The 72,089-nt window shown below is 38.3% G+C and overlaps 2 protein-coding genes and 2 pseudogenes across 2 annotated transcripts; 2 read left to right on the top strand and 2 right to left on the bottom strand.

Moving 5' to 3' along the window:
- The first annotated feature begins 13,682 nt into the window (after positions 1–13,682).
- On the top strand, positions 13,683–13,967 carry LOC132010162 (tumor necrosis factor receptor superfamily member 12A-like; annotated as a pseudogene).
- A 7,500-nt stretch (positions 13,968–21,467) lies between these two features.
- On the bottom strand, positions 21,468–66,848 carry PLSCR4 (phospholipid scramblase 4). The gene is given in 13 exon segments (XM_059391782.1): positions 21,468–23,770; positions 23,772–23,798; positions 24,658–24,816; positions 26,119–26,280; positions 28,726–28,952; positions 29,953–29,995; positions 33,302–33,537; positions 42,566–42,676; positions 43,768–43,795; positions 44,373–44,612; positions 57,767–57,926; positions 66,094–66,142; positions 66,603–66,848. Coding segments are annotated over 9 exon segments (1,026 nt in total). The 5' UTR covers positions 43,775–43,795; positions 44,373–44,612; positions 57,767–57,926; positions 66,094–66,142; positions 66,603–66,848; the 3' UTR covers positions 21,468–23,716.
- LOC132012158 (heat shock cognate 71 kDa protein-like) lies at positions 31,779–32,358 on the top strand. Its single transcript, XM_059391783.1, has one exon. The coding sequence runs from the start codon at positions 31,794–31,796 to the stop codon at positions 32,118–32,120; it is 327 nt and encodes a 108-aa protein (XP_059247766.1). The 5' UTR covers positions 31,779–31,793; the 3' UTR covers positions 32,121–32,358.
- On the bottom strand, positions 36,336–36,986 carry LOC132010161 (large ribosomal subunit protein uL23-like; annotated as a pseudogene).
- Positions 66,849–72,089: the final 5,241 nt, after the last annotated feature.

The following is a 72,089-nucleotide window of genomic DNA, read 5'->3' as shown; positions in this document are numbered from 1 at the left end:
GTTCAATTGAGCCATAATGGTTTTTCCTGTCAAACTGTAAAGTTTCATCGTAAATGAAACATCGTGTTAGTTTTCTGTCTCATATTGTGACCTACTGTGAATATCATCAGAATTTATCTGAAAACTGACCTTTAAAAAATATTTAAAAACTAGTGTGATGTATTATCAGATTTGAAATAAAAATAATAATGTGATAAGAACAAAATGTTTTCTATAGGAGTACCTCTTCCATCAGAAGTCAAAAGGAAAACAAGAGGCAACTTACAGACAAGAAAGCTAGAAAACTGTAACTAGTCAATAAAACCTTTTCTGATTTTTTTTAATGTACATTATTTTTTGAAAGAGAGAGAGAGAGTGCACGAGAGGGCAGGTGTCAGGGGTGAACAGAGGAACAGGGAGAGAGAGAATCTTAAGCAGTCTCCATACCCAGCATGGAGCCCAAAACCAGCTTTGTCTTGGGGACCCTAAGGTCACGGACTTGAGAAGAAATTGAGTCAGGCACTTAACCAACTGAGCCATCAAGGTGCCCCCAAACCATTTTTGATTAAAAAAAAAAAAAAAGTATTTACTAGTATTTTGCAAAGTCAGTCAATCTAGACTGGAAATCACTAACAACATGGTGTCACATTGGTTTCTTCAGAAAATATTCATTTTTATAACAACTGTTCACTATCATATATTTGTCATTTCTCCAAAGTGTTTAATTATGGAATTTTTTATTTTTTATTTATTTATTTTTAAAGATTTTACTTATTTATTTGACAGAGAGAGAGATCACAAGTAGGCAGAGAGTCAGGCAGAGAGAGAGAGAAGCAGGCTCACTGCTGAGCAAAGAGCCTGACACGGGGCTCGATCCCAGGACACTGAGATCATTACCTGAGCTGAAGGCAGCGGCTTAATCCACTGAGCCACCCAGGTGCCCCTGGAATTTTTTAAAGACAACAAATGTTTTGAGGACTAAACAAAGTTTTATTTGAGGTCATGTAAATTTGTTTAAACATATGCTTGCTTTCCTGTTGTGTAGACAACTAGGTCTTGGTATAACTCTACCAATCTCACATATATGATCATCTAATTGATTGCTTCATAGAGCTAGAAATTCCAAAAATTCAGTACAGAATTGTCTGTTGGATGAAATCTGAAAGAATAAACATATTTGAAGACATGTTTTTTTAAATTAACACTATTTCTTATATTTTTAAAATAATATTTTCCCAGGTACATGTCTCCAAGGCCTGAGGGCTAACATTTGCTGAATTTCATGATGGGGGTGCGACTCTAAAGGCTGAGGTGAAAATTTGGCTTTTTGTCTTTGATCATCGTCAAGACGGTCCAAACTAATATTGTCCCCTTCTTGTCAGTTGTTGCTGAGACTTTCATATTTCCCTCTATAAAAGGAATCCATGTGTCTTTTTGCTGCATCATTTGAAGAAAGTTTGGTTTTGGTCATATTGCAGTGTGAAGAGGTTGTCACTGAAATTGAGACATAGATTTAACATTTCCATGAGTCATCTCAAGGCTCTGCTAATACAATTTCACATCATGGATGGTCTCACTAATCTTCTTGTACACTTAAGCAATAAAATATTTTCCATTCAGAAGGATTATTAAAAGGAGGATAAAAAAAAAGGTAGGATAATGCCATAATGATTCTTCACACGAGCTAAGCACAATATGAATGATCAATATTCAATAACAACAAAAACATTTGTTAAGTTCTTCCATGGAAAGTTTCAGGAATATGACAGTTTATCTGTGATCATTCGCCAGCATAAGACTAAATGTTCCTGGGGCGCCTGGGTGGCTCAGTGGGTTAAGCCGCTGCCTTCGGCTCAGGTCATGATCTCAGGGTCCTGGGACCGAGTCCTGCATCGGGCTCTCTGCTCAGCAGGGAGCCTGCTTCCCTCTCTCTCTGCCTGCCTCTCTGCCTACTTGTGATTTCTCTCTGTCAAATAAATAAATAAAATCTTAAAAAAAAAAAAAAGACTAAATGTTCCTGGAAAACTTTCTTCCCTATTCCTGTAATAGTTTGTAAAGTTTTTCACTTCTTTCCTAAGATCTTCCATACAATCTCAATTTTTTAAAAAGATTTTATTTATTTGACAGAGAGAGAGTGAGCACAGGCAGGTAGAGGGGCAGAGGGAAAGGGAGAAGCAGGCTCCCCACTGAGCAGGGAATCTGTATGAAAGTCTCAATCCCAGGACCCTGACCCTGACCCTGACCCATGACCTGAGCTGAAGGTAGATGCTTAGCTGGTTGAGCCACCCAGACACTCCTACAATCTCAGTCTTAAAAAAAAAACATTTGTCTTCTGCTTAATAGAAAAAGTGGAAGCCATCAGTATAAATGGTATGAACTACCTTCCCTCTCTATTCCCATTGCTGACTCTTGATCTTGGACTTCCCAGCCTTCAAAACTGAGAGAAATAAATATTTGCTGGTTAAGTCACCCAGTCTAACATATTTTGTTAAGGCAGCCTCAACTGCCTAGGACAGGTCCCAAAGGTGTTTTGTTTGTGTGGGTTGTATTCACTGATATTTACCATAACCAAAATCAAAACAGACTTTTAATAGTACTTATTTAATTTTATTTAATTGATTCTTATTTAAATAATATTTAATTTTGTATATTTTATTTATTTAATTTGCTTATTCATTATATGTTGTAGTCACTATGTGTTAACATATTTTTATGAAAAATATATTTCCATAGGAAGAATGGTAAATTTTAAAAATATTTTCTTAATAGAAAAAAGCTGGATTCTCTTATCTACTACATTCAACTGGTTGTAATGTTTTGGTTTTTGGTTGAAGTATATGAATAATACCTAGTATCATACAAATATGTAGACAGAAAAAGACAAGATTATTGTAATAGACTTTTTAGATAATTGTGGATATTCTTCTTTGATGCCACATCAAAATTTGCATTTGAAAGATTAGTTGCAAAGTGAATCATGTCAATGAAGTTTTGGCATTCTGTTACATTAAAATTCACTGGTTTATTTTGCACTTTGAATGGATCTTTCGCTTCTGTATGATGTTTTAACACTGTGCATTAAAAATGTGAAATATATTGGTTCATTGAATTATGCAGTTCTTCCAAATACACATAATAGAAGTAAAAAAAGTCAAATAAACTCAATATTACTGTGAAAATAGTTTTGACTATTTCTAGACAGTATGATCTAGTGGTTAAGAGGAACAGGATCTGGTTTTAAACTCCTGACTGACTCCTGGGTATGATTATCATCCGTACTGGGGGAAATCTGTGCATCCATTTATTATAGGACTAATAAAAATACCTTCATCATTAGGACTGCTGTTATACTGAAGTGGCATAACAGGTGTAACTACTGGTGCACAGTCAACAACCAAGAATGACAGTTCTTTTTATATTTCTTTCGGTTCCTAATTTCATCCTGTGCTTCCAGCTAGTATCTGTGTTCTATACTTTGACTTCATTTCCTCTTCTTATCTCTGATATTCAAGGTATATGTGACCCAGGTCAAGGCTGAAAAAATTTTTCAGAGATTAGAATCTTCAGCTAAATCCAAACTGGAAGGCAAGGAGACAGGTGAGGGCATGTTTTCTAAAGAGAGAGAAGATTTCTAGAATTTTAAGAGGTATAGAAAATGAGTCCTTAAATCCCAGGGATCCAAAATTTGCACAGTGAAGGATATAATTTATCAAGGATATTTCCTTATTAAGGAAAGGGTATGATTTTTAAGAGGAGTTGCTATTCCTAGAGCCTCCTATAACAGGAAGTAGAACTTCTCCTTCAGGCTGCTTGAGTCGTTAAAACATTTGGGAAAAGCATTATGTCAGCCTAAAATCCAGGATTTGCATTCAGCTCCTGGACCATGGAAAAATAGCTGACTTCAGCTCTTTGTCAGAAGTCTGACTCAAGTTGGGTTCAAGTTTCCTGCTTTGGTTAACTATCTCTGTGTAACAAATTACCCCAAATGGCATCATAGTTTAAAACAACCATTTTATTAAACTCACAGATTCTACCATCAGTAATTCAGACAAGACATAGTATGAAAGGCATGATTCTGCTTCTCCATGTCTGGGGCCTCAGCTGGGAAGATGCAAAACCCTCCAGAGCTGAGATCATCTGAAGTCTCATTCACTCTCATTGCTGGGCTCAGCAAACCTAAACATGGTCTAGCCATGGGGCTGAGGATAACTTAAAACATGGTAGCTTCAAGATAGTCAGAAGTTACACAGTGGTTTAGGGCTCCAAATGTGAGTATTCCAGAAAACAAATTAGAAACTGCATCGCCTTTCATTACCCAGCTGCATAAGTCACATAGTTTCACATAGTATCATTCAACCAAATTAAATTGGTTGAAACAAGGTCACAAAACATATATAGTAGGATGGAAATGCTTCACATGCATGCTCACACAAACACACAGATGTGCATGTGTGCATATATACACACACATACACTCACTCACTCATTCACTGAAATTGTGAAATTCTCACTCCCATACATGCAGATAACAACACTGAAAGAAACACATCAAAATGTAAACTCTAGTTCCTTCTGGGTGGTGAGTGATTTTATTTTCTTTATTTCTACTTTATTTTCCCATTTTCCTTGCCAAGCTTTCTCTTTCAATCTCTTCATGCCAAGCTCTGCTACCAAAGAAAACATGATCCTTCTCAAGCTCAGACAAGCCAAGCCCCAAATTATCCAAGTCTACTTCTGACTCACTGGACTCTGAAGCCTTTTGTTTTTTCTCCTATTCATTCTTTATCACTGGGTCTACGCTCACAGGGTGAGACAATTCTTTACCTTAAGCTCCAGAGAACAGTTTCATTGTCTGGAACTCTGGTAGTTTAAAATGTGGCCACAACATTCTTTGACATTACCCCTCTCCTCTTGAATATAGGCCCTCAAATCAAGGTTTACTTCTCATTGTCATCTTTCTCTGAAAAGATTTATAGTTCAGCTTTATTCGCTTCTACTGAGTCAGCCAAGTTAACCTTGATCGAGTTCCCTGGTGCCTAGGTTTCTGTGCCCGGTGCCAGTAATCTGCTGCTGAGTTTTTGTTGTTATTGTTGTTTTTCAAGTATTTACCAATTTGAAGAAGACTTCCCAACCTAGAAATGAATAAAGTCACTAACTACTCCTGTCTATAATAAATGTAAAGGTCTAGGCTCAGATACAAGAAATCTTCTGCCCGGGGCGCCTGGGTGGCTCAGTGGGTTAGGCCGCTGCCTTCAGCTCAGGTCATGATCTCAGGGTCCTGGGATCAAGTCCCGCATCGGGCTCTCTGCTCAGCGGGGAGCCTGCTTCCTCCTCTCTCTCTGCCTGCCTTTCTGTCTACTTGTAATCTCTCTCTGTCAAATAAATAAATAAATAATCTTTAAAAAAAAAAAGAAATCTTTTGCCCTATAAACAAGCCCTTGTTATCATTTATTAATGTGCCATTCCTGATACAACAGCAAAGAAGATAAGAAGTTCTACCAACAACCATCACTCCTCCCTTCCAGAAACTATTGACAGAGCCTCAGGTCGACCATTGACCAACTGGGGTGTCCTTGTTTTCTCTTTGTAACAAATGTCCAAAACCATACAGTAAACACCTATCTCCTCGACCAGTAATCATCTACTAGCAATCAGTTGTTCTGAGATGGAAATGAGTCCAACTAACATCTCCCAGGTTCCCAGGCCTACTTCTGAGACATCTGTTGGTTTCCTAACCATAGCCGCCAGATAGGGCTAGCCAGAAAAGCCCTCTCAAAAAAAAAAAAAAAAAAAAAAATTGGTGAAGAGAAAATTATTCTTGGATTTATATCCCAAGAAAATCGCCAGAAATTAAATATTTCTTGCTAAAGGCTTAGAAGACCATAAGAGCAGGGAGTCAAGCTGAATATATATAATTTGATGTATTCTTTTTTAATTTTTAAGATTTTATTTATTTATTTGTCAGAGAGAGAGCACAGCAGGCAGAGTGGCAGGCAGCAGAGAGAGAATCAGGCTCCCTGCTGGACAAGGAGCCTGATGTGGGACTCAATCCCAGGACCCTGGGATCATGACCTGAGCCAAAGGCATGGCTTAACCGACTGAGCCACCCAGGCATCCCAATTTGCTGTATTCTTAAAGAAAAATCTTCTTTTTTTGTCTTATGGTTAATGGATATTTCTGAATAAATAATAAACTTCCTTCAAAGTAGCCATCAGGGCTAGGGACACAATTATTCTAATGATGCTATTCTAATCCATACCTTTTAAAATTCCTCTTTTAAAATTATCTTTATAGAGGCCATGTTATTTTGCCTATATTCAATGCCTCTAGTTAATATTTATTTAGTCCCTGCTCCTTGCTAGGCACCGTTACACACAATGAAGATATAGTGGTAAACATGAAGCACAAAATCCCTGCCTTCTCTGAAACTATTATAAACAAATAAGCAAATAATATTTCTGATGGTGTTAAGTGCTGACAAGAAGGAGAAAGTGAAACTCTCATCAAAGCCATCTATGAAAAACCCACAGCGAATATCATTCTTAATGGAAAAAAACTGAGAGTTTTTTTCCCTAAGGTCAGAAACACGGCAGGGGTGTCCACTATCACCACTGCTATTCAACATAGTACTAGAAGTCCTAGCCTCAGCAATCAGACAACAAAAAGAAATAAAAGGCATCTGAATCAGCAAAGAAGTCAAACTCTCACTCTTGGCAGATGATATGATACTTTATATGGAAAACCCAAAAGACTCCACTCCAAAACTGCTAGAACTCATACAGGAGGAGTTCAGTGAAGTGTCAGGATATAAAATCAATGCACAGAAATCAGGTGCATTTCTATACACTAACAGCAAGACAGAAGAAAGAGAAATTAAGGAGTTGATCCCATTTATAATTGCACCCCAAACCACAAGATACCTTGGAATAAACCTAACCAAATAGGCAAATAATCTGTACTCAGAAAACGCTAAAGTACTCAAGAAAAAAGTTGTGGAAGACAAAAAGAAATGGAAAAACCTTCCATGCTTATGTACTGGAAGAACAAATATTGTGAAAATGTCTATGCTACCTAAAGCAATCTACACATTTAACACAATCCTTATCAAAATACCAACAATTTTTTTTCAAAGAAATGGAACAAATAATCACAAAATTTATATGGAACCAGAAAAGACCCTGAATAGCCAAAGGAATGTTAAAAAAAGAAAGCAAAGTTGGTGGCATCACAATTCCAGACTTCCAGCTCTATTACAAGGCTGTAATCATCAAGACAGTATGGTACTGGCACAAAAACAGACACATACATCAATGGAACAGAATACAAGGCCCAGAAATAGACCCTCACCTCTGTGGTCAACTAATCTTTGACAAAGCAGGAAAGAATGTCCAAGAAAAAAGTCTCTTTAACAAAGGGTGTTGGGAAAATTGGACAGCTGCATGCAGAAGAATGAAACTGGACTACTTCCTTACACCACACACAAAAATAGCCTCACAATGGACGAAAGACCTCAATGTGAGACAGGAACCCATCAAAATCCTTGAGGAGAACACAGGCAGCAATCTCTTCAACTTCAGTGGCAGCGACTTCTTCCTAGAAACATTGCCAAAGGCAAGGGAAGCAAGGCAAAAACGAACTGTTGCAACTTCACCAAGATCAAAAGCTTTTCCACAGCAAAAAAAAAAAAAAAAAAAAAAAAAAAAAATCAACAAAACCAAAAGACCACTAACGGAATGGGAGAAGATATTTGCAAATGACGTATCAAATAAAGGGCTGGTATCCAAAATCTCTAAAGAACTTATCAAACTCAACACCCAAAGAACAAATAATTCAATCAAGAAATGGGCAGAAGACATGAACAGATATTTCTGCAAAGAAGATACCTAGATGGCCAACAGACACAAGGAAAAGTACTCAACATCGCTTAGCATCAGGGAAATACAAATCAAACCCACCATGAGATACCACCTTACACCAGTCAGAATGGCTAAAATTAACAAGTCAGGAAATACCAGATGTTGATGAGGATGTAGAGAAAGGGGAACCCTCCTCTACTGTTGGTGGGAATGCAAGCTGGTGCAATCACTCTGGAAAACAGCATGGAGGTTCCTCAAAAAAGTTGAAAATAGAGCTACCCTATGACCCAGCAATCGCACTACTGGGTGTTTACCCTATAGATAACAAATGTAGTGATCCAGAGGGGCATGGACATCCGAATGTTTATAGCAGCAATGTCCATAATAGCCAAACTATGAAAAGAACCTAGATGTCCATCAACAGATGAATGGATAAAGAAGATATGGTATATGTATATGTGTGTATAAATATATATGTGTGTATATAAATATATATAAATATATATATATATATATATATATATATATATATATATATATATATGGAATACTATCCAGCCATCAAAAGAAATGAAATCTTGCCATTTGCAACGATGTGGATGGAACTAGAGGGTATTATGCTAAGCGAAATAAGTCAATCAGAGAAAGGCAATTATCATATGATCTCACTGATGTGAGGAATTTGAGAGGCAGAGCAGGTGGTTGTGAGGGGTAGGGAAGGAGAAAAAGAAACAAGATGGGATCGAGAGGGAGACAAAACATAAGAGACTCAATCTCACAAAACAAATTGAGGGTTGCTGGGGGGTGGGGGGTAGGGATAGGGTGGCTGGGTCATGGACATTGAGGAGGGTATGTGCTATGGTGAATGCTGTGAAATGTATAAGCCTGATGATTCACAGACCTGTATCCCTGGGGCAAATAATATATGTTAATAAAATAAATAAAATAAAATAAAATAAAGAAGGAGAGAGTGATTTGGGAGACTGGAAATATTTTAGACAGAGGGGTCAAGGCATGCCTTTCCGAGCAGGTGAAATGTGAAGAAAAGGAATAAGCTTCCTTAGGATCTGGGAAGAATGATCTAGGGCCCTGAGAGAAAACTGATATTGCTTTGTAGCATATGGAAAGCTACTGGAGGATTTTCAGAAGGGTGTAACTTAATTTGGTTAATCTTTGAAAATGGATTTGAGATAAGTGGGTAAGTGTGGTGAGCTGTTCAACTGAGTCATAGAATTTATGGTACAGACTGAATTTTGTAGCTGGGGAGTCATTTTAAAATATGATTTCCAAAACTATTGTTAGCAACAGAGGGCGACCTTAGAAGATTCTCCACACTAACCCCACCCTAAGTCCTTATGAAGAATCAATATCTTGTTAACAATGAATATGTATATAAGGGCAGTTAAGTTTGTAAAGAATGTGTCTAAGAATTGAACATATGAATTATATAAAGATAGATAACAGAGGTACTTAATTTTTTTTTAGGAGGGTTAAATATGCTGTTTGATTTTTTTTTCTTTAAAGATTCATTTATTTCAAGAGAGCACACACACGAGCAGAGGGAGGGGCAGAGGGAGAAAAGCTCAAGCTGACTCCCCGTTGAGCACTGAGGCTACTAGGGGCTTGATCTCACAACTGTGAGATCATGACCTAACCTGAAACCAAGAGTCAGATGCTCAACCAACTGAACCACCAAGGCCCCCTTATGCTGTTTAATTTTTTAAAAAAAATTTCATGAAAACTGTTATAGTAGACTTGAATCTACAACTTATCTAAATAAACACATATTCAAAATTAGAAGAGCCTAACATAATGCAGTCTCTTTGAACCCTAAAAACAGAATTTGGTCTGGTTCATAAGGGGAACTTATATTAAATAGCTAATCTCTCTATACATATGGAAATATGACATCCATACACATATTTTTTCCATTTCACTTACTTTACCACTCAGACTTTGGGAATCTTCCCGTAAGTTGTCTATGACTCATCCTTGTGTCAGATGACTTAATGCTTCCATCTAACCAAGAGACGGGAACATGATTATTTAAGAAATCCACCATTCCCACTCAGGATGCCAGGAGCCTCTATGGGGGCTAATCTTGTGGCTTGGCACTTTTCATCTTTTCTTTTTCCTTAGAAAATCAGTGCTTACAGTTGGCCTGCTAACTGGCATTTCTTTTATCCCTTGAGGGTATTTCTGGGTCAGTATGCTTTGATAGTGTATAAAAGACTATAGAAGAGCCCAGCTAGATTTCTTTGTGCAGAGCAAAACAAACCCTGTTCCTCCTCTTCCTTCTTTTCTTTTCCTAGTAAAACTGCTAATGTTTGGAGTAGTCCATTCCTAGCCACACAATTATCTCATTGGAATTTTCACAAAAACACTTATCAAAAAAGAAAAAAACACTTATCAAAACAAGCCAGGCACTGTGGTTTCAATTTTACAGATGGAAAAGTGGAGACGCACAAGAGCTTCATTTCAAGCCTCAGGTCACTTAATTATCAAGGGCAGCTGCTAAGCTCCAAGCAAAGTCTGGGCCCCAGAATGTCTTGTACACTCTTTCTGAAATACGTCTCTCCAGAAAACATCTAATACTTGCTGGAGACTTGCTTCCCCACCCCCAACTGAATATTGGACACGGATACAGTGTAAGCCTTCATTGTTCCTGTATACTTGTTATCTATAGTGGTGATTTTTGTGGTTAATAACCAATTCTAGGCATTAGAGTTCTCAAGTTGGTACAGAAAATAGTACTTTTTGATCTTTTTCAATAAACCATTTACTGAAGGAGAGTCTGTGGTTTATGTTTGAAACTGGCACTGAAACCAGCAGTTAGAAGATACATTTACCTAAATTTCTAGTTTAACACTGACAGGATATACCCCGAAGGTTACATTTCCACATCTTTTTTCCTTTAAGAAAAAAGAAGGTCTTAAGAGCACACACACACACACACACACACACACACACGGCAATCCAACTCTACATTTCCTTGGTTTAGAATCTTCTCTGTCTGGGTCAGAAAAAAAGATGATCAAAATCTTAAAGTAGGTTGCTTTAGTTGGCTAGAAGGAAAGATTAGGGTGGAATGAGAGAGAGAAGAGCGGGGCCGGGAGTTACTTGCTTATTCATTGAGCTGGGCAGGGGAAATTGGCAAAGGAATTGAGCCAGTTATAAAATCCAGGAATACTGGGGAAGAGAAAGAAGGAATGACAACTTGTAGATTGTTTTACTGGGCATTTGCAAGGGGATCACTCTTCGCATCTTCCTTAAGTATTCAGTCTTCTTCTTCTTCTCCTTTTTTTTTTTTTTTTAAAGAATTTAATTTTTTATTTGAGAGAGAGAGCATGAGCGGGGGAGGGACAGAGGGAGAAGCAGACTCCCTGCTAAGCAAGGAGCCCAGTGAAGACTCTGGATCCCAGGACCCTGGAATCATGACCCAGGCCCAAGGCAGCCACTTAACCGACAGAGCCACCCAGGGACACCAAGTAGTCAATCTTCTTAAAGCTCCTTTACATACAGAGAAGTCTATAGTATCCTTCAGTGATTTTTGGAGTACTGTTTTTACTTTGCTTGTAGGGTTGCCAGATTTCATAAGTAAAAATATAGGTAGCCCAATTAAATGTGATTTTCTTACAAGCAATGAATAATTTTTTATGGGTGCAAGTCAAACATTGTATGGGATGATCTTCTACGAAAAATTAATATTTGCAATTTGAATTTAACCAGGCATCCTGTATTTCACCTAAAAACTCGATTCATTTGGCTAAGCTATAGATAAAACAACAAAGCTTATTTTATCAGCTTGCTTACAAATTGGAAAGAAGTTTCCAAGAGGTTTCTGGGGAGTAACAGCTGTTTCCAAACTTAGCTGCGCCTTGCAACCATCTGAGGAACTCCAGATTCTGGTGATTTTGCTCTGAAATATAATCAGGGCATGAGATTTTTCAAAGCACTCTAGGTGACACTAATGTGCGCCGGTGAGGACTTGGTGACTGATGTCCAATGGTTCTTATCCTGCACTACACCCAACAAAGACCTAAGAAGAGACTTTTGGAAAGTACCCATACCCAGATCTGACCCCAGAGCAAATAAATCAGGGTGGGGGGGTTAAGGGAAGTGGGATGGGTCCCCTACGTTGAGATTTAGGAAAATCTCCCAATGAATGCTGTTCCTTCAAAAGTCAGAAAGTCCTAAATTAGAGACTAAAATATGGCATGCGAGAGAGTGCAACTATAGGAAACAGCTAAAAGTTGATGTTTAATATTTTACATTATAAAATTAATATTTATTATAATAAATTCAAGCAATAAAGAAGTATGTAAAATAAAGATGACTCACCCAATTCCACTTTCCAGAGGTATCCACTGTCAAAGCCTTGATCTGGTTTTCTTGGGCCAAGCATAAAGGGAGGAGGAGAGGACCAATGAGAAACAAACGATAAGTGTCAATTACTTCACTTTTAATGGACTAGAACTTTGTCATGTCACCACTTCAGGGAAATGCTGTGTTTCTTCCAGGCTTCACTGTGAATCTCTGAAATTGGGTGCTATATAGCATAAGGGGAGAAGGGGAAGAGAGATAGGGGAGGACCAGACAACCTCTACCACAATTATATTCCCGTCTGGACATCCCCCATGTAATGGCAGTGGCCTTAGCACTCCTGGCTGTTCCATCCTCTCATGCACTGGCCTCAGAGAGTAGGAATGACTAACCCAGCCACTGAGTTGGAAAAAGGAACTGGGCCAAAGTGTCTCAGACCACTCTTTTTGTGTCTCTTTGGGGAGGCAACTTATCTTGGAGAAGGCACACATTTCTAGCTCCTCTTTGCGGTATGTTTTATAGGGTCAAGCTTCTACCAGGGATCACTCTTTTTCTAGCTCTGCCTGAGACAGAGAGGGTAATTTGATTCTACACCATTCTGTAAAACTTTGCTGCAGAGAACACCACATGTCCTTAAAATAGCCTTATCAGAATAAAAATACTTTGTATTTCCTTTCTGTGTCTGTCTCGCAAGTGGTTTCATTCACAAAGTAATCTCTCAAAACACCAGCAATATATAGTTTCCCTTTGAAAGTTATAGAACTATCAGTAAAGAAAACAGTGTAAGTTCTTCCTGATTTTCATGTCGAGGCAGGTCCCATGACCACATCTCAAACCAGTGGCATGAACATGTCATAAACAGAAAATCACAAAACCAAATAGAATGGAGAGAGATATGCAAACATATGAAATGCAGAGAAAAACAGAAAATTTTTACTAGTAGAGAAAATAATAGCAAAGCAATTGAAGGGAATAGAATAGACACTGAAATCTGCCAGGTATATAGCTGACTGTCAACTTGTATGCCTGATTCCTTAATAAAATATTCCCCATCAAACCATGTCATCTGTATGCCACCTGTCAGGACAACATGAAGCTAAATTAGGTCCCATCTAGGCAAGCATTGTGCTCAATTTCCCATTAGCTGTATTAGGTTTCCTTACTTAGAATAATGGCCTCATTGTCTTTGCTGGACTGACACTCCTTTCGAACTGACAATAACAGTTCTTCAAAGCAGGGAAATCTAGCAAACAAATAATAGCCTTTTACACGTCCACAAATAAATATGCATATACACGTCCATCATTGTATCAATGGATGAATGGATGAATACATAAACTTCTATGTTCCCCATGATGTAAACAATTTAAATATTTCTGTTGCTGTTGTACGACGGTAATTTAGTTTCCTTTCTATAGTTAGACTGTGAAATCACTCTGGTTTATTGAGGTAGACTATAAGTATGTGCTTTAAACCGCGTTGGAACATTAGAACATAGAGGGCAGCGGCCGCCAGATCCGTACCATGGTTCCAAGCCCGAGGCTCGCGCCGCTCCGGCAGCTCCTGGTGCTGGGACTGGAGCGGGCGCTCCTGGGCACCTCCACCCAAGAGCAGGTGCCAGGCACCAGCCCAGCCCTCGGGACAGCTCCTGGAGTGCAGACTTACGCAAGTTCACGGACTGCACGTCATGCCCTCCCGGCGACTTCACAGTGCCTTCTGCCTGGGCTTCGCCGCAGCCCTTCCAGCTTCCTGTGGAGTTATTCTTAAGAAAATACATTGCAAGCCTTAAGGAGTAACTGTGCAAGCAGCTGAAACGTAAGCCGCATTCCTGTTCTCGGGCTATTGAACGCAATGGCCGGGTTGGGGCAGGCTCCCACCGTCTCCATGGCACACGATGCCCAGGGACGGGGCATAAGTTAGGAGCTATGAAAGGATGTGACCCTCAGTCCCTCCTTTCTGCACCTGGAGACTGCTAGCCCAAACATCCTGCTCCTCCCTTATCCCAAGACTAACTCCCTGCGTTCCTACGCGTAGGGGAGAATGCAAACCTGCTTTAAGATATTTGCCGTCCTGTGTACTCCTTTGCCACGCTTTGAGGCATCTGTCCTTGCTTCTTCTCTCTCTCTCTCTCTCTCTCACACACACACACACACACACCCCTATGTGCAGGATTCAGCTGCTGCTGCTCTCGATCGCAGAAGCAGCGTTGCACGGCGGCTCGGATTGGTGTAGGAGAACTTTCAGTGCGCGACTACACTCCCATCTCGCTGCTGTGGCCCATCTTGTGGGGGCAGGGCGTGGGGTGGGGAGGTAAGCCTAGCCCTCCCGCTGGGTGGGACTGCTTTCTGGCTTCTTGGTCAGCAGCTGGTGCTGCAGGAAAGGGAAGTTTACTACTCCCATCCAGGAGGCCGGCGGGAGTGCCTTCCAGAAAGGACAGGGACAGTCCGGCGCGCCGGCCAGCAGGAGGCCCCACCCACTCATCATTCCTTCTTTCATCAGGAGCCAGCCCCTGCCCCTCAGTCCGCCCTCCAGACAGCCAAAGCCAGACTCGACCGAACAGCGGTGTGGAAGGATGGGAACGGGTATGACCTTTGTGAGGCCTGGGTCTCTGCTCAGAGGAGCCTTAGAGGGTCTGCGACTACCCTGTCTCTGGTTCCAGCATAGAAAAGGAGACCTGCACTGGCTCACACCAGACAGTTGGCACTAAGGAAGCTCAGCATTTGCACAAGGCCTCCGCCTCCAACACCACGCCCAAGGCTTGAGCGCCAGGTTGACACAAGGCACAGGCATACCGCCAGGCCCCACCCTCTCAGATGTACTGAAATTCCACCCCAGCCCCTCAGCCTGAGGGATTAGGCACCAGCTCCGAACTGGCCCTAAGACGCCTCCCCTCCCCCTTCAAATGAGGGGATATTTATTTCGGGGAGAAAGTTTGGAGGGGAGCGAGAACATATTAATAAAATCAATTTTAACTTTAAAAAATGATTTAGAACATTAGAACAATTTGAAACAGTTTTTTTTATCGCTAAGATTCCAATGTTATGAAAGATGTTACATCACAATGTTTTTAAATCACTGCTAAATTTTTGGTGCGGTGAAAGGAAACTGGAATATAAGTGGAGATCTGTACTTTTACTTTTGGTTCTAAGTACGAATTCATGGTGTAACTTTGGGCACTATCTGGGCCTCTCTCAGTTTCTTCATTTATACCATAGAATGTAGAGTAGACAGCCCTTAGTGCCCCTTTAACTCCAAAATCCCTTGATTCTATTTATTAAAAGTTCTAGATTAGTACCAATATATTCTTGGCTGAAGAAAAAAACAATGAGCAGAGTTTACTGAAGAGCCCATGAGCTGGTGCTGCCCCCTATAGTAGACTGACAAGGGTTGGGGGGTGAAACCAGAAAAATATTTTGTCATTCAAATTGCTTCTTTCAGTCTCTCTCTATGGGCCTATTCCTTCATAGTCAAGAATTCTAAAAAACAAAACAAAACAAAACAAAAAACAAAACCCAAAACACCAATTTCTGTTTGTTTCTAACAGTTATAATGAAAAGAATTAAAACTCAAATAAATTATGTTGAATAACTATTAGCTAAGACAATTTGAGCAAACATGTTAAAACTACTCAAGGCGAGGATTGTTTCTATAATTTTCCAAAATAAATTTATCTGAGCCTGGATTGCAGGAGAGATCGCACCGTTTTAGGTGAATCTGTTTTTAATCTAACAACAGTATTAGAGACATTAAACATATTTTAAGAGAATCTGGAATTCGATAATATGATAGAAAAAGAATTAATATACATAATTTCAAATTGAAAACATTTAGTTGTAGATTAGATCTACACAAATAGTAATAATATGAAAGTTCAAATTGTTTTAAATTTTGTGTTTAAAGCATTATCCCCTGAGTATTTTATTTTATAATAAAATTATGTGCTGTTAAAAAAATAGATCAGTTCCATTGCTGGCAATATTGCAAGATCATCTTAAAACCTAGCATACCTTCAAAGTCTAGCTAAAGTATAACCAAAAGCTATGTAAATGGGAAGTGAAGCTCCTAAGAGAGTAATAAAATTCAGTAGAGGTCAAAATCAGGCACAATCTGAAATTTCTGACTATTAAACACAGGCTGACACTTGCTTTGGCATCCCAGAGAAGAGTTACCAATCTTCATTGGCCGTGGCTTAGATTTCAGCTGCTAAGATGAGACAGGAGATGAGTCATGGGCTGAAGCAAAGATGTAGTACTGGAACAGAGACTACCAATAAAACAGGAACTTTCAAAGGGATACACTTCAGTGTAAAGTGTGAGCTAGAAAAGAAAAAATTCCACTGGCAAATAGAACTCAAGAGAAAGTTTGACTGTTCAGGCTTGTGCTACAGGTAAAGAAAAAAATTGCTCACTGAGAATTTGTCACTAAGACTTATCCTCATTGTTTTGGTTTTCCTATTTAAAATGCATAATCCATTGGGAAGCAGCAAACTGACAGAACAGCATAAAAGTGGTCTTCGATCGGAAACACCACTGGGATACTAGCAGAAGCAAAAGCACATCTCTAAGAGAGAGCATACCCTTAAACAAAACCCCTCAAAGCCGCGTGGGCATCCCATCATAAACATCAACTTGAGAGAACACATGAGGTAACATACCATCGTCTTCCTTTATTTCTGTTTCCTATGTTTCTGAGTTAACACACAATGACATACCACATACCGCACAGAGATGAAAGAAGCACAAGGCATAGTGGTTTAGAATGTAGCCTCTGGAGCCATGTCAAATAATGGTTTTGTGGACATAAGCTAGTTGAGTTCCTTGGTGTAAGACACTTTTTAAAAATTTCATCTGTAAAATTGGGGTTATCTTATCTCACAGGATCATGAGAATTGAAATGAGTCAGTACATAGGAAGTCCATGCAATCAGAATGGTACCGGCAGTATAGGAGCACTAGAAAGAGCTCGCTACTACCACCACCACCACCACCACCATCATCATCATAGTTCGTTAGTTGCTTACATTATACCACCTGTCTCATGATTAGGCTCTTTTTCCTCCACAGGTGCCCGGATGGATATTCATCTCTGCTGGAATTGAATCTTGAGGTAAACCCAGCAACTACACATCTCAAAGTTGTATGAGTTCATATGACTGGCTCCCTTGTGGAGAAGCAGCAGAACGAACTGTAAGAAAGTTTAATGAACTGTAAGAAAGTTTACCACTAAGTGAGGTAATTACAGAATATTTTAGAATCCACTGCTTGCTTTTTGTTTACATAGTATGTGAAGAGGCACCACTGCCACTTCAACCTTAGCACCCAGCCCATCTCTGCCACACCCTCCAGTGAAGACGCAGCACCATGCCATTCTGGACCATTGGAAAATGGAGTGAGGAGATTAGCCTGCCTGATCAGATTTCTAGTAGGACTTTGAGACTGGGCAACTCTCCATGCTCTTCCATGAGCTGTGCTGTCTTCCAGGAGCTGTCATGTTTCTCACCTTTTATCCAACATTTCAATTTTCCTTCATTGCAATTACAAGAGGGAGTGGGAAATTCCTTAGCATTCCATCTTTTGTCATTACCTCTTGATGAAGTTTCTTCCTCTGAAAAAATGGTATTGATGTTTATCTCGTGATGCAAATGTGAGAATCAAGTAAAACGTATTTTCAAACAGTAATTTTTAGCTTATGTAATAATTCTTTAAATCTGTGCTGTAATTGCATACTTACTGGCTTTATCCTTGCTGAGGGATAGAGGACTACCTCTTCATTTCTGTCTCCTTTAACACCTAGCACAGTGTCATACTTGCATTAGAACTATTTTCACTCATTCGAAAAATATTTGTTGAAGATCTCGGATGCACCACTCTCTTGGGTTCTGTGTTTAACTGTAATAAACAATCAATTCCTGCTTTGCTTGATGAAAATTTGCTAAATTGACCTTTTCAGGTGTACTGACCATGTATTCAGCTTACAGACAAGACTGTAAAATGTACCTTATTCACCTCCAGCAGTGCCAGGAAGTGTACCTGGGCAAATGACATACCCAGCTAGCCTGAACCTTCTGATCGAATGGGGACAGAGATACATTAGATGGCACCTGAGATGGTGCGAGGGACATGGTCTCTACTGAATGTGCCAACATCCCATTGAACACATGTTCATGTGGTCCTCATAGATGGGTATTTTCTTTAAAATACCATTAGTGTGTGAACCTCTAAGGGTAGTATTTGTGTATTTTTTACCTTTGCATTACCCTCTGCCTTCGGAAATAGTTCAATGTCTGAATTTAGGAGGTGCTCAATAGAGTAATTATATATAGAATGAAATAGTGGAGAGAGGGTATATTTTTTAAACAGCAAAACTTTTTAACTGGTTACTATAACAAATATTTCAAAAATATAGCCATTGATTGTTTTGTTATTCATTGGGCAGATACTGAGTGAATGCCTAAGAGGTACTATTCTTAACCATGCTAAGTGTTATCATGGATAATACTATGCTATCTCACTGATACATACTACATTGGAATGTATTATTCTGTTTTTCTCTTTTCTGGGGTTTCTAAGACATCTAGAGGCAAATAAATGGGGAACAGGTTCTGTGAAGGTCAACCAAATTATGGGAAAGATTCACTTTCAGTGTTCATTATCACTAGCCAAAAAGTTGTATTTGGTTTAGTTTATTAAATTCATACCTATGGATTTTCCAAGTTTGCATCTTCCAATATAAGTTAAATTAAACCTTTAACACTGGGGCAGGGGGCAGCAGGTCCTAAAAAGCAGCCAGCTATCCCAGCAGAGCAGGCTGCTATCCCTGGAATCACTGCTCATTCTATACTTGAACTTAACATCCAGCTGGTTGAAAAATTAGACTGGTAACCAGCTTATTGTATACTTTTTGGGAAATCTTGTCATTAAAATTGTTTTAAAATGCATCCTTTACTGACAGTTATAAATTCCGGCAGCTTTCCTGCTTGATACACTACTGCTGAAACCATACCTAAATTTTAATGTGTCTTAAGTAAGTGGATTAGGAATAAGCATTTATAAATAACTTGGTTATATCAGAAAGCTAGTCACTACTATAAAACACTACAAAAATGACTTTATTGGAATTAAACATATACGAAAACAAGGATCCTGAAGGAAACTGATATATAAGAAATTCCTTTAAAAAATCCCTCTGAAGAAAAGTTTAAAAAAAAAATAACTGTCTTAGTCCATTTTGGCTGTTATAACAAAAATATCATAGACTGGATGGCTTATAAAGAGCAAACTTATTTATTGCAGTTCTAAAAAAGCCCAAGATCAAGGCCCCAGCAGATACTGTGTCTGGTAAGAGCCAGCTTCCTGGTTCACAGATGGCTGTCTTCTCACTGCGTCCTCATGTGGCAGAAGGGGCAAGGGAGCTCCTTGCCTTCTCCTTCGTAAAGATACTGATCCATTCATAAGGGCTCCACCCTCACATTCTGATCATCCCCCAAGTCTCACCTCTAAATATATCACATTAGGGGGTTAGATTCCAACATACTAATTTTAGGTGACACAGACATTCAGTCGATGGCATTCCACCCCTGGTCAGGACAAAATTCATTCATTTCATCCTAACAGCCAAAAAGTCTTAACTTGTTCCAAACTCAAAAGTCTGAAAGTCCAAAGTTGCATCTAAATCAGATAGGGGTAAGAATCAAGGTATGAGTCATCCTGAGGCAAAGTCCTCTCTATCTAGGAACCTGCAAAACCAAACAAATTATGTGTTTCCAAGATAAAATGGTGGGACAGGCACAGGACAGACATTCCTAGTCCTAAAAGGAGAAATAGGAAAGAAGAAAGGAGTGACAGGTCTTAGGTAAGTCCAAGACCACACAGCACAAACAACATTAAATCTTAGGGCTTAAGAATAATCTTTGACTCAATGCTCTGTCTTTTGGGCCCCTTTGGGATGGCCTTGTACCCACAGGGCTCAGAATGGCCTTCCCTGCAGAGACTCTCTACCCGGGCCCTGTGATCTCCAGGACTGGGGTTCAAAGCCCGAGTTTTGCCCAGATGGCCCCTTTTGAAATCAAGGTGAAGGCAGCCATACCCCCTTGACCTATGCACTATGAGATAGGACCACATGGACCTGTACCCTCTGGGCAGGTGGCCAATGAAGTCCATGCTATACCAGGGCGCACAAGAGCACAGCTGGAGTGGCAGAAGCACATGGCAAGAGAGTGCAGAGAGCAAGCCCCCCCCCCACCCCACCATGTGAAGTGGTGCCAGGTACTGTGCACAGTTCCCATTGGTACTGAAGGCCCTTCCTTTGAACCACTCAGCCCCCTAGGCCCTTCCATTATAGGCCTGTCATGGGAGAGGTGGCTCTTTTGACCACTGATGTGCCGTCAGGGTCATTCTTCCACTGTCCTGGAGAAGAGTTTCCTGGCTTCTGTTCAGAAGGCTCAATCACACTGATCTTATCAGTACTTTGGCCATGCCTTCAGTGTTCTCATTTTTTGCTATATGGATAGGCTGAAAATTTTCCAAGTCTTTACATTCTGCTTCCTTTTGCTTAACAATTCCGCCTGTAAGTCATTTCTCACTGCTTGCATTTTACTGTAAGTCAGAGGAACTAACTGCACCTTCAACACCCTGCTTAGAACTCGCTTCAGCTAAACATCCAGTTTCATCACTTGCCAGTTCTGTGTTCCACAAAACATGAGAACATGAACATAATTCAGCCAAGCTCTTTGCCACTTTATAGTAAAGAAGGCCTCTCCTCAGGAACAAGTTCCTCATTTCCACCTGAGGCCTCATCAGAATAGCCTTAACCGCTCACGTTTCTACCAACATCCTGCTCAGGATTACTTAGCTATAAGAACACTGAGGCTTCCTCTATAGCTCTCTTTTCTATCAGAGCTGTCACCAGAATCACCTTTAAAGTTCTGTTAAAATATCTAGGCTTTTTTTTTAGAATGCAACTCAAAATGCTTCCAGCTTCTCCCCATGACCCAGTTCAGTGCTGCTTCCACATTTTTAGGTATTTGCGACAGCAGCACCTCCAATCTCTGTCTGAATACATTTGGGTAACTATACAGAAATACTGTGGACAGGGTGGCTTAAACAACAAGTATTTCTCTCTCACCGTTCTGGAAGCTGGGAAATCAAAGATCAAGGGGCTGGCAGGTTATAAGGACACTCATCCTCTTGCATGACCCAATACTGCCCAACATCATACACTGGGGTAAATTCTCAAGTTTGGGGTGTGGGGAGGGATACAAGCATTTAGTCTACAGCAAAGACTTAATCCCAAGTCAAAAAATAGAACAGTATTTTACTATAAACCAAACTATATTTATTTAAAAGCCAAAAACGATATGATGAAGCATGAAAACACACAAATTTCAGGGCAGTTTTTGTTTTTAGTCAATCTGATCAATTTTACACAGTGAAATACCATTAAGACATATATAGAAACCATAGTATAAAAATATAAGACATATTGTATTACTTTTTTTTTTTTTTAAAGATTTTATCTATCTATTTGAGAGAGTGAGTGACCACAAGCAGGGGGAGCAGCAGAGGGAAAGGGGGAACAGGTTCCCTGGTGAGTAGGGAGCCCCATGCAGGGCTCGATCCTAGGACCCTCAGAATCATGACCTGAGCCGAAGGCAGATGCTTAACCAGCTAAGCCACCTGGGCACCCCAAGATGCATAATACTACTTTTAAAGAAAGTGGAATTATAACTGTAAGAGACAACTTAATACCACAAAAACTTTAAGCAGAAATTTAAAATGTCATATGTTAATTTTTTTTTTTTTTTTTTTTTTTAGTATTACACAGCAGATCTTGAGATGTAGGAATACTGCCAAGTAAAAAGAAGGTTTATAGAGATAAACTTTCTCAGTACTATTTGTCTGATTTCATATATAAAATGTCAAACATTATTATAAGAAATAATATATATGTCTAAGACTGCAATTATACTTTCAAATATAATTATTTTTTTTAGAAAGCAGCAGTTTTACTTTTTTTTTTTTTTAAAAAAGCAAGTAGTAGCACCTAAAAATAAAAATTACCAGAAACTGAGTAAAACAACTTCACTATGAAAAGATAAATATAATTTAAAAATGAAGCACCTTTCTTTGACTTCAAGAGGAACTATGGGCAAAGGCCCTCATCTCTGAATAATCCCATTGGAGAACACTCAGGCTTGTTTTACTTAACAGTAAGTATACATTTCATTCAATATACTGGCTGTGTTGAAAGAACACAGTCCATGTCCAGATAGGAAGGTAGAATGCAAAAGAGACAGGTTGACTCATTAGAGTTTATTCACTAATACACTATGCTTTTAACTAGATAATAAAAACAAGTACATACTTTAACTATGGTGATCCTACATAATTTTACTGGTAAGCTGTAGTTCACAGAGAAGCAGCATGTTTGCTGTGTTTTATTCTTTTCTTTGCATAGATAACAGATTTATCATCTAAATAAAAAGCAGCTAAGAAATATTAAACAACGTCAAGATTTAGAGGTTTTGCTTTTACAAAGTGCTACACATAATGTCACATTTCAAAATTTAGTAACAAAACCCTAACTCTTGCTACTAAAAAAGCACAGTGGTTATCAGGGATCTTCTTGGAAGTTAAAACAAAACAAAACAAAACAAAACAAAACAAAACCGAAACCCAATTATCTTCTCTGTGTCACATCAAATGAGAAACAAAGGTTCAAAAGGCAATCTTAGAGATTTGACCAAACATATTTTATATATAAGGCATTTGTGACCAAGAGAGATGAAACATTAAATGCAACCTCCTTATAAGGGCACTGGTATCTCTAAGATGCTCAGAGATCTAGAATGGCTGTAGCCCTTGTCACCTCTTTTCTTGAGAGTCTGACCCTGACTCCATATACAGGCAGGTCCTGACTGACCATGCTGATGAATGAGGGAGTACACATGGAAAATACAAACCTTATGATTAAAAAAAAAAAATTATTTGGTAAAAAAATGAAAATTTCCAAGGAAACTTAGAAACTTGCAAAACAGGGTTTTGATACATATACACAAATAAATGTTTCCTTGTACAATAAACACATAGTGTTTCGGTCTGTCTTCCTTTTTGTTTTTAAAGATCAAGAGTATCATTCTTTTCACCTGGAATCAAATTTGTCTTCAGTAACAGGACAAGAGGTAGGAGAGGGAGGACAGGGTTAGGGATAAAAGCTCTATTACTCTATCTCAAAGACTGCTCTAAAAAGCTCATCATTTCATGACTTATTAATGTGAGAGCTCTGGGATTCATTTTCCCTTATGTCATGGTAAAGTGTTTTCAAGCTTACTGTAATGTGTTTACCTGGTTATTGAGTCATAGCTTTTTCAAGGTGAATGCCTAGTCTACCAAAGGGACAAAGGACAGATAAAATCAATTGAAACATGTTTAGATTGTATTCTTGCTCTTAACACTCTTAGCCTGTTAGAGCTAATACCCAGTGAAAAAAACCTGCAGAAGCAGACACATATATTTGCAAATAATTCAGGGAATTATAAGCCCGATCTAATTTTCTACTTCTTTATGAGCCATAATTGCTGATTTTCGGTGTCCATCTATCTTGATGAATGCTGTGGTGGGGACCTTTCAAAATACATGAAGTCCTGAAATTAGAAAAATAATTATAGATACATATATTTATATATATTATATATAGAGAAAGATAACTGTATATATATAGATACATACATAATTAGATGCAAATCATGAAGTATTATCCTCATAATTTATCAGGTGACCCTGATTCTAATTAAGAATAAATAAATCTAATAAAACCTTTATGAAAAGGACCTAATATGAAGACCAGCAATTACAGACTTGGAACTGCTGGTAACCAGTAATATCTCCATTTGGGGATTCCGATTAACAAAATCTTCATTGTTAAAAGGAAGAAAAACTGGACAATCAATATTAAATACGTTAAATATACCAACTGTAATATGTTAGCTACATCTTGAAGGTAAATATATCCATTTTATTTCCATGTAACCACTGATCAGTCAGGGTTACAGCAAGGGAACTGTACCTAAATAAATCGAAGGAAGATACAACACCAAGGAGCCCACTGACAGAGAGGTACGGGGTGGGGGAAATGGGACATCAGCTTTGGGTTATTTATTTCATTAAGAAGTCATAGGCTAGGCATCTTTAAGTAATGGAAAAGACATGCAATGAGGACAGGTAGACCCACTGGATGCCCCATATTCTCCAAGTACTCTTCTGGCCCTCTACTCCTATGATAGCTCATGTTCAGTGCCCTGAACAATGTAAGTATTTTTATCTCCATTTTATACGTAAGGCAAGTGAGGCCTGAAAGTGCTAACCGCTTTGCAAAATACGCAACTAGTCAGCAGTAGAGACAGACACTGTCCTAGTTTCAAAGCTTACTGCCTGTCTCTTACACTACACTGCATCGCATCACAAAGAGTGATTCTCTCAAGACAACTCAAAAGCAACACTTACAATGAGGAAGCAAGCTCCAAAAATCATGGCTTTCATCTTCACGTCCAGATCTAATGGGAAGTGAATTTCAAAGTGGTCAGCGTCCCCCATTGCTGATAAGAGACCGTTCCACTTCCTAATAATGCTGCCGATGCTGGACATGCCGTCAAGGGATTTGACCTAGAAAGATAAGAATGTGACTTTAGGATGATTGAAAAATATTATAATACATTTCATTCTTCTACTTAGAAGCAGCTTGCACTGCCATCGCATAAATACAGGACAGGAAGTAATAAATTACTGTAAAGTAATAAGGAATCATGGCCAAGAAGGCTTAAGTGCCTTGCAACTGGTTAATAACTGAGCGGGGGTATATCTGACAGTTTGGGGGCTGGTGCTCTTTCTTCATCCTCAAATGAGGCATGATTTGAATTGATTCTGAAGTTCTTTTTCATACAGTAAAGGGTGGGAACTGGGAAGGAGTCTCTACAGTCTAGGGAAACACATAAGCAAAAGTAAGGAAGCACAGTTCTATGTACTTCACAAACTTCAAGTGATCATTCAAGTTTCTGTGTGCCAAATCCACCCTGTCTTCTTAAAGCATGTAAGATTTCTGAGGGGCTTCAGCTTCCAAAAGGGGGATTCTGGCACTTGCCAGAGGGACAACTCCCAAATACTAACTTTGGGGGATCAAAATGACCCTATACGCCTGTCCCTAAAATTTGGCTTATCTATATTTTTCTATTTCTCTACAATGGTCTTTTAATAAATAAGCAATACTTGAAGAACTAAAAAAAAAGTTTATTGGGTGCCATAGGAAATATATGAATGAACAAATTGAGATAATGAAGCTTGCTGAAATTGCAAGGCATTCAAGAAGGATTCTCTAAGAAGCTCAGGAAATATTTCTAGGAATCTCCTTTGTCAGATTTGTAAGATAATAAGCACTTATTTTGGAGTCACTGAGATAGAGGCAAAACAAGAGGATTTTTCATTTTTCTGAGAAAATATAACCTATTACGAGTTTTATCCTATCTCATAAGGACAGAGACAATTTCTACCATGCAAATAAACAATGTGTATAATCTCGGGGTACTCCAAATGTCCTGTGATATGTGGGGTACTTTCATCACTCAGGACCTACATCCCAATCCTGCAAATTGTTGGTAAAAATGGTTAATTAAATATGACCAAGAAGAAAGAAATGGATTCAGTTGGGCTATTTACTTTCAGGTTTAGTGTTTTAAATGGTTTCTTCTTATCTTTATCAAACACTGAAATCATAAAAAAAGTAGCTCACACTTTGGAAAACTGTAAGCAATCCACTAACAATACTTTGAAAATGATTTGATGTCAACCAATAGCCCTTTCCTCATTCTGTTTTATTCATTCACATGAAAACATAATCTGAAACCAACTCATTCCAAGGTCTGTTAGTACATATAGAAATCTAGTAAAAATGTCATTTTTACACTTGTTTACCTCAAAAACTGAATCTGAACCACAGCCATAGGTTGAACATGGCCCGCGCACTCTCAACACATTGTCTTTCTTCTCATTCTGGATGCTGTAAACTGCCCTGCACAGGTTCCAGTGTTCCGCAACAAAGCCAATGGTGACACCGGGAGGACACTGTACCTCCAGCTGCAAATGAGGAAGTGAGAGAGGGGAGGAAGCTATGCACCGATGTATATACGTGGACACACCACCTAGATGTGCTCTGAGGTCTTTCAAGGACTAGAAACAATGTTACTAGTAGAGAGTCTTCCATTTTACCCAGGCTTGCTCTTATGGCTGTAGGTGAGATCAGCCTGGAGAGCTGAGGTCACCTTTTCCATGGGAACAAAAGGATTGCTTCCTATAAGGGACAGTTCTCAAAGCTCAGTATTGCTCAGCTGTATGCAGCACCTGCTTGGGCTCTGCTGATTCAACCCTATAGACCTTGGGAGCAAGGGGACTGACCCCAACATACTGCTCATGGCACTCACGCTGTTTACTGTGCTGTAGTAATGTTCTTTGTCTCTGCTCTAGGTGTCTCATGTCTTCTGGCACAATTCATGACAAAGTAGCAAGGTAACGTCTTAGATTTGAATCTCAGACAAGACAATTATAAGAGAAAACAGAAAAAGAGGCATTCTGAAAACTGAATATTGTGAAAACAACAGAATGTGTGAGTGAATATATAAAGCCATTTTATTTGTTTATTTGACAAACTGACAGAGAGCACAGCAGAGCGAGAGGGAGAAGCAGGCACCTCACTGAGCAGGGAGTCTGATATGGGACTGGATCCCAGGACCCCAGGATCATGACCTGAGCCAAACGCAGACATCTAACCTACTGAGCCACCCAGGAGCCCCTATAAAGCCATCTATAAAAAGAGTTTCAAAATTGTCCATGGCCCTGTTTTAGCTAAACATCTTTATAATATTCCTTTGTAAAGAACTAAGATCTTCATATTGATTAATAACAAGAGTCACAAAATTAAACTATTTAGTAAAAGCCCAGAGGTAAAGTTCTACTGGTAGCTTTTCTGGTGTCATATATAGTTTTCTAAGAGTTTTGAGTCCACTAGGTCTCAGCATGGGGCAGGACTACATAGCTTCATGAACTGTCAAGTAAAGATATAATATTTTAAAAAAGATGTAACTGTTCATATATATATATATATTCACACATATACATAAACATACACATTTGATAGCTGCCTAGCATTAAGATCTTTTACAAGTATAGGCCTAAGAGCTAAAAAAAAAAACCCACTAAACTATATACAAGTAAATTATTTAAAGATTTATTTGAAGGATGCTTGGGTGACTCAGTCTATTAAGCATCTGCCTTCGCCTCAGGTCATGATCCCAGGGTCCCAGGATGGAGTCCTGCGTCAGGCTCTGGCACAGCGGTAAGCCTGCTTCCCCCTCTCTCACTCCCCCTGCTTGCATTCCCTCTCTCTCGCTATGTCTCTCTTTGTCAAATAAATAAATAAAATCTTAAAAAAAAAATTTCATTTGTGAGGAAAACCCAACTCATGAATATGAAGAATTCCTAGTATATCCCAAAGGACTAAGAATTAAAGGTGAAGATTCATCTCAACTATCAGGCCATCTATCAGTAATGATAGAGGATCAGTAATGATAGAGGAAGAAGACACCTGGGAACAACGTTCCCTGAGCACTGTACTATCTGCCAGGTCTGTAATGAACAGTTAACTTTTATTTACTACTTAATCTTCAAAGCAATCCTGTTTACAGGTGCTATTATTACCTCCATCTTACAGGAAATCAAAACACAGAAAAGGTTGTAAATAAACATTTAGTATGTGCTGGCACTTACTATGTCTTTAAAATATCCCAGGAATCCTATGGGGTATTGTTGTGCATATTTATGTACCAGAGCACTGAGGCCCAAAGAAGTTAAGTAAATTGCACAATTTAAGTAGGTGACATATCTGGAATTCAAAATTCTGGTGGACCACTCACTAAAGCTGCTTCTTTCCCTACAGCAAACAGCTTTCCTAGAGCCACACGGGTTGTAGACAAGGAACCCAACTGTAACTCAGAACGCCTGCTCTGTAGGTCTGGCCCTCAGGGGACTGTAACCTCACCAGGCACTTCATCTTTCTGAGCCACCCCTTCTTTATCTGTGGCAAGTATGGACTGGGATGCGGAGTGTGAAGTCATCCAAGGTCTCTTCCAATTCTAAAAGTATTCGATGATGTCTAGCGACATCTTATCTGGGGATACATAGCTACATGTAGACAAATGTGTGTGACTTCTGTTTTAGGTCATAAATACATTTCCAATTCACTAGACACAACTGACAGAATTATGGTCACTGAATAAATAACCCTAATTTGTGCTTGACCCCCCCCCCCCCCCAACTAGCACTGGAAGGCAAGAATCCACAAGAAAAAGCCCTCTGCGTTTTTTCTTGCATGAGACAATGTGGCTTCCCCCTACCCCCACTCTCTTCTTTCAATCTGATCATCAGAGCCAGTGACAATCCCCTCCTGTGTCATTCTGGAAGGAGCAAAAGGATGCTGTGAAGACTTGGATCAGGAAGAAACCAGGGATAAGACCTGCATTCTCTGACCTCTTGCCTGGCGGAGGGACAACAGAGGCAACAGCAGGTACATCTGAAAGGTCTCTGCATCGTCATGATTTCTCGGCCCATACAGTCGGTGACCCGGAGGACAAAGGGCCTTAGAGTCCGGTAAGCATTTCTGGTAAAGTCGTCTGTGTCTTCAGTTACGATGTAAACCATCTGGTCCAGACTGTTTTTAATATCGTATCTATTATTAGTTTCAAAAGATGTCATCACTAAAAATAATAAAATGAGAAAGACACTTTAAATTAGAAGCAGTTAAAATGGGCCTCAAGAAGTCCTTCTATAGTATTTCTTAGGGGATTAAAGCAAAACAGCTTTTTAAAAATTTAAAGTGAAATATTACAACTGATTAGGTCACCAAAATAATTCAGACACCCAATACGTATTTAGTAATTTTGATTACGTATTTAGTACGTATCTAAATACGTATTGAGTACGTATCTAAATACGTATTTAGTAATTTTAGTAATCTAAAACATTTCTTTTAAGGAGGTAGTATAAAATGATTTTTAAACTTTTCCACATAAATGCAAAGACTAAAACTATATTCCTGGAGTACCTGAATTTAGAAAACTTTAATTATAAAACCATTTAAATGAAATTATACATTTTACCATCAAGTAGTCAGCTCAAGAAATATACTGAGACGGTCAGAGTCATTTCTAATTCCAAATAAGAAAATGAACCAAGGAAGCTCCGAAGCTCTGTGTGGTGGTCACATGAATGTGCAGATCTGGTGGCAAAGTGAAGGTCAGGAATCCAGTGAGGATGAACTGAGATTAAGCAGTATGTTTACTGTGATTTCTTTTTACTTCTAAACCAAGGGCAGTGGACCAGAACTTAGCAAATTTAGATTCTATTTCCAGCTCTACCACTGATTAGCTGACTGTTATGCCCCTGGCTAACTCATTTAGTCTCTTGGCTCCTTCTTTTCCTTTTCCATGAAAGATGAATATGCAAAATAGAGTGTTGGGGGGGGTGACCATATAAAATATCTTTTTCAAGCCTAAGAACTTATTAGGTATGATACATAAATAGATACAATTATACAAAATAATTCCCTTTATACTTTCTTGAAGAAAGAGTAAAAGAAGATAGTCTTTTCTCTTTGAACCATTAAGAAATGATCTATATTAATAAGGAACTAGATATGGGGTGATGCAAATTTCCACCTGATTCAAATACTGCTGAACATTATGAAATTATACATACTTTCCAGAGGCTCAAAATGCTGAAGGACGTGTATGCTGTCCAACTGTTGGGATAGAACAAAGAAATTAGGAAAAATAGAAATAACAGAATTAAATCAAATCAGTGTTAGAAAAGAAGCTGATGAGAGGTACAAAAATGTATTAATTGATACCAAGATATCTTTTTGAAATTGAGTGGAATAAAAAAAGTTATTGAGTGAAATTAGTCTATCTGTATACCTGGTGAGCAGAGCTGTCCAGATAGGAATACCACTTTTCTCCAGTTCTATTTCAAAAGGTAAACAGTTGCCCCCCAAAAAAAATAGATAAGGTTGCCTGGTACACCGACTGTATGGAAGAACATCATCTTCCTGCTACAGTAACAGCATCTAGAACAAGCTGTGTTGGCACAGATTGTTTCTAGCTCAGCCCCTACTCACTGATCTTATGGACATGTGTGTCACTCACACTCAACAGCCTGGAGATGCTCAGGAAGTTCAGGACGGTTTAACATGGACCAGCCACAGAAGAAGCTTTTTCTCAGTGGCTTACAGAGAGCAAATGCGCCAGCCAGGGACCTCACACAGGAGTATCCAGTTTTATTTTCACAGGTACATCTGGAAGATGTTCACACGCTGACTTCCATTCATTTGAGCTACTAATGGCAGGGTCTTCCCTAGGTACATACTTTAATCAGGAGAGGGTCCATAATGCTGGAAGCATGTGATTAGGGTTAGGATAAAGGAGAGGAAACATTCTGGGATGGGATCTCTTAAAAAGGGTGTTGGGAACACCACTAGATACACTTCCATCTTACCTTCACTTAGAAATCACTCTAAAGAGAATTTGATGGGCCCACTACCTGACATTCTTGAGAATATTCTAACAGACAAGAATAAGCCTCTTTGAGGACAGAGTAATTATATCTATATAATTTTAGATGATATAGATCATTCATAATCCCTGAGCCCAGAATATTGCCTGAAATTTGTATTTCACCAAATATTCATTGAATACATTAACTAAAAAAGTACATGAATGTGGTAATAAAGAACGTAAAAAACAGCTAGACATAAATATTTTGTGGTGTAACTGACTACAAGAGGGTATGGGGAAGATACAATACAATACAATACAATACAATACAATACAATACAATCCTTCCTTCATTAAAAACATTTTCTTACATGAAAACACAATCAGGTGAGGGGGTCTAAACATGTCTTATAAGATTCCAAAACTGGCCACTAAAGTGGTTTATAGTTCCTTTAAAAATCCAGAATGTTAAAGTCTAGAACTCAAAGCAAATATATTCAAAAATATTCAAAAACATATGCTGATAAAAACGTCCACTGCTGAGCAAAATATTCTAACGAAAAATGACCTGTTAATGCCAAAGAAGGTCATACAATCAGACCCTATGGCTACTATGACAAACAAACTGATAGAGTCACTGGCCAAGCCAATACTCTACAAACAATAGAATCCTGCTACTTTGAATGCTCCAGGTTCTTGACAGTCCTGATAATGATGCACAAGAATCTACACTGGGGATTGTAAAAAGGCTAAGATAAGGAAAATGATAAAGCAAATGACTGGTTCTGTCTTCTGTTTGCATACGTGTTTCACCTAATAACATCCACAAACTACCACCCATCGGATGTACCCTGTGTGCCCCAAATAGTAGGCACACTATAAACCTTAGCTCTTGAAAAATTATCCTAACAACCCAGTAAGGTATGTATCGCTAGTACTACTTTATTGATGAGGAAACTGAAGCACCAGCATGTTATGAAAGTTACTTAAGGCTGCCGAGTGAGGAGGCAGTACAGCTAGAATTTAAAACCAAGTTTATCTGCCTCCATGCCTTCACTTGAGTCTTACGCATTCAACATGAAAGAAACTGTTGAAGATGAAAAACTTCAGGGCAAGATAAATGATGAAGACAAACAGAAGATTCTTGACAAGTGCAATGAAATCATCAACTGGCTTGATAAGAACCAGACTGCAGAGAAGGAAGAATTTGAACACCAGCAAAAAGAGCTGGAGAAAGTCTGCAACCCCATCATCACCAAGCTGTACCAGAGTGCAGGGGGCATGCCAGGAGGAATGCCTGGAGGCTTCCCTGGTGGTGGAGCTCCTCCCTCTGGTGGTGCCTCCTCTGGGCCCACCATTGAAGAGGTTGACTAAACCAATCTGAGAATAAATAGGTTGAGCATTGTTCCACACACACTATTCAAAGGACCCAAATTTGTAGCAAATTCCATGGCAGTTGTAATGTTGAGCTGCTATAGCAAAAAAACTGGGCATTCTTGATACTTGAATATGGAATATGTGCACAGGGAAAGGAAATAAACATTGCACTTTATAAGCACTGTATTGTTAAGTGGAAAATGCAATGTCTTAAATAAAACTGTATTTAAAATTGGCACCAAAAAAAATGCCTATTGGTTTTGTTTCTTTTTTCACTTTTTTTAAAATTCGAAACATCCCTGAAAGAGAAAACAGAATTCATAAAATACTTTCATTTAACTCCCATCAAGAGTAAGAGAAGAAATTCAAAAACTAGGCAAATTAAGAAAACCGACAAGTTCCCTTGCTTATAATGTATTTCAACATCTCCTTTTTCTAAAACCGAACATGATTCAATAGGTTCTAAGGGACTTCCAGGACTAGCTTCATCTTATTTTCATTAAGCAATCCTTTCGGAGTCTCTGACATGTGGTTTTTAGCGATACCATATGGTACATGATCCTGACACACTGCCCCGGTTTCTGACCCAGATTTCCTGGTGCCTTCAGAATGTCTGTATCAATGGAAAGTACGAATCCACTGTGTTGTGGGAAGGGGGTCCCTGGAAATTTGCCTGAAGCAAAGCCCTTGCCTGAAGCAAAGAGCCCTTCTCCTCTTTTTATTTACATTATATGTTGGACGGTGGCAGGAGTAGTTAATGAAAAGTGTGCGTAATGAGAAAAAGGGACGGGCAGAGGCACTCAGTGACTCACAGTCTACTGTTCTGTTCTTCGTGTTGCTGTTCTTGGTGTTAACTCTTTACTTCTATGCAAATGACACCTCAAAGAGCATCTTCGATAGTTTCTCCTCTGTTCCTGTTCTTTAAACCTTCTTCCACAGGACACCTCGCATATCTTAAAATTCAACATGTTTCCTTTAGACAGCCGTACTGATCCCTGTACTCACTTGCTCTTCACTTCACATTTCTAAAATCAGGACTGCCGCTCCTACGGTCTCACAAACAGGACCTCTGTCATCACCGACCCATCACCTTCATCCACTCTGTCCAGCTGTGGATCTCTTCTGTCAGATCCCCAGTCATACTTCATCAGAAAATTATTTGGACTTGTGTGGAGTACCTGGGTTAAGTATTCCAGACCAGGAGGACAGTTCGGCAGAAGAGCAGGGCCTGGCATCCACGGGATTGGAACAGGCTGATGTGGCATATGATATTTGCCAGGCTGGTACTGGATAGGATGGATACCAGCTGGTAGCTGGTATGAGGGGAAGGCACAGGGCTGCTGCGGGCTGTAGTATCCCAAGGGCAAGCCTCCTGGGTAGCCTGGGGGTACAGGGAGAGCTGGTCCAGGGGGTCCTGTATCCAAGAACAATGAAAGCGTTAGACACTATTAACACTACAATACATTGGAAGTTAGAATGACCATTTACATGAAAAATGTATGTGTCACACAACATCCACTATAACATGATCCATTTTCTGAATGGGTACCATGCACCAACAACGTACTAAGGAAGGGGCTTTACATATTAACTCGTTTAATCCTCTGAAACCTTATTTCTGAAAGTCTGAAACATCGAATAACATGTTGGCTTCTCTGTATTAGGTTTCTCCCTTGGAGATCATAGTATACCCACCCACTGCACTAGCTTGTGGTGGGATCAGCACAAGACTTAGCAAACAATTAGCACTGTACACTGATGTCGTCATATTTATGTTTATTGTTATTGTTTAAGGTCACAAAGACAGTAACTTCAAAGGGATGTTTTTAATGATGGCTATGAAATTTCAGAACAGTTTTATCACTCCAGAAAGCAAGCCCATACCCATTAGCAGTCATTTCCCATCTTCTTCCCTGGCCCCTGGAAACCACTGTCACTGCAGAGTTCCCTAACCTAGACATTTCCTATAAATGAAATCATGTAACATACAGCCTTTGTACCTGGTTTCTTTGATTTAGCATAATATTTTCAAGGTTCATCGGTGGTGTAGCAAGTACTAATATCTCATTTCTTTCTATGGCTGAGTAATATTTCATTGCATGGACATATCATATCACATTTTATGTATCCATTTCTCAGTTGATGGGCATTTGGGTTGTTTCTACCTTTTTGCTATTATTTATAATAACACCGTTGTGAAATTAGTGTACCAGTTTTGGTGTGAACGTAAGTTTGCAACTCTCGAGCACGTACTTAGGAATGGAATTAGCCTTAATGTTTTAAGGGAATGCCAAATTGTTTTCCAGAGAGTGGCTTCACTGTTTTACACTCCTACTGCTGAACTCATTTATGAAGGCTAGTTGTTTGTACGTGTGTGTATTCCTTAGGGTTTTCTACATACAAGATGATGTCATCTGCAAACAGAGATAGCTTTGCTTCTTCCTTTCCAATCTGGATGACTTTTATTACTTTACCTTGCCAAATTGTCCTGGCTAAAACCTCTAGCACAATGTTGAATAGAAGTGGCATGAAGAGATATCCTGTCTTGTTCTTGACTTTAGGGGGAATTCTTTTGGCTTTTGCTAATGATGTTTTTCATGGATGCCTTTTATTAGGTTGAGGAAGTTCCCTCCTAATAGCTTGTTAAGTGTTCTGAATCACGTGGGATGTTTCACTTGGTCAAATACTTTTTCTCTACCCAATAATATGATCATATGATTTTTATACTAATCCCATTAATATGGTACGTACATTGACTGATTTTCATATGATAAACTGAACTCTCACACTTGTCACAAACTGCACTTGGTCATAGTGTATAATTCCTGTTACATGTTGCTGGATTTGGTTACTACACTGCTAGTATTTTGTGAGCATTTTTGTCTCTGTATTTATAAGGAATATTGCTTTATAATTTTCATTTTTTGTGATGTCTTTGTCTGATTTTACTAGTAGGGTAATACTGGCCTCACAGAATGGGTTGGGAAGTAAGTGTTCACTGTTCTCACATTTCTTATAAAGGGCTGGTATTAAAATCTTCATTAAGCACTTGGCAGAAGTCACTAATGAAGCCATCCAGACCTGGGCTTTACTTTGTCAGAAATTTTTAAATGACTAATTCAATCTCTTTGCTTGCTATATAGCTCTATTCAGAGTTTCTTCTTGGAGTCAGTTTCAGCTGTTTGTGTTTTTCTAGGAATTTGTGTATTTCACCTAGGTTTTCCAGTTTGTTGGCATACAACTGTTTATTGTATTCTCTTGTGATACATTTTAATTTCTGTAAACTTGTTAGTAATGTCTCCATTTTCACTCATGATTTTAATACATTGAGTCTATTTTTTTCTTGGTCAGTCTGGCTTAAGATTTCTCAATTTTGTTGATATTTTCAAAAACCAACTTTTGGTTTTGTCAGTTTGGCTTATTACTTCTCTTTTCTCTATTTCATTTACTTCTACTTTAAATTCTGTTATTTCCTCCTACTGGCTTAAGATTTGACTTCTTTCTAAGGTGGAAAGTTGGGTTACTGATTTGCAGTCTTTCTTCTTTTTTAATGTAGGTGTTGATAGCTATAAATTTCTCTTTGTGCCTTTTAGATTTATTTATTTGTGCAAGCAAGGGGAGAGTCTGCATGGGGGAGGGGAGAGAATCTTAAGCAGACTCCCTGGTGAGAGCAGAGCCTGAGTGGAGCTCACAGCCAACTGAGTCACCCAGATGCCCCTCTCTATGCTCTGTTTTAGCTGTATCCCATAAGCTTTGGTATACTGAGATTTTTATTTACCTCAAAAATATTTTCCAATTTTTCTGTTGTGATTTCTTTCTGCCCTTTTGGTTATTTAAGGGTGGGGTTAATTTCCTCAGATTTCCCAACTTTTATTGATTACTAATTGTATTCCATTGTGAAATGTATCTGATTTTATTTGTTTTAAATTTATGAGACTTGTTTTATGGCTTAATCAGTAATCTGTCTTGGAGAATGTCCTATGTGCTCTTGAGAAGAAGGTATATTCTGCTGTTGTTGGGTAGAGTGATCTGTGTGTGTCTATGTTTAGTTTGGTGTTTGGAGTATGGTGTTGCTTAGGCTTCTGTTTCCCTTTCAACCTTCTGCTTAATTGTTCTATCCATTACTGTAAGTGGGATAATGCAATTTCCAATTCTTATTTACTGAATTGTCTATTTAACCACTGAATTTGGTATTATATATAATTGTTATGTCTTCTTGATGAATTGACACTTCTATTATTGTAAAATGTTCTTCATCTCTAATAACAATTTTTGCCTTAAGGTATATTTTGTCTGAGGTAAGCATAGCTATTTCACTAATTCTTTTTTTTTTTTTTTTATCATGAAAAAACTGTAGATTTAGCCAGCTGGACTGAGTTTAGATGATCCCAATTTTGTTGGCAACATCCAAAGCATCATAGTCAGGGGCCAGTCGAACATATGCCTTCTTCTCTCCATCAGGCCTGCTTAAGGTGTTGACCTTGGCTACATCAATGTCATAGAGCTTCTTCACAGCCTGTTTGATCTGGTGCTTGTTGGCCTTGACATCCACAATGAACACAAGTGTGTTGTTGTCTTCTGTTTTCTTCATGGCTGACTCAGTAGTCAGGGGGAACTTGATGATGGCATAGTGGTCAAGCTTGTTTCTCCTGGGGGCGCTCTTTCGAGGGTATCTGGGCTGCCTTCGGAGACGCAGAGTCTTGGGTCGTCGGAACGTAGGTGATGTGCGGATCTTCTTTTTTTTGTGACTGTGGACGCCTTTCAGCACCGCTTTCTTGGCTTTCAAAGCCTTTGCTTTGGCTTCGGCTTTGGGAGGGGCGGGGCTTCCTTCTAAGCTTTCGGCACCATCTTCATAAAAGCTATTTCACTAATTCTTATCAACAATGAAGTTGGAGAAACATTATTCTAATATAGTGTTTTACAATCTGTACATACATTAGTGGTCTGTGAAATCAATTTAATGATTCACAATTAAAATTTACTACACTAGAAAAAATAGAAAAAAATCAAACTGTATTGCCCATATGCTGTTTACTCACTATGCTGAGTATTACTTGATGAAATATTACATTTAGTGTATATATCGTAAATATATATGAATTGTTTTATATAAATATATATATATTTTACTGTGGGTCATAGTAGATTGTCATCAAGAATGTTTGGGGGGGTCACCTGGCTGCTTTAGTCAATACAGCACATGAATCTTGATCTTGGGGTTGTGAGTTTGAGCCCTACACTGGGTGTAGAGTTTACTTTAAAAAAAAAAAAGAAAAAAGAAATAAATAAAGAAAAGAAGTTTGAAAGTCAGGGATTTAAAGAACCTTTTGTTTAGCCAATGTAAAAAAGCCAATATAGAATCCATTTCACTATTCTAAAATGGAAAAGATGGAGAAAAGGTCACAAAACTGTGATGCATAATCACACAGGAGTTTGTTTTCACCATGGTTGAAAACAGTTTTGTTGGAAACAAATCTTACCTAAATATAGGTAAACCTGAGTTTCTTTTTGAAAATTGCTATTTGTTTATAAAATTACTGTTTATAATGTGCGTATGTGCATGTATCTATGTTTTCTTATACTGGGATGTTGGTCCAGAAGACAGCAAAGGGTGTCAGAAGCCGAGATTCACCTCCTGTCTAAGTAAGTGCACGGAAGGGAGCAGCGGGGAAAGCTGTAGCATGGCCTGTGATGCTGAAGCTCCACAAAGGGGTCCTATTTCCCGAAGCAACCCAGGCTCTGGGCCTGCGGCTCTACAGACTGGGAATCTGGTCTCTTTTTATAATCGAAAAGCAATGCCACACAGCTGTGTAGGGTGGGGACTGACACTTCCTGACAAATGTGAACGGTCCACCAGTGGCTGCTTTTTGAAAATGTCACTCCTGCAGAATGGAAAAAGACCTGAGAGAGGGAGTCAGGTGGAGACAATGCTCTCTCTTGGAAAACCCAAAGAACTGGATCCCGGACACCGTGCAGAGCAGGAAGGAGCTCCTATTAAAGAAAGCAAGGTTTACTATATATGACAAAAAAGGTGAGAGTTAATACTTGCTAAGCTGTTAATATGTTTTAGGCACTGTTGTAACTACTTCACATGTATTAAATCTTGTTAACTAAGTATCAACCTCATGTGGTAGGGACTATTATCATTATTATCCTTAACTTACAGTGGAAAAAACAGAGGCACAGGAGGATAAGTAACTTGCTAAAGAATCAATAGTATCAATATGTGACAGAGTCAGAATTAAAACTCAAGCATTCTTACTGCGGGGGCACCTTTAATTAAATTATGCTAATACTGCCTTTAGATCAGAGGCTAGCAGCATCCAAAATAAGACTCTGTGGATGGTCTTGAAACTATAGACTAGAAGAGCAATTATAGCTGGCAGCTGTTTTTATAAGGTGTTAAGTTTTGCGTGCACACACACACGCACGCGTGCACACACACACACACACACCTCCTATAGGATGTCATGGTACAGAAAACATGGCTCAGCAGGTAGAAAGTTGGCTTTGGAAAGAGAAAGCAGTCACCAGCATATAGGTAAAGCAGTGGTCTGGGATCAGCCAATGCTGAGGAAACCAGCCACTACCAGGAGGGGATATTCCCCAAGACTTCCAGAAGTTGTCTGGGATGAGAAATAAAGACAGACAGCACTTCCTTTAAGGCAAATTGGACGGAGGGTCAGATTCCAGTGATTTGGGTATTAAAGGTAAGAGTGGCTTTTGATGCTCATGAAGTCTGGGATATTTTGGTTACTGGTTACATTTTGGTTATCAAAATCCCACTCAGGAGCATATGAATTGTGGAACCCTTTCTTCTAATACTGTCTGAGAACAAAGACATGAAATAAATCAAACATTTGTCTATTTGGAAAACATTCCACAATGCCATTTCAAGGACCAGCTACTGTGTTTGATGCTAGACACAGAAAGATGTAGAAAGATATGTCTGAGGACATTCAGTTCTGCAGAAAACACACAGATTTTTTTTTTTTTAAGTGAATGGTTATCATGCGGCAAGTAACTCGTGGGATCAGAGGTAGATTCATAGTGTGTGAAGAGATTAGAGAGGAAAGGAAGGGTGCCCAACCCAGGAAGAGGAGGATGTTAGTGCTAACACTTTAGACCCAGCCAGTGCCTCCACAACAGGCAAAGGTTTTACAGGGAAGGCAGGTGCTCAGTATTGCAAGGGGCAAGGCTACATACTGAGATTTAGCAGACAGGCCAGAAAGGAAGATGGGGAGGGACTGAAGGTTAGGAAAGATCTATACTCTGTGCAAAGAGTAAACTGTATGCCAGTTAAATAGAAAGTGAAGCAACTGGACTTACATTTAGACCCTTCATGAATGAGGTTCAATTAGGCAAGTTAATTACAGGAATAGAGATGGAAGGCAAGTTAATCTGTAATGTAAGGAGTAGTAAGGGGAGCAATAAGAAGGAATATTAAAGAGATGGTCCTGTCTCAGTAACAGACTGGATATGAGGAAAAATTCTCAAGTTCTGAGATAGATCCCTGAAACCTCCAGAGGAGGGAAATAGTAGAGGGTATGTGTATGGTGCAACAGGCCAAAGTTGAATTGCAGACCAACGAATTTGACGTCTAGGGCCCTTCTGGGAGAAGTGGTCTATAGGCAGTTGGAAATGCAAGTTCAGAGCACAGGAAATTGATATGGGTGAGTGCTGATAGATCCTTAAATGGTTAAAAGTAGTAAGTGATCTTACAAAGATCACTCAGGAGAGTGTGTGAAAGGTTAGATAAGTGAATAGGTGGGACAGGGAGACAAGGCAGGGCAGGGGAGTGACCCAACCGTGGGGAATACCAGTTCCTGAGGACAGAGGACATACAGGTCTTGATAGAGACTGAGAGTCAGGAGAGACTAAAGGAAACATAACAGTAACTAGAAACAATGTCAAATTAGAACTACATGAGAAAAAACAAAGACGACAAAAAGCCCTAATGTCTTTAGAACAAATGGAAGAAATTCCATGTTTCAGTTCGTCATGAAGAATATACTTCAGTTCCTTTAAGAACTGTGTTTAAGAGCACCCAAATTAGACTGGAAATCAGATATCCCTGCCCCCTTTTTCTGAAATACTAAAAACAATGCAACTAAAAGTCATATAAATAATCTTAAGAACACTGTTTTATCACTTCAGTGAGTTGCTTAATTCTTAAAATATTAGCCACGTGATTTTAAACATAAAAGTACCTCATATAATAAAAATTGGGTATCATAAATTAGAAAATTATAATTTAGATTATGGGGCTATTCAGTATAGATTATATTTCTAAGAAAAATTATATATATGTTTATGTAATCAAAGGATTTCAATTTCCCTCTTGTGCATTACAGGGCCACAACTGGCATCAATCATCATAAATAAATATATAGTTCAGCCACTAGGTGGCGATCATAGTGAATTTTTTGTTAAAGGTATTTCTAAGGGAAAATTCAGTTCTATGCTCTGCACCATGATGTTTTTCAACTTATATAATCATTTGATTTGAATGATACATCCTATGCTCTTGCTAATTTTTTTGAAACGAGAGGGATAGACTCTTTCCCAGACAAACAGAATATGACTTATAACCAATGTTACTTAGAAACCTCTGTTCTAGGGGCACCTGGGTGGCTCAGTTGGTTAAGCTAAGCGGCTGCCTCTGGCTCAGGTCATGATTCCAGAGTCCTGGGATTGAGCCCCATACTGGGCTCCCTGCTCAGTGGAGAGCCTGCTTCCCCCCCACCTCTGCCTGCTGCTCTGCTTACTTGTGTGTGTGCACACGCTCTCTCTCTCTCTCAAATAAATAAATAAAATCTTTTAAAAAAAATTTCTGTTCTAGTGGAATCTAGATTCTTGTATATAGATGATCCATGAATATAAGATAGATTATGTGGATCATGTTGACAGTCACTGAAGTAAATTTAGAGAAATGGTCAAATACAGTGTGATTATAATTTAGGACTGTTTAGACCTTGGATTTAGCAGGAGTTGAGCCAATAATGAGGACCAGAAATGCATATGTATGGGAAAAGGGAGAAAGGAAGCCCTGCTGTTTTCAGAAAACACTGCAAAGGCAGAGGTTAACTGAGTTCTGCGGATCTTATGTGTAGAGGCAAAACAACATTTTTACCATTATCTTGTGAGTACCGGGGCTTTTTCTCCTCTTTCACAGACTAACTCAATGGTTTCCACCTCTAAATATACACTTAACTATCTATTTAGAGAAATGTTGCTACACCTTATCTATCATTTTCTAGGCCACCAAAATGTATTTGCATACAACCCTGGTTATTTCCTTCCTTACTTCAAAAGTCAGTGAATTTCTAATTTTAAAAATTTTACACATTGCCTACTTTTCAAATTTTCACTACCTTTATGAGTATCCATTTCACTGCATCACCACCAGTAGTGCATTCAGACTTATAAAAATATTTGTATAACTCCTTAATCAGCACTCAAGACCATTCACCTCCATTTCTCCCTTGAATGTCTCTTACCAGATTTTCATGACCTTGGGCTTTTTCTTTTTCTTCTTCTTCTTCTTCTTCTTCTTCTTCTTCTTCTTCTTTTTTTTTTAAGTTTAAATTCAATTAATTAACAGATAGTGTATTATTAGTTTCAGAGGTAGAGGTCAGTGATTCATCAGTCTTATATATTACCCATTGCTCAAAACATCACGTGCCCCCTCAATGTCCATCAATGAGTTACCCCTCATTCCCCCACTAAACCTGTGGTTTTGTGTATACAACTCCTTCTGCCAGGGGTGAGGGGTTGTTGGAGGGAAGGGGGTGGGAGGTGGGGTGCTTGAGGGGTAGAGAAGGAAAAAAATGAAACAAGATGGGATTGGGAGGGAGACAAACCATAAGAGACTCTTAATCTCAGGAAACCAGCTGAGGGTTGCTGGGAAGTGGGGGAGAGGGATAGGGTGGTTGGGTGATGGACAGCAGGGAGGGTCTGTGCTATGGTGAGTGCTGTGAAGTGTGTAAGCCTGATGATTCACAGACCTGTACCCCTGGGACAAATAATACATTATATGTTAATAAAAATAATTAAAAAAAATACAGTTCCTTCTGCCAGAAAGAAGTCCCTTCCTCCTTTTCTTTGAGTGAGAAACTCCTTATCAAGCCAGAAAAATCTCACTTCCTCAGTTATATCTTCTCGCAAATCCCTGGTGGAGTCACTTACTGTCATCTTGGCCCTACAACATTCTCTTCATATTTTCATTATAGTGAAGAGAATGCCATCAGTGTTTGTTTAACTTCCTTCCTCAGTAGCCTACAAATATCTTCTAATGGATTTCTAGTAAATTACTTGGCATCCTGGAGGCATTCAGTATTTATTTACTAAATCATTCAATTACACTAACTTTTAAAAGCAATCTTAACTATTAGCATGGTTTTCTGGAGAGAAGAAATAATCTTTCTGATTATTCAACCCACCTGGTATAAAATGGGAATTGTAGTCTGGAGGAGCATCAGGCCTTGGATCAGGAGATTTGATCTGATTCTCCGTTTCATCTGTAGGTTGTTCCGGGGCTGTGGGGACCACACCTTGGGGGGATAGGTAAAGGGACATAATTCACAATGGAAGTGATAATGTGATAAGAGAATATATTCATTTTTTTCTTATCAAGGAATATAAATAATATGAAATACACATATTTTTAAAAGATACATAATTCATCATGTATATAGGCTAATTATATTAACCTATTAATATATATTGATGAATTTTCAGGCTGAATATAGGTTTAAAAAACTAAGAAATTATTTATATTGTGCTATGATCAAAGCAATACACTTTCATGCTAGTGGTTCAGATGACTTCCTGCTGATTCCTACCTACATAAACTCTTCAGCTCAGGTCATGATCCCAGAGTCCTGGGATCAAGCCCCACATCAGGCTCCCTGCTCAGTGGGAAGCCTGCTTCTCCTTCTCCATCTCCCACTCCTCCTGCTTATGTTCCCCCTCTCTCTGAGTCTCTGTCAAATAAATAAATAAAATATTTAAAACAAACAAACAAAGAAAAACACAGTGGTGCCACATAGAACTCAGTTAGAGGCAGTTTAATCTACCTCTCCAGTGAAAGGGATCTCGGTCACTGTAATGGCTGCAAGAAAGGGACTGAACTCAATTTCCATGATGCTATCTTGTCCCCTTGTTGAGATCAGAGACATGTCTCCATGTACTCACTATAAGGAAAAATTCTGATTCTCTTAACTGATTTTTATCTCTGAAAAACACAGATCCCACAAATGTGGCGTTTCTTTCCCATCATCTCTTGCACTGCTTGAAAAGGCAAGACCTGACTCTGAGTCCTTCTCTCAGTGAGCAGGCTGTCATCACAGGCTTCTTACTTCTCCTGTCCCGCTTTGCAGATTTACCTTCTTACTTTTTCCTTTACTTAATTCTCCTCACATACTTTAGAGATCTTTTAGTACGTGTGTGCCAACATAATTCCCTCTTAATCCTTTTCCATTAAAGATAGAAATGTTCATATATATAAATATATACATATATGGTTTCTCCAAATGCTAAACAATAAAAACTAACTTCAAAAGGATATAAAACTCCAATTTTTACAGAAAATATCACAAAATTCATAAATAAAGCCTACTGAAATTTGTTCATAAAATCTTACCTGACATTTTGGAGAATTCCACCTCGTCCTGAAAAATAAAACATTTTAATACCTTAGATAGATATATATGGTTACTATTATTACTTAGTGATACATGTAAGATTCTGTAATCTTTTTAGCTGCTAGTTGCCTTTCATTCATTCCTTCATTATGTCAATAAATACTTACTGAGCACTTATTAGGTATCAGGCACCAATACAGATGTTGAAAATACAGTAATAAACCAGAAAAATAGGTGCCCGTTAAGCTAGAGATTTTAATTTAGAGGCATGAGATTAAAAACACATTAACAAATATTTAAGATTGAATCTACATTCTACAGTTATAAAGAAAACAAAGTGAAAAGTTGAGGAAAGACATGGATGGGGTCCCGGGAGGCTCAGGGAAAGCCTCTCTGGGGCGTAAACTTTGAGCTGTTTGAACGAGGAGAGGAGGCACTATACTACAGATGCAGGAAGGGAGTTCTAGGAAAATAGGCAACATGTGCAAAGGCCCAGAGATGGCACTGAGCTTGGGATGCTCAAGGGTGAGGAAGACGTCAGATGTGACTGGGACCCAGGGAGCGAAGAGAAGAGAGTGAAGAGATGGAGACAAGGTGATCATACCTGAAGACCGAGGCAAAATGTTTGGGATTTGCTGTAACTGCAGCTGGGCAGTCTTTGGAGGACTTGAATCAGTGGGGAGATGAGAGCTGATTTATACTTTCTCTTGAGGGAGCACAAGTGGAAGTACACAGTGAGGATGGGATGGCAGCCGTAATCCCGGTGAGACCGAAGCTGGCTTAGACTGGGGAGGTCACCCTGGAGAGGTCCACGTGTGGTCAGGAGCAGAAGCTACAGGAGCTGCTGATGGACCAAGGGAAAGAGAAGAGTCAAGGATGAGGGTCGGGTTTTCAGGCCAGTGTACTGGAGCTGATGATAGTGCTGGAGAGGAAGATGGTGGGGAAATGGTAGGGATGGGGGAGGGTGGGAATCAAAAGCTCAAAATAGGCATGTTTTGTTTAAGAAGAGGCCAGAAGAAGTATATTTTATTTTATTTAAATAGACAGAATATATATATGTAAACATTATGAGTGTAACTCAAGAGAAGTAAACCAGAGGTTGAGATGAGATTTGAAACAAGGGGTGGGGGAGAGATTTCATGATTTCATTCAAGACTGAAAAAAAGTTATCATCAAGAAAGGAATTTTAGGATTTCTGAGTTCTGGATGATAACAATGAGCAACATCAACTAAGGCTATAATTTAGTAAATGCTTATCTAATGTCAGGCAACAGGTTGAATATTTTCCATACCTTAAATTACATGATTTCTCTCATATATAAATAGCCAACCTTGCTAAAATCAAGTAATTCTAAATTCAAAGTTTCTTTCAGACTTTCTTTCCACTGTGTCATCCTGCTTATCAGATTACAAAATAGGGTCGCTTGTGGAGTCTGAGCTGAGTAGAAAGTCACCAATACAGATGAGGTGTGTCAAAGAAACTTCAGATTACCATATAAGATAGTAGTCAATATGGATACTGAGTTGACTCAATGACCACCACCACGACATAAGCCAGTATGTAGATTTCCAACTAAAATGACTGTCTGGCCAAGCACTGATCAGTACCCCACCAGTCCCGTAACATTTCCACTCATTTCTGGAACTAGAGCTAGTTGTACAAGTCCTATGTATTCTGGAGTGAAGAGTGCTCCTGGGTGGCTTGGATGGTTAACCCTCTGCCTTGGGCTGAGGTCATGATCTCCAGGTTTGAGATGGAGCCCATGACAGACTCCCTGCTCAGTGGGGAGTCTGCTTCTCCCTCTCCCTCTGCTTGTGCTCTCTTTGTCTCTTTCTCTCTGAAATGAATAAATAAAATCTTGAAAAACAAAAAAAGTATTCTGGGGCACATCAGAAAGTCGGATCAAACTGCAAGTCAATCAAAGGAGTACAAGGAATGGATCCTACGCCTTCAATGATGGTAATCTCTGGTGTTTAGAAATGAAGGTTTCTAGAACCTTAAATCCTGGACACTCTTAGGAATACACCCTCAAGTGACTCTTGTACATGTATACAGAAGATACGCCGACACACTGTTCATATTAAAAGATTCCAGGAAACAAACTGGGGGTTACAGAAAGGAGGGGGATGAGGAAGGGTTGGGCTAAATGGGTGATGCATATTAAGAGGGGCACATGTTGTGATGAGTACTGGGTGTTACACGCCACTAATGAATCATTGAACACCACAGAAAAAACTTATGATGTATTATATACTGGATAACTGAACATAATTAAAAACATTTTAAAAGATTTTAAAAAAAGAAACTAAAAATATTCCCAATGTCCATCAATGGTACATTGAACAAGTAAATTCTGGTACATACCTATGATGCAAGTGAATACCATAGTGAAAACAAATTATAGCCATGCACATCAAGAGAGATGAAACTCAAAATTACAACACTAAACAAAAAGGTAAAAACAAGTCATTGGAGAACACATATTATCCTTTAAGAATGTCCAAATGCAGGAAAATGAAACAGAACATTTTTTTCTGATATATACATGGGGGAAACTTTTTTAAAAATTAGGGAATAACACAAAATTCAGGAAAATGGGTACATGTGGAGATAGGGTGTGGGGCAAGTGTTTTGTCATGGCCCCCAAGAGCTTGAAGTTTCTCCTAATGTATAGTTTACAGGGTGGTGGGTTCTCAATAGTCTTTAAAAGGTACATATATGTTAAAGATGCATATTTATGTGTCTGACATGATTTCACGATACAAAAGAACTGTTTGACAATTCCATGTTATGTGTAACTTTCTAACTAATAAATATCTGTTATTCTTCTCTACATTAATCCTGGGAACAATGAAGAAACCATGATGGAAACTTGTTAGAACAGATGATTTAGTGCCTTCGTGAAGAGGAAATTTTCCACCCATGCGCCCTTCACTACTCAACTATCTACATTGGCAAATGGTAGAGTATAATGTAAAAGTGGCACATGTGAACAACTGTTTTATTTAGGGAAACATAGAGGTTTGAATATTTTTATGTTCAAGGTAAACACTTGAAGAAGTACAGATATCTGGACCCTAAATGTGAGGTAGTACAGCTGGGGTCCAGGCCTGGAAATCTGTACTTTCAATATAACCCCCGTGTTCAGGCATGTTTGAGGCTGATCTCATGTAGAGAAAAATAACAGTCCTCAACCATGCCAGGCAAAGCTTTTCAAATCTGATTTAAGTGATTGAGTAACAACTTGAAAAAATATACCAAACTTTAAATTTAAAAAAAATTATAAAAATGTTTTAAAAAGCAATGAACATCAAAGTAAAATATACCTACACGTTGCTGCACAGGCTGCAGGTGTTTGTAGGATTTGTTTCCCTCCCCCTCTCCTTTGAGGTAATGGTTTCTTTTCCTTTCCCACCTCAAATTCTCTTCCCTTGGTTATAAAGTTTACCATATAGTTTTATCCAAAACGTTACATAAGGCAGGATAATTTCCAGCTGGTACAAGCATGAATGCTGTAACTTAATCCTCCCTTAACATCCAATAGATTGTTTTCAGATTTCCCAATCACTCAGCAAGGACAGAAAGTGCCATAGGTCGAAAAGGGACTGGGTTTTGGCTTTACGACAGATGGAATTCAGATTCGAAAACTGAACTGAGTCTCCACAACAAGTTAGCATGGTATGGTTCCAAGAGCTCTTAATTTCAAAAGTCTTCTGCATTTTTAGAGCTTAAGCTGCATACAGGGGAATCTAAGCCAACTGGAACCTAATAAAGAGGGAAAGGAGACATGAGCTGGAGAGGATGAGGCTGGTGAAGCTGTGGTCTGCTGCTTTGCAAGGCAGCCCGACACCGTAAATTGCATTCCACAGCAAGAGAGCATTTACATGGGGAGGCCCCTGGCTGCTTCCAACACTGCAGCTGTGTTGTATCTCGCTCTTCGATTCCACTCCTGTAAACAGTGACGTGCTAGCGAAGTTCAGTGAAACCAGACTCTAGAGCCACACCATGGATATTTGAAACTTCAATCACGAAACTGAGAATGGTCAGTTTTTTGGAGTTTGAGTATTTACTGGAATGTGTCCTGGCCTCTTGGCAAGGGGACTTTTGGACATGTGATAATCTTGAAATTTTCTAGGCAGAAGTCTTGGGGATCTGCATATGCAAACTAAAACCTTGGACTTTGCATGTTTCCAGTGCCTTCCACAGTGAGAGGACAGAAAAGAAAGCAGGAGGTCACTGTACAATTCCTCTGCTTCTGACAAGAAAAACAGCTAGGTCCTGTAAAGTCCTAGTCCGTCTACCACAACTGGCCATTTGGGTTTAACATGGAACTGCTAGGAGATGATATCCTTTGTACAGAAGGTGGAATACTTGGAGGAGGGCAGACTTGGTGGCTGGCAGGTGATGTATGCCAGGTAGTATGAACAGTGGCTCAGATACACGGATCCCAGGTATCCCTAAAGGCTGTGTGACATGGGAGTGACTGTTCTGCTACTAGGTTATCTGCTGTGTCATGGGCAGCATAATACACATTCTGGATCATGACAGACCACAGGACAACATACTTTACATACTTCACAGAACTGTTGTAAAGATTGACATGGTACATTCAGAGAGCACTTTCATTTTTTTAAATTTTAATTTAATTTTATTTTAAAGAATTTATTTTATTTATTTGACAGAAAGGGAGAGCACAAGCAGGCAGAGAGGCAGGCAGAGGCAGAGGGAAAAGCAGACTCACTGCTTCTCTTTGAGCAGAGAGCCCCAAGTGGGGCTTGATCCCAAGACTCTGGGATCATGACCTGAGCCCAAAGGCAGACGCTTAACTGACTGAGCCACCCAGGTGTCCCCAACCCCCCACTGCACTTTTAAAACAGTGCCTGGCACACAGCAAAACCTGAACAAGCACGCACTATTACTATAAGTTCACCAGGTAAAATAAACCAGCTGGTAAAGAGACCAAGAATAAATGTCTGTCTTCAAGTGTCGCATAAAAAAGAGCTGTTTGCCGTTCAGCCATTTAACAGGCATCACTAAGCATCCCTGTGAAGACTTCATCCTGGGTTTCAAGCTGACATCAATAACTCCTCACTGTCTACCAGCAGTGAGTATCGTTCTAGCAGACATGATTTTAGAAGTGCTGTTGGTAATGAGTTTCAAACTGGAAAGAAATAGGAGAAAGAAAATGGAGGCATTGCTGGAGGGCTTTTTCCTATTCATAGCTAAATGAAAGACACATGAGTTAGAGCACTTCTTACATGTCTACAGGATTTGTTTTTAGATTTTAGTAGGAGTGATATTAATTATGTTATTCAGATGAATGGATTTATCTAGTAATGGACTTTAAAAATTGCAGACAATTATAGCTACATTAAAGATACCTCCTAAAAATTACAATATTCATTACCTCTCCAAGATATAAATATTGAGGTTATTTTTTAAGTTATTCTGCATTATGAAATACTGAGTATTTATATTAGTGTAGCACTTCATGGCATATTTTCAAATGAGATAATATATAGGTAATATTACATTTGGTTTATTTGAAAGCCTTGATGAAACTCTTAATAAATGTAAATGTTGGTATTTTTCAAGCACACTTTATAAACCTCTTATTTCACAAGAATCCATGCTAGGTAAATATAAGTTAATGTGCTAATAGTCCTAGGATTGTATACATGCCTTGCTTAAAAAATATTTATTAGGTAGGATTTTATTAATCTCTCATATATTAATCATTTCTTCCATTTTCATAGGAAGCGATGGCTACTCAATTTCAGTGGTTACATGTAACTCAGTGTTACTGTATATGGAAGATTTTGTCTAGCCTTTGTCCCAGGCTCTGGGGAGAAACTTCTGAACCCTTGGAATTTTCCAAGTGATGGGAGTGCCTTTATTAATCATGGTGGGCCCTTGGATCACCCCTCAATTTATGCTAAGGAGATGTCACAGGTTGGGGGCTGATCACGCCAAAAGATCACCATGTGAACTAAGAAGGTGATATTTTAGGGCACCTGGGTAGCTCAGTGGGTTGGGCCTCTGCCTTCGCCCAGGTCATGAACTCAGGGTCCTGGGATCAAGCCCCACATTGGGCTCTCTGCGCAGCAGGGAGCTTGCTTCCCCTACCTCTCTGCCTGCCTCTCTGCCTACTTGTGATCTCTGTCAAATATATAAATAAAATCTTAAAAAAAAAAAGAGGGTGATATTTTGAGCTATGTTATATTTTACTTATCTCTTAACCTCTGGGGAGATGAGAGTGGCTGGAGACTTAGTTCAACAACTTGGTTAACAAGTCAAGTAACCATGCCTATGTAGTGAAACCCCAATAAAAACTCTGGCCAATGAAGCTTGAGTGAGCTTCTGGATGGTCAACACATCAGTATGTTGGGAAGGGAAGCTTTCTGACTCCACAGAAAAGAGGCATGAAAGTTTCAAATATGAAATCCTACCAGATCTTACCCAACATGTCTCTTTTCTTGACTGGTCCTGATTTTAACATAATAAAACCTGCACTGTAAATGTAGTACTTAGAATTCTTTGAGTCATTCTAGTGAATGATCAAATCTGAGAGCATGATGAGAACCCCCACATTTGTAGCCAGTTGCTCAGAAATGTGGGTGACCTGGGGATCCCTGAAACTTATGGCTGGTATCTTCAGTGGTGGCAGTCTTACTGGGGACTGAATCTTTAAACTTGTGGAGTCTGTGCTAATTTTGGGTGGTTAGTGCTTAGATTTTTGAAAGAGTTGCTAAACTATTACAAATAGAGGTACAGATATATATTTCTCATCACAACACTAAAACATCGTCATTTGTAAAACATCGGTGAGTATAAAGAAATGAACATAACTCTTAAACCAACTTCCAAAAATAACTATTCTTAAAATATTGGTGTCCTGTGAGTGTATATGTATGCATGACTTGTATATGTGTGAATGCATGGGGGGTTTTATAATAAATATTAGAAATACTGTGAACTAACAAATGTATGTGTTTAAATGCACGGTACCAAAGACTATCTTCACTTATTCAAACTATTGTTCACACCTTTCTAGTACTGTGACTAATATTATAAAATTTCCATTTACATAAAGGTTGGTACACACACCTTATAATTAAATAATTTAAGAAGGATTTGTGTTCTATAGGTGAATGTTTTTACAACTTAGGGAACAGTCTGCCAAATTATTTTCTTTCTAGCAAGGCTCCTTCAGTTTTAAACCCAAATCATGGGAGTGACCATCTCAGTGTTAATACATATTACCTCCCTTTAAACTTGGCCAATTTGCTAAGTGAAAAATTTCTTTTGTATTACCATGCTATTAAACACAATTCTTAATTCAATAAATATTAAAAATACTGTGTTTCCTCAAAGAGAAATTTTAACTGATATGGTCCCTTACAGATCTTAGAGAATCACTCATGTGAAAATATTACAAAATAGCAGGTACTCACACCTGTATGGAAGGAACTTTCATTTACGCATTCAAAAGGATTGTTGATTCTTTTTTTTCTAAGTGACCCTTTAAATATCTCTTGGTAATTAAAACATAAAACTTTTATTCACTTCTTTGAATGAGGCAAGACAAAGACAAATGGAAATTTGAAGGATGCCGAGAGAAAGAGCCCCCAATATTGGAGGTTTAAAGGCAACAGGTGCATTGTGTTTCTATTTCACTTGCTTATGGATTCTGGATTGAATATTAAAATAGCTCTACCCTTCTGAAAGAAAATCCAAATTAACACACATGTTCAGGGGTTGCCTCTTGGAAATCACTGCTGGTGAACAGACTAATTCAAACCAGATTTGACTGGACCATCCAAAAATATGGCTGCTAAGTCTCCCTAAATCTTACACATTTAGACTTTAATTATATTTTTTGCAGTAAATTCACTAAACTTATTATGTGTTCCTTTGCTTTTTTTTTTTTTTTTTTTTTTTTACCTTTTTAAATCTCCCATTAATGGATGAAAAAGGCTGGGATGTCCAAGAACTGATTATTATTTTTATGGCTAATATACCAAATCAAAATCTAATTATTGATGATCTCTTCTTTCTTTAAATTGTATTTAATGAAAACACTTTAAAGATCTCTTTACAGGCAGTATACAGATAGTAATTTCATAAAAAGCTTTATGAGAGGTACTATAATATAGGTGGAAACTGAGGCACAAAAATGCTATTTGAAGTCTTTTCCCCAGGGTTGCACAGCCATTAAGAAGTACTGTCAGCAAGTGGCCAGTAATCCAGTGCCCCCCAGGCTACAGCACGTTGCTGCTACACCCGTGCCTCCTTCTTATCCATAACTTCAGCCGCACCAGAACTCTTCTGGTGAACCCTACCTCTGCAGTAGGGTGGATGGAATGTAGAAACAAGAGAAAAATAAATACAATCTAATGAGCTACTTTTCCCTGTTTCTGGTGATAGACAGTAAAATTAACAGGCAGAAACAACTAGTTCAAATATGCTTCTTTTTGAATATGAAATTCATTTCATACATGGGTGGGTGCGGTCTTTGAAATGTTCTTACAGTAATGGTGATACATTTATATTAATCCATCTATTTTGGCTCAGCTAAAGTTCTGTGGATTATAAATACACTAATTCATATGTGTGATTACCAAGGATAATGTTAGCTATAAATGTGAAACTCAGTTTACTTACTTAACTGAATATGATAAGTGAAGAATTCATTTCGCACAAAAAATTCGGCAGTAAGATGTCTCATGACATAAATAAAGCCAAGGAAGATAATGCTCCCTGCGAAACTGGCGCAAGGGGAGATCATGTTTCTAAAAGGAAGTTCTGGGGTCTCAGCTATTCTACTGTGGCCCAAGAGACTCGATGGACCAAAAAGAAAACACTTTCTGTTTTGGAGGTGGTGCCATGTGGTGGAGAGTGAAGAAAAGCAGGTAGACTAGTTGAGAGTGAGCCTCCTGGTAAGGAAGCTTAGAGAGAACACAGAGAGAAAGTTAGCAGGAATCACAGCATAAACAGTTTTGGAAAGACAAGGGCTTTAAAGAGGATTAAATTTTGGTGGAAGCCCTAACTAGAAGGTAAGTTTCCTAAAGGAAGAAATTTTTACTTATATTAATTCCCTACATATTCTGGATCATGACAGATCACAGGGTAACATACTTTACATGCATCAGTTCCTCTGGATTAAAAAGAAAAGGCTGTTGTGTATTCTAAATAAATTTAGAATTAAATTAAATTTCTTTATGTAAGGGCTTTTTGAATGTTAGCTGATCCACATGGAGATAGTTCCCTTAATATGCATATTTTTGTCACTTTTGCATTAGTCTGTATTATTACATTGTTCTCATAAATTATAAAATGTAATTCTCTTGGCCACATACTACTTCTACAATGCTGCTACATAGAAACAACTGAAAATGGTAAGTTTTCATACTACTTACCTACACTGTATATATATATTATATACTTACATCTATTTATATGTTATTTAAATACTTAAATATATCATAATACTAAACCACAGAGCTGGAAATAAGCAAACCAGTCATGTTTCCAAATTCTCAAACAGATAAGCCATCATTACATTCCAATGTAAAACAAACTGGAATGAGGCCAAATAGAAAACATGATTCTTTTTAATTGAAAAATGTTTATACTTTTTAGAGGAAATTTAGGGTTCTATTTAAAGAAGCAGTTAGCTGTAGAGAACTGTGAGGTTACCACTGATTAATTAAGACCCCAAATAAACCCATATAATATATTTAAAACAGTTTCACTAGGTTACAATTTTAGATATAATTTACTAATTATCTAGGAGGTGTCAGGAACTTTGTATATTTTGAGTGAAGTGGATATTATGACTTCCATTACACAGGTAAGGAAAGAGAATCTCAGAGTTTAAATAACCTGTTCAAGGTCAGTTTTATGACCTGGGGAAACTATGGTTTCAAATACCCTCATCAGAGGCCAGACTACTTTTCTAAATCCCACTGAAAAGTGTCTCTCCTATCCCACCACCCTCACATTGCCTTCAAATTGCCCAACTCTCCTGCTACTACACTATGATATGAAAATAGGCCCTTCTACTGAGCTCCCTTTCACCTCCCATTTTATAAGGTTTGGGGAATATATGTATCATTTAGAAAGAAATTCTGAGCCCAGAGAAAAAAATTTGTAACAGATCACCTGTTTCAGTTCTGGGTAAGATGTAGTAAACCTATTGTACCCTATCTCTCCCAACGAATGCCATGAATTAGCCCAGACAGAAGGATTAGGCAGCTATTTGAAGACTAGAAATGCCATGCAAGAGCATGGGAGAAGGCCAAACTAGAATCAGGTTCCTAATCTTCTTCTGGTATCCCTGCCCTGACAGGTTTTAAGGCAGTCTAAAACACGGTAGGTACGGTAGGCACCGGGGCAGAGAAAACTCCAGAGGAAGCAGGGGGTAGGGGAATTCCTGAAGTTCAGAAAGAGAGAGTTTCTCAATATTTTTTCTTTTTCTCACTTTCTCATGTCCCAAATCCTGGAAATTCCACTGTGGAGAAAGGAGTGATTGTATCCAAGGAGGCTCAGAGATGCCTAGGGGAATCTTCCTCTTGATATAAGGAGCTGTGGTCCCAAAAGGATGGGGAGAAACTCTTCCCTTTGTTTCTTTTTTCTCTCTGTCCTCCTATAACTGGATCTTGTATACAAATTCATTTGTGGGAAGTACACAGCAACAAAAAAGTAAATAAAACTTTTTTTTTTTTTTCTGGCCCAAGAATTGAAAAGGGGAGGCCCAGAAAGCTAATAAGGAGATTAGAGTGAAGAAGAAGCTTCAGAAAGTGTCCTAGTAAAGTTATTTATAAACTTCTGGGTTCATCCCTAAGTGATGCATGCATGAATCTGATCTTAACAAAAACTTTGAGAACTGAAGGGAGACCACAGTCCAGGTGTCAGATTGGCTGCTGGACTGCAAAAGAGACTAAACAGCATGACCAATGTTTCATAAAAATGAAAACTGACATTCAAATCACAACATACAGAAGTCTGGCAGAACCTATGGCCTGAACCCAAAGGAGTCAACTGCCTGACAAAACAATGAGAAAATCAATTTCCTGCATAGCCTCTAAATAAGACTCTGAATCTTTAAACATAATATTCAAAATACAATATCTAGGATACAGTACATATGTACAAAAGACCATAAAGGTCTCAAATCATGTGTTGAAAGCCACCACTAAAAGCACTACTCAAAAGGTATAATCCAGAACAAATAACAGATTCAATACTATTAAAAGACTGAATTGCTGAAAAAAAAAAAAAAGCTAGGAAATGAGACACAGAAGAATGAAAAAGAAAACAAGCAAATATAAATTCAAATACAGCAATAGTTACATTAAATATAATGTAGTAAACATATTGAAAAAGAGACATATATTATCAAAATCGATAAATGGATTTTTTAAAATGATCCAATAACATGCTCTCTAAAAGAAATTTATTCAAATGTAATGATAAAATATACTAAAAGGAAAAAGAAAAGACATATCAAGCAAACATGTAAAAGAAAGATGGAATGTTAAGACAAACTGAAAACAAGTAGCAGCTGAGTTTCCATCAGTAGATGAATGGATGGAGAAGATGTGATAAGTGCGTGCATGCGTGCACGTGTGCACACACAGGTGTGGCACAAGAATATTATGCAGCCATAAAAAAGGATGAGCTCTTGCCATTTGCAACAACATGGATGAACCTGGAAGGTATGATGCTAAGTGAAATATGTCAGACTGAGAAAAATGAAAACCATATGATTTCACTCATGTAAAATCTAAAAAACAGAACAAATTAACGAAAAGCAAAAATCATACCTATAAATACAGAGAACTGACGGCTGCCAGAGGGAAGGGGGTTGGGGGATGGGCAGAAATGGGTGTGGTGGAGTGGGAAATACAGGCTTCCAGTTATGGAATGCATAGGTCACAGGAATAAAGGTACAGCATAAGGATATATAGCCAATGATATTGCAATAGAGGTGTATGGTGACAGACTGTTGCTACATTTTTGGTGAGCATAACATAACTCATAGAGATGTTGAATCACTGTGCTGTACACCCAAGACTAGTATAACACTGTTTGTTAATTATACTCAAATTAAAAAATTTAAAGAATATGTCTGACATAAATCCTACCCTAATAGGCATGGGTTAAACAATTCAATCAAAGGCAAAGATTGGCAGAATGGGTATAAAAGGAAAAAAAAATGGCCCAACTATATGTAGTATATAAGAGGCACAGTTTAGATTAAAAAAAAAAAAAACACACAGGTTGAAAGTAAATGAATCAAAAGGTAACTACCATGTGAGCAAGTGCTAACCCGAAAGTACAGTGGCTATCGACTTTAAGACAAAAACTATTACAGGAGACAAAGAAGATATCTCACACTAATAAAAAGATCAATTCACCAGGAAAATGGAACAATTATATATATATATATATATATATATATATGTGTGTGTGTGTGTGTGTGTGTGTACATAACAAGAGGGCCACAAAATACACAAGCAAAACTGGGCAGAAGTAAAGGAAGAAATAGGCAATTCAATGACAATAGTTTGAGACTTCAATATCCCATTTTCAATAATGAATAAGATGCAGCCTGGACACAAGGCTCCAACACAAAAACCACAGGATCATGTCCTGAGTGGAAGGCAGATGCTTAACTGACTTAACTGACTGAGGTACATAAGTGCCCCTGTACTAGAACTTCTAGCCAGTTAGGTTAGAAAAAAATAATAACAAAAGGTATTGAGATTAGGAATGAAGAAAGTGACAGATCTTACACACAGACATTCACAAGGAACTGCTAAAAATTATTAGAACAAATAAACAAGTTCAACAATGTGGCAGGACATAAAATCAATATGCAAAAATCAGATGTCTTCTATACACTGGCAATGAATCAAACAAATAGACCAATTCCATTTACAAAAGTATTAAAAAATAACATATGCAGGAATAAAATCAATGAAAAAGTATAAAATCTATGTATTGAAAACTAAAAAATAATGTTGAAATAAATCAAATAAGATTTAAATAAAAGTACACAGTTGAGATGACAATACTCCACACTTCAACTATACATTTAACATAATCTCTATCAAAATCAAAGTTGCCTTTTTTAAGGAATTGACAAGCTAAACATAAAATTCATAACAAACAAAAGACAACTATAACAAGCCAAAATAATCTTAAAAACAAAGATGGAATTGACAAGCTAAACATAAAATTCATAACAAAAGACAACAATAACAAGCCAAAATAATCTTAAAAACAAAGAACAAAGATGGAGGATTCACACTTCTTGATTTTAAAACTTACTACAGTTTTTCCAAAGAGACATCCAGATGGTCAAGATACATGAAAAGATGCTCAACATCACTCATGATCAAGGAAATACAAATCGAAACCGCAATAGATACCACCTCACTCCTGTCAGAATGGCTGAAATTAGCACAGGAAGCAACAGATGCTGATGAGGATGTAGAGAAAGGGGAACCCTCTTACACTGTTGGTGGAAATGTGAACTGGTGCAGCCACTCTGGACAGTGTGGAGGATCCTCAAAAAGTTAAAAATAATGCTACCCTATGACCCAGCAACGGCACTACTATTTACCCAAAGGATACAAAAATACTGATTTGAAGGGGCACCACATGCACCCTGATGTTTATAGCAGCATTATTAACAATGGCTGAATTATGGAAAGAGTCCAAATATCCATTGACTGATGAATGGATAAAGAAGGTGTGGCATGTATATATGTGTGTGTGTGTGTGTGTGTATAATTACTCAGCCATCAAAGAATGAAATCTTGCATTTACAATGATGTGGATGGAACTAGACTGTATCACACTAAGCAAAATAAGTCAGTTAGAGAAAGACAAATATCGTATGATTTCACTCATATGTAGAATTTAAGAAATAAAAAAGAGGAAGGGGAAAAAAGAGAGAGGGAAGCAAATCATAAGAGACTCTTAACTAGGGGCACCTGGGTGGCTCAGTGGGTTAAGCCTCTGCCTTCGGCTCAGGTCATGATCTCAGGGTCCTGGGATCGAGTCCGGCGTTGGGATCTCTGCTCGGCAGGTAGCCTGCTTCCTCCTCTCTCTCTCTGCCTGCCTCTCTGCCTACTTGTGATCTCTCTGTCAAAAAAATAAATAAATAAAATCTTTTAAAAAAAAAAGAGACTCTTAACTACAGAGAACAAACTGAGGGTTGATGGACAGGAGGTAGGCAGGGAATGGGCTAAATGGGTGGTGAGTATTAAGGAGGGCACTTGTGTTGAGCACTGTGTGTTATATGTAAGTGAAGAATCACTAAATTCTACTCCTGAAACCAATATTACACTGTATGTTAACAAAATGGAATTTAAATAAAAATCTGAAAAAAAAATTAAAATAAAATAAATAAATAAATAAATAAGTAAATAAAGCTTACTACAAAGCTACAGTAATCCAAATAGTGTGATACTGGCCTATGTTAGACATGCACACCAGTGAAACAGAATTGGATGCCAAGACTATTCAATGAGGAAGGAATAGTCTTTTCAACAAACTGCTGGGAAAACTGTGTATCTATATAGAAAGAATGGATTTGGACCTCTACAACATCCCATACAAAATAATTACGTGAAAATGGACCATAAAACTAAGAAATTTTAGAAGAAAAATGGGAGCACATCATCATCACTTTGGGTTAGGCAATGGTTTCACAGATATAACACCAACAGCACAGGCAGCAGCAAGAAAGAAATAAGTAAACTGGACTTTCAACAAAATTTTAAAAGTTTATAGTTCAAAGAATACCATCAGGAAAATAAAAAAAAATAATCCACGGAATGAGATAAAATATTTGTATATCTGATAAGGGACTTTTATCTAGGATATAGGGAGAACACTCAGAACTCAATTAATAAAGACAAATAACCCAACTAAAAATAGGATTTGGATACTTTTCCAGGGAAGATGCATGAATGCCAATAAGGACATAAGAAGATCCGCAACATAATTAGCCATCAAAGGCATGCAAATCAAAACTACCATCAACTTTTCACATCTACTATAATCAAAAAGACAGACAATAACAAGTATCAGCAAATACGGGGAGATACTGGAAAATCCTCATTCACTGATGGGGGAAATGCAAAATGGTGCAGTTGCTCCAGAAAACAGTCTGGCAGTTCCTTGAAAGATTAAACATAGAGTTTAATATGGTTAATACAGTTAAACATATGATAGCAATTCTATTCCTAGATACATACTGAAGAGAAATAAAAACAAACATTTTCACAAAATGTGCACATAGCAGCATTATTTGAAATAGCCCCCAAATGGAAACAACCCCAAAGTCCATAAACTGTTGAAGGGATGAACTTTGTAAAGTGGTATATCCTTACAATGGGATATTGTTCAGCTGTAAATGGTAATAAAGTCTAATACATACAACTTGAATGAACCTTGAAAACATTAACCGAGTAAAAGTCTGTCACAAAACACCACATACTGTCTGATTCCTTTTACATGAACTGTCCGGAATAGCAAGTCTATAAAGACAGAAAGGAGATTAGTGGTTCCAAGGGGCTGGAGGAATAGTGACAGGAATGCGGAGTGACTGCTATTGGGCATGAGTTTCTTTCTGGAATTATGAAAATCTTCTAATATTAGACTGTGGTGAAGGCTGCGAAACTCCGTTGAGTACAGTAAAAAGCAAGAAACTTCAGGTAAGTGAATTGTATGATACGTAAACTATATCTCAGGTTAATAAAAGAAAAATAGCTGATTAATATCCCATAAGTAAATTTCGGAGCAAATAAAATTATCAGAGGGCCAGCATTTAAAAGTAGGAGTCAAACCAACAAGATACAGTGATCCTAAACATCACTGCACCTGATAATACGGCTTCAAAATCCATGAAGCTAACACTGACAGCACTGAAAGGAGAAACAGACAAGTCTCCAGTTATCGCAGGAGACTTGAACACTTAGTTCCTTCTTCAGTAATCTAGAGCATCAGTGGAGAGATAATCAGCAATGATACTGAAGAACTAAAATATCAACCAACAGCAATATTGATCGAATACTCCACTCAACCACATCAGAATACCCGTTCTCTTCAACACATAGAAACTTCACCCAGACAGACTATATTCTGGGTCATAAAACAAACCTTTAAAAATTACAAAGAATTTTTTTAAAAAATTACAAGGTGGGAGCACCTCAGGAGCTCAGCACCTGAGCTCTGTGGGTTAAACCTCTGCCTTTGGCTCAGGTAATGATGTCAGGGTCCTGGGATCGAGCCCCGCATCAGGCTCTCTGCTTAGCAGGGAACCTGCTGCCCCTTCTCCTTCTGCCTGCCTCTCTGCCTACTTGTGATCTCTTTCTGTCAAATAAATAAATAAAATCTTAAAAAAAAAAAAATTACAAGGCACCTAAGTGGCTCATTTGGTTAAGTGGTTCCTTCGGCTCAGGTCATGATCTCAGGGTCCTGGGATCAAGATCCATTGTGGGCTCTGCGCTCAGCAGGGAGTCTGCTTCTCGCTCATCCTCTGCCCCTTTCCCCCACTCTGCAGCATGTGCTCGCTCACCCTCTCTCAAATAAGTTAAATCTTTAAAAAAAATTACAAAAGATTAAAATCAATCAAAGTGTATTTTCTGACGAAACTATAATGTAGCTGGAAATCACTAACTGAAGAGTAATGCCAAAATTTCCAACCGCTTAGAAATAAAAACAATACACTTCTAAACAATCCATACTAAAAAAAGACATCTCAAGGGAAATAAGAAAATATTTCGAACTGAATGATAAAAATAGGTCATGAATGTGGTGAACTCCCAGAAGTATATATATTTTCCAAGGATTTTATAAACTGAAAGTTATTCATATAGCAATTTCCCCAAAGAACAACCTCATGCGTGGGTTTCAACTACAGTTAATACAACTTCCTCAGGTAGCTGAAATACTACTGATATCATATTTTATTATCTACTTGCAAACTGATTGATTTACATTTACATTTACTTCACAATATTAACAAACAATTTCCTTCTCCCCTTAAAAATGTGATTGTCCCATGTTAAATTTATCAAAGTCAATAGCTTTCTGGGATTTAGCTATTGCAATGATCATATATTAGATTCTGTGTGGGGTCAATTCTTCTCACAATAATGAAATATTCTGTAAAAACACTGCATACATAGGTTAAGGACTTTCCACATGTATCACAATGCAAACAGTATCCTGAACACAGCAAAATCCACCTCATCGTGCCTCAATAAAGTCATCACCTGTTTAAAAATATCTTATTATCCTTCCTTGGATAAAGGCCTAACACTGCCATCAGAAAGAAAAAAAAATAAGTAAAGGGATAAAATACATTTCTACTGGGAATATTTAATTATTCAAATGTAGAAACATAATATGCATATGCACAATATTACAAACAACTAAGAAAATGATTCCAAAAATCTGGGACATAATCAAATTTGCAGATCTTTTATTTCTTTTCTACTGGGAAAACTTTTCAAAACTTTTATGAGCATATAAACCTCCAACATTAAAACAGTACAAAAACAACTAAGATAATAAAATTGAAATAAAATTAACACTTTCTACAGCTGAATACAATAGTGGTATTTTGTGCAGATTTTTTTAGCTGGATTGAGTTGCTAAGGGTATTTTTAAAGTAAATATTCTTTGATTATGACATTAAATAAAGGTTTTTTAACCTTTGCTAAAATGCTACTCAAAGTTACTTAACATAGTAGAAATTTTTAAAAGATTATAAGATATGCAATTTTCCTACAAAAACTTTCCAAATACTAATTCATCATTTGATGTTAACATTTCCAAAATAAATGTAGAGTTTCTCTGCCTTCTTAATCCAATATTAACAATATTTAAGAAGGTCAAATTTGCTAAATATGTTATTAAATAATATGGTCCAGTTTGTTCTCATGAATGTAAATACTACAAAATTTTCATCACTTTGAAACTGAAAAAACTATGCAAATATTTTGTAAAGAGAACTTTAGTCACATAGAACACATACAAATAAAAATGTGCTAGGTATATAAGCATGAAGTTTTGAGCAAACTGATTTCCAAAGTTCCTTCCCACACAAAAATCTGTAGTTTAGCAATCAAGTACAATATTCTCAAGGAGGAAGGAGGGGGTGGTGCTTGTGTGGCTTAGAGGGTTAAGCATCTGCCTTTGGCTCAAGTCATGATCTCAGGGTCCTGGGAAGGAGCCCTGCATTGGGCTCTCTGCTCAGTGGGGAGTCGGCTTCTCTCTCTGTACTCTCCCTCTCTTTCTCTCAAATAAATAAATAAATAAAATCTTAAAAAAAAAAAAAGGAGGAATGAGGTGTATAAGAAATTTGGAACCATTCCAAATATGCCATATAGCATATCAGACCAGGTGATGCTGACATTGCTAATTTAGTATCACACTCTATCAAAAAGCTAGGGGACTTCTTTCTCTAAGAAGGCTTGAAACCTATGAGGCTTGAAACCACTTCCCAAGTGATTCTGATATATCCCTCACCACACTTCCATCCATCTATAACTACAGATCTATGCCCTCTCTTTCCCAAGTAAAAATCCATCTTCGAAAGGAATCATATCTTAATAAACTAAATTAAATCTTCAATTTACTAATGCAATACCTATCTAATTTTTTCCTCAAACCTCATTGGTAAACCTAAGTAAATCTCTTCTGAAGTTCAAAAGAAATCCAAAATACACTGTAAAACTTTTAAGTAATACATTTTCCTCTTTGTATAAGGAATCTAATCTAATAGATTTTATAATCTGAACTGAAAAAGAATAAAAATAAAACTGACAACATACTCTCTTGTAATGTATCTGTAACTATTTAGTTCACCAAAGTTGAAATGTTTTACACACACTTCCAAGTATTTATAGACTTTAAGCCAAAATCTTGGCTCTTGTAAGTATGTATAATTGTGTTGATTAATTTTTTGGGTTTCTTAGTTACTAGGGAACTGGATAGTTGAGTGGGCTCAACATGAATGAATTTAAGTCCAATGACTGTGAAGAATTTAGTCACTTTCTGTTCCACACCATGGCAACTTAATAGGTTGCTGTCACACAGAGTTAAAAAACTATCCTACTCAAAAAGCTACTACAGAGGCATTTACTTCTTGTAGTACAATTTTATTTTTCCTTTTAAGCATCTGTCTCTCATCCTGAAGTACTGTAAAGGTTAATTTTCATTTTAGTACACTGCTGCTGAAATACATAACGAACATGAACACTCCTGCATTTTTTTGTTTGTAAGAAAGTTAACAGGCTGTGAAATCCCTCAGGCAAAAGTTTTCAGTTGTGTGTCTCTAAGAAACATCATAGCACTCAATATTATTTTTTAAAGATTTTATTTATTTATTTGTCAGAGAGAGAGATAGAGAGCACAAGCAAGCAGTGTAGCAGGCAGAGGCAGAGAGAGAAGCAGGCTCCCCACTGCAAGGAGCCGGACGTGGGACTCAATCCCAGGACCCTGGGATCAAGACCAGAGCCGAAGGCAGTGGCTTAACCGACTGAGCCACCCAGGCATCCCCATAGTACTCAATATTAAGGAAGGAGATAAAGGAAGAGATTTTTCAAAGGCAGAAGCTGAAAGAGGACATTCAAAAATAAAGTAAATAAGGAGAACAATATGGGAAGCTTTATGAAAGAAAATATATATTTTCTACATTGAATGACAACTAATATATCCAGAAAGGAATTATTCTATATAAATTACTATACACTTCCAGGATCTTTATTATTTGTTACTTTATTATTTTTCCCATTATAACAACATCACTTTTCCCTTAGACACATATATATTATAGAAGAACATGGAAACACATAATATAATTTAGTCTAGTTCTACATTATTTACAAAAATGTTGTTACTGTATATATTCTACCTTTATATATACTGTTTCAGCTTGTTTTTTGTGTTCCAATGTATATTAAAATTTGGACATATTTTCACTTTAGAACATTTAGAGCTATCAAATGTTTTAAACTATACATTAAACCACCTTTGGATGTACCATAAATTATGTAACCAAATCCCAACCAATGGTTATGAAACTGTTTCCAAGTTCTCTGTATTACCAACAATACTACTGCGAACATCTTTGACACAGATTTTTACTTGCATGCTTAAGAGAATGATAAATTCCAATAACTGAGTATTTGTAAAGTTTAATAGTTATCGCCATAAAAAAGCTTTATCAATACATTTCCACTGAGAGTTTGTTAGACTGTATTTGTCTTATCACATTATCAACAATACTGAATATTATCAGACTTTCAAAATCAGTAACATACACAAAAACTCTTACTTTAATTGCACTTCGGATAATTAACCTGGCTAATGCTTCCCATTTGCATTTCTCTTGCTTTGAACTGACTCGTTATGTCCTCAAATTGACTGTTGATTTTAAAAATCTTGATTAGAGTTCTAGGAATACTAATATAATTAGCTCTTTTTCTGTTAACAATTCCCTATTTGTATGTTTTCTGAATAAGAACTGTTAGTAAGCATGTTCCTAAATAGGCTGTAGGTTTTTTATCAACCTCATCACCCACATGCCAAATTCACAAATACTCACTTAGGTTTTCCTCTTTTACTTTCAGGTTTCAAACCTTTAGATTAAAATTAATAAGTCATCTAGATTACATTTGTGTACTAAGAGTAAGAAAGTTTCAGTTCTAGTATTAGTTTTCCCAAATAAATGCCTGATTATTTAAGCATGATCGATTACATGTCATTTCTTCCCCACCACATGATTTGAAATGTTTATACAAGATGGGATTGGGAGGGAGACAAACCCTAAGAGACTCTTAATCTCAGAAAACCAATTGAGGGTTGCTGGGAAGTGGGGGAGAGGGGATCGGGTGGTTGGGTGATGGTCACTGGGAAGGGGATGTGCTATGGTGAGTGCTGTGAAATGTGTAAGACTGAGGAGTCACAAACCTGTACCCCTGGAGCAAACAACACATTATATGTTAATAAAAATAATTAAAAAAAATAAAATGTATGTTTATAAAATGACAGCATTCCTTTATTCTTAAATCTATCTCTTCAGTTTCATTGTCTTGTCTGTTCTATTCCTTATTCCATTGCCTTTTAATCACTATACATTGATAATACCCTTTATTATGTAGTAAAACATACTACTGTTTTTCCACATGGGCTTAACAGTTGACTTAGAAACAAAAAAAATTCAATTAGGAATCTATTCAATTTATATATTCTCTTAAAGAATTATATCTTTAGAAAAATACATTTTATTGCATTTTTACTTACACATTCATTGTATTTTCACCATCTAGTTTGACCTTTTTTTAAATAAGTTTTCAATTTCATGTTGTTTCAGGATAAATTGAATGTTCTATTTTGTTCAATTGTACTTTTTTAATGTAACATCTATTGATATCTGTTAGATGCAACTGGGCACTTCACTGAATTCTTTTTCTAGGATATTTTTAATTGCTTCCTACAGACATTCAAGATACATAAACACATTATGTGTAAAAAGAGGTAACTTAGTTTCTTTTTTTCCTAGTCAGAATGTTAATGTGTTCCCTTGCCTGAAACCACTGCCCTATACAATTAACAACAACATCACAGAATGTCATGAAGGGCATTCTTGGCTTTTCCAATCTAATGGAAATGACGCTAGTATTTCAAAATTAACCAAGACCATGGAGTAAAACATTAAATTCATACTTTTTAAAAACATTTTTAAAAATTTTTTATTTATTTGAGAGAGGGGGAGATCACAAGTAGGCAGAGAGGCAGGCAGAGAGAGAAAGGGAAGCAGGCTCCCCGCTGAGCTGAGAGCCCCAATGCGGGGGGCTCGATCCCAAGTCCCTAAGATCATGACCTGAGCTGAAGGCAGAAGCTTAACCCACTAAGCCACCCACGCGCCCCAAATTCATACTCTTAAGTAGGTGGGAAGTCAATCTTTTATATATGTGTAAATCAATCTTAATGCCTAATTAGCTTCACCTGTACTCGTTTTGGTAGCTACATTTTAAATACATAGAATAAAGTATAGAATAAAGAACTCAATTGAACTGTAGATCCTAAGATAAGAATGCTGGAAAATAAATGAAAGGAAAATCCAAGTCTTGAAACACAAACGTTTAATTTTTACAGAAACATCATAAGTACACCCCTGAATAAATTACACCTCCCCAGTTTGCCTGCATTTTTAAAATGGGAGCAGGGTTCTCTCCTGTAACCCCCGCACCCCCGCCCGCCAAATTCGTAAAGTAACCGCAAACGCTCTTACCTGCGAATCCACCTGGAGGGAGTACCTGAGTGCAGCGCCAAGGGAATGTCTGCGAGAGACGCAAGGGGAGTCGGATCAGGCAGGACCCGGCCTGCGGGACAGAGACCCTCGAGTGGCGAGGGCGGCCCCCAGCAACGCGCTAGAAAGGAGACCCGGAGGGCTGGGAAGCGCAGCCAACTCTTCCAGAGCGCATTTTTGCTTTTGCAGAACGATCTTTCCAACAGCTTTCATTCCGGCGCCGCAGCCGCTCACGTCCAGGGGGCCCCGACCCCCAACCCACGGCTGGAAAGAGGATCTGTCTGTCCCGCCGCGTCTCCCGGCAGACGCGCGCCTGGAGCCCCGCAACTCCCGCACCACCTGAGGATGCACCGCGCCGCGCAGGGGGCGGCCGAGCACCAGCCCAGGACGCCGCGCGCCCCCGCATCCGCCAGCCCCGGCCTCCCCTCACCACCCAGGCGGCCCTCCAGCCTCCCAGACCCCGTTCTTCGCCCGCCCCCGGCTCCACTCACCGCGGGCCCGATGTCCTCTCCGCACCCGCGACGCCAGGCCCCAGGGTCTAACCTTCCCGGCGGAGCGGAGTAGAGAGGAGGGACAGGGGAGGAGAGAAGGAAGAGGAGGACGTTTCAAATGGAAAACAAACGAGAGCCCCGAGGGGAGGGGACTGTGCGGGGCTCAGGGGCGTGGTCCCGGCTCGCCCGGACCCTCCCCCGGGGCCAGCGGCCGCGCGGACCTCGGACCCCAGCCCCCGCGCTTGGCCCTCGGCCGCGGCGGGTCGGTTGTGCGCGAGGCGCGGAGCGCCACGGCTGTAGGCGTCCAAATGAGAAAGGACGGAGAGGGGGACACGGAGAGAAAAGTTGTCAGAGCTCTAGTGTGAGGTGAAGAGGGAGGTAAGGGCCTGTCGCCGTTTGCCTCTAATCAGGGAGGCAGGTTCCGTAGCCTGTGACAGAGATTACTGTGCCCGGAAAGGAAGCGAAGAAACCACTGTTTCGCAAGAGCTCGGTTAATTTGCATCTGCTCCCACCCCTCAGACCCTTGGCTTGGAGAATTGGCCTTGGCAATGCAATGCTCCTGGAAACACTCGGGCGCGGGCCCAGGCATTCTGTTTGCTTTTCCACAGGGCTGGAGGAGGCCGATTTGATGTTGGAGGGAGGGAGTCCAGGAAAAAGAGAAAGGGAGAAGTGTTGCCTAGTTTTTTGACCTTGGTAGAAAACTGTCATTCGTTAATACCATTGTTCAGCACAAATGCTTCCTCCCCACCCCAAACTCCTGGGGTTCAGCTAGGGTGGTCCATGGGGAGAAGCACAGTCCACTGACTGGAGCTGGGGGAGTCTAAAAAGGTCCCTGACGTTATAAAAAACAAAACAAAACAAAACAAAACAAAAAAACCAAACAAACACAGAGCTGGGCAGAAATAAATTAGATGAAGCTCTGAAGAGGACTTGGCAGTGCTCCACTATGGGAATAGTTTGGATATGGGAAGGCATATGGGAATGGAATTCTGGAATTTTCCATTTTTCTTTGTATGTATGCTATTTGTTAGTATGAATGTAAGAATGGGTTTTAAAAATTCATATTGTATTTCTCAGTAACAATTGCATTGCATACAGAAAGAAAGAAAGTTATATGGAAAGCATAAAAAGAAGCTGGTGCCCAAACTGCAGCAAAATAATAATACTCTTTATTAGCTTTGTTCTGAATTCATGAATGATCAGGAGATTGAGCTTTTGAATGCAAACATTCACAATGGCCACATGAAAGATGGCAAAAAATTCAAAAGCAAAACATGTCTTGTGAAACATACTGCTTTGAGGGGGACAGAAAATGACATTAATGGCAGTGCCTCTTATGCCCAAATCAGAAGTTTTGAGGGGAATAAAAATGACTCAAACCCATGTCTTTCTGAGATTCCTGATCTGATGACATTTCTACTTGAATAATTCAAGGGATGACAAATTCATTATTTCTTTGTACTAGTCCTATTTTAGTTGCTTTGCTTCTTAGCTACATCTCTTTGTATTTTGTTTTTACTGGGTGTGCTTACATTACCACAGTCTGCTTAGAGTTAATACTGTATTTCTTCATATAAAATGAAAAGATTTGCCACAGGACTTTTTGGTTCCTCAGTACTATGTGCCATTGCTCTTAGGCTTTACATGCATTCAAATTATAAACTACGTAGTAAAATGTTGTTTTGATAAAGCAGTTGGTTGTCTTTTACAGATATTAAGAGAAGAAAAAAGGTAACTTTTATATTTATCGCCATATACATAATTGTTGCTCTTCATTTTTTCTTGTAGATACTTATCTCACTTCACTTCAGTCTGGAGAATTTCCTTTAGTATTTCTTTTGGTTCAGAACAGCTACAGATAAATTCTCTTCGCTTTTTAAATCTAAAAATATTTTTATTTTATATGCATTTTAATGATAACTTCACTGGATATAGAATTTTGGGTGCACAGATTTTTTTTTTCTTTCTCTATAGTTTTAACTTCTATTTTTATCTGATGGGATTCATGTTATTGATTTTGAGATAAAATTTTTTAGCTTTGGTTTTCTGTGGTTAGTTTATGATTTGCGGTTTTCTTTATATTTCTCCTACTTAGAGTCCTCTAAGTGTCATAGATATGTATGTTGATCATGGTAAACTTTCAACCACTATTTTTAAATTACTTCCCTAACCCATTCTTGCTCTTTCCTTTCCTTCTATGAATCCAATTAAATGTTTGTTAGACTACTTAATGTTGCCTCATAGATCATCAAGACTTTGCTTACTTCTTTCTAATTTTTTTCTCTTTAGGTTGAATAATTTCTGTGGATCGCTCTTCATAATATACTGGGCTTATTTCAATCTGCCGTTAGGCCCATTACCAATATTACACTTTCAACTCTAGTATTTCTGTTTGGTTCTTTTTCACAGCTTCTGTTTACCTGTTGAGATCGCATACCTGTTCATTCATGTTAACCATCATTTTCTTTATATTATTATGCATATTTATAATACCTGCTTACTACCCTATTCCAATATGTGATTCACCTTGGGATCTGTTTCTGTAGGTTGTTTTGTTTTGTTTTGATAGAGCCCAGTCACCCACAATTTTCTGTTTCTTAGGATATATATTAATTTTGTATTGTGTATAAGATGTTAAGGATAATATATTACAGAGTTTCTGATTTTTGTCTTCTTCCTCTGACAAGAATTAATCATTCTCTGACATGTAATTAAAGGCAAATCATCTTTAATTCCTGGAGCCTTTGGTTTATACTTTAAGACCCGTCAGTCTTAAAGTCCTTTCAGCTGCTACTTTCTGCTGGCATCACTGGAGTTTCTCCAGCCCATCTGTAGTTCAATGGTCAGTCAAGGCTTTTAGGGCTTTTTATAGGCAGATATTAGTGTTCTTCCCTCTGTGTCACCTACTCTCTCTTCTTTTTTTTTTTTTTTAAAGATATTTATTTATTTATTCGACACACAGACAGATCATAAGCAGGCAGAGAGGCAGGCAGAGAGGAAGGGGGAAGCAGGCTGCCCACCAAGCAGAGAGCCCGATGTGGGGCTCGATCCCAGGACCCTGGGATCATGACCTGAGCCAAAGGCAGAGGCTTTAACCCACTGAGCCACCCAGGTGCCCCTCTCTCTTCTTACCCTCAATATGCTGCCTGACATCTCTTCACTGACATCACAAATCAGTAAAGCTAAAGCATTCTACTTAAGTTCTAGCTGGCCTGCACCTGAGGACTGGGCAATGTCCACAGGGAAAACGCTGTATAAACATGCGTCTCACTAAGTAAGTTATTATAATTCCCTTCTATTGCTGGTCAAATTCCCTAGTTTTGGTCAGCTTTTGATAGTTCTCCAATATCTTCAAATAGTTGTGAGGCTTTCTCCCCCCCCCCCCAGGTTTATTATTCTTATCAATGGAAGAGTTAATCCCAGTACAAGCTAATTTATCATTATTGAAACTTTAACTCTCACAAACTCAACCTTTTTAAGCCGTTCATTACTAGATAAACCAAACTGTTAGAAAGTTCTTTTTATTAAACAAAATCTATATCCAGAAGACAGTCTTTGCTTTTTCTTGAGTCTATAGTTTGTTCCAAAAGGGAATATATTTCTAACTTTAATAGCTTTTAAGTTTTCATAAGTTGCTATCCACTTTTCCTTAAATATTTTCTTCCTGAGATTGAACACCTTCTTTCTGCTATTTCTATTTGTCATGATTACAGATTCCCTACATTGAGATAACCTTCCTTAGAGTTATTAATTGCTTTCTAATAGTTGGTATGATACTTATGTAACACAGCAAATTATCAATAGGGCTCTATTAATGAGCCCAGTTACATTAGCTTTATAAGTATATTAACGATTTCTAGTATATTTGTGGTGATTAAACCCCAACATTAGTTACTCTGCAGTTTGTCTTTTCACTGATACTAGAGACATTTTATTTATTACTATTTAGTAGATAACCTCAGTTCTTTGGTAAGCTCTGTATATAATGGATAAGGGAAATGGAGCCCAAAGAATTTTAACAAAAAAGTAAACAAAGATAACAAGAAATGAGAGTAGCTGAAGCTGGGGTGGAGGGATATGAGTATGGGAGAGCAGCTCCTCCCAGCAACCACAGGAACAGCTTCGTGGTTTTGCCAGCATACAAGGTGAGCTGCCCAGTTTTCAACAATAACCCTTGCTACTCTCAAAATGTTTGGAGTCGAAGTATTCCATGGCTCTCACAGTCTTCATATATTATAATATTGACCCAGAAAATTAAACTTTCCTTCCAACTAATCAGTGTATTTTCAACAATGGGAAGTATTTTTATTTGTGTGCAGCATTAGATATGAACAGGATGCCAGCAACAGTATGTTTCAGGGTAAAGTTCCTCATTGTCAGCTTTCTCCTTATGGATGGACTTGACATAAATGTGTTTCAAACTAATTTCTCTGGCACATTAACCAGGAAAAGTCAGTAAAAACAGAAATCCTTGTAATGAAATTGTTTCTCTCCAGACCACATGTAATGGAAGTTTTTGGAATTTTACTGGCTCACTTAGGGCTAATTTAGGGAGGTCTCACCCAGAAACTCCTTTAAAAAAAAATTATTTACTTATTTGAGAGAGAGAAAAAGAGAGCAAGCGCAAAAGTGGAGAGGGAGAAGCAGACTCCTCACTGAGCAGGGAATAGGGAGTCCTATGCAGGGCTCTATCCCAGGACCCTGAGATCATGACCCGAGCTTAACCAAGTGAGCCACGCAGGTGCCCCATCATTTAATGACCATTAAAGAACACATTGTGTTCTTTAATTGGTGATATCACCATTTATAGGTGATATCATCAAACCAACTCTTTAAAGCTATAGATATGGTGTCTATATAGACAACTGACTTTTTATTTTAGAAACAAACTCATATTTTGCTTATATAATTTCATCTCCTTCATTAAACCCATTTGGCTCCTCAGCCTTATGACTAAGATTAGATGTAGCCTATCAAGGTTAATTTGAATTTGTATTCTGTTAGCCTATCGTGTTAGATTTTTCTTAGATTTTGTCATTAAAATTGGACTTTTTATGTTTGTTCTTTTTATGTCTACATTCATATCATTGATTCAAATGCTGAGATAAAGAATCTGGTAGTCATTACTAGAAGCTATCTCAGGATGATAGAAATTCAGTATTGATTACTGAATTCTGTAATTGTTCAATCAGCTAAAAATCCACTTCGACTGTCCTGTTATGTAATCCCCCTTTTTTCCCCTTGCCCAAAGCAATTAAAATGAAAATTTCTGCTACATGTATTTAAAAACAATGTTGATCATGGTGTTCTCATGGTCTCTTTATAGTAATGAGCAGGAAAGGGAAATGTGTCCATTTTATGAGTTTAGACATTTGAGAACACAAAATGGTTAATGTGGTTCACCACTCCTTTTGCTAAGTGCTTGCATAGCACCGTTAAAAAAAGTACTATAAATCTGCCTGAAAGTGACATTGCAGTATATTGTGG

This window comes from Mustela nigripes, chromosome 2 (genome assembly GCF_022355385.1).
Source record: "Mustela nigripes isolate SB6536 chromosome 2, MUSNIG.SB6536, whole genome shotgun sequence".
NCBI lineage: Eukaryota > Metazoa > Chordata > Mammalia > Carnivora > Mustelidae > Mustela > Mustela nigripes.
Note: the sequence above shows the minus strand (reverse complement) of the source record. Positions and strands in the feature narration are given on the sequence as shown.

Excerpts from the sequence above, each read along its gene's own strand:
- LOC132012158 (XM_059391783.1), top strand. The coding sequence starts at position 31,794 with ATGCCTTCACTTGAGTCTTACGCATTCAACATGAAAGAAACTGTTGAA.